The 70781-nt window shown below is 46.3% G+C and overlaps 2 protein-coding genes and 1 long non-coding RNA gene across 4 annotated transcripts in view; 1 reads left to right on the forward strand and 2 right to left on the reverse strand.

The window, feature by feature from the left end:
* Positions 1-2701: 2701 nt before the first annotated feature.
* Positions 2702-43836, reverse strand: Cndp1 (carnosine dipeptidase 1). 2 transcript variants are annotated; one of them, XM_076555649.1, is made up of 12 exons: positions 43614-43836; positions 30320-30448; positions 26966-27115; positions 25443-25605; positions 23316-23404; positions 18071-18271; positions 14479-14563; positions 10059-10219; positions 7630-7794; positions 6240-6381; positions 4432-4579; positions 2702-2946 (listed from the first exon to the last, which is right to left on the reverse strand). In XM_076555649.1, the coding sequence occupies exons 2-12, from the start codon at positions 30398-30400 to the stop codon at positions 2877-2879; spliced, it is 1455 nt and encodes a 484-aa protein (XP_076411764.1). In that variant the 5' UTR covers positions 30401-30448; positions 43614-43836; the 3' UTR covers positions 2702-2876. The 2 variants fall into 2 exon arrangements, with proteins under 2 accessions (XP_076411764.1, XP_015862373.1); XM_016006887.3 differs by lacking the exon at positions 43614-43836 and adding an exon at positions 34729-34942.
* LOC143269637 (uncharacterized) lies at positions 2888-6480 on the forward strand. The gene is made up of 2 exons (XR_013046213.1): positions 2888-3022; positions 4102-6480. It is a non-coding gene; the product is annotated as an uncharacterized LOC143269637 (long non-coding RNA).
* Positions 43837-54826: 10990 nt separating the features above from the next.
* Cndp2 (carnosine dipeptidase 2) overlaps positions 54827-70781 on the reverse strand; it is a 19922-nt gene continuing 3967 nt past the window's right edge. Inside the window, exons 2-12 of the mRNA XM_042263850.2 lie at positions 70436-70525; positions 69533-69676; positions 65145-65307; positions 63680-63768; positions 61616-61816; positions 60262-60346; positions 59394-59554; positions 59014-59178; positions 57318-57459; positions 56915-57062; positions 54827-55462 (exon numbers count right to left, since the gene is read on the reverse strand). Of these exons, the coding sequence (XP_042119784.2) occupies positions 55393-55462; positions 56915-57062; positions 57318-57459; positions 59014-59178; positions 59394-59554; positions 60262-60346; positions 61616-61816; positions 63680-63768; positions 65145-65307; positions 69533-69676; positions 70436-70495 (1428 nt within the window). The 5' untranslated portion in view covers positions 70496-70525 and the 3' untranslated portion in view covers positions 54827-55392. The remainder of the gene's footprint in view (positions 55463-56914; positions 57063-57317; positions 57460-59013; positions 59179-59393; positions 59555-60261; positions 60347-61615; positions 61817-63679; positions 63769-65144; positions 65308-69532; positions 69677-70435; positions 70526-70781) is intronic.

Here is a 70781-nt window from a genome sequence, read left to right on the forward strand (position 1 = left end):
CAACACGTGTGGACCTTACAATGATGCAGACTCAGTCAGCTTGCCCTTATCCAATCGGATGATTACTCAACGTAACTCTTGGATCAACTCACGTGTTGGTTATTTGATTAATTGTGAAATTTGCCAATTTTGAAATATTGGCATTCCATGGAAAAGTATTTAGGATATTGTGATGCTCATGTCTCAGGAGTCTTGTCTACACAAGCTACTCTGTGGCCACTGACTTAAAAAGTGACCTCTGGGCAGGGCGGTGGTGGCACACACCTTTAATTCCAGCACTCGGGAGGCAGAGCCAGGCGGATCTCTGTGAGTTCGAGGCCAGCCTGGGCTACCAAGTGAGTTCCAGGAAAGGCGCAAAGCTACACAGAAAAACCCTGTCTTGAAAAACCAAAAAAAAAAAAAAAAAAAAAAAAAAGGACCTCTGTTGGGTGATTATTTCCTTTGAGTTGGACAAGATCATTGCTTTCTTCAATCAGAGTAGTTTGGGTGACCCATACAAGACATCTGTGTGAAGCATTAATCTCATTAATCTTTATCAATAAAAAAAATCAGGAGTCAAATATTGGGTAAGAATCTGAAAGATCAGAGAACAAAGAGCAGCCAGCAGTTGCTTCCGTTCCTCCATCCAAAAAGGCAGAGATCCTCTCAGTCCCCACCTTACCACTTCCTGTCTCCTCTCTGTCTACAGTCCTTCAGACCTCTATGGTCACCTAGTGGCTAGTTTGGCCCTCTGACTCCAAACAAGCTTTATTACAGAACACAACCAAAATATCACACAATCCCTGGGGCTCCCCCGAGCTAGGTAAGAACTATGAATATTCCTGCGGAGAAGACAGAGACTTGGGATCTTCTGTACTTGCTGGTCAGCCCGTCTAGCTATGATGGTAATGTAGTAACCCTCTGGAACTGTAAACAAGCCCCAATTAAATGAATTCTTTTATAAGAGTTGCCATTTATCATGATGCCCCTTCAGAGGACTAGAAACTCTAAGACAGAAATATTACAACATGCCCCAGGATAGGATATATTGAATAATCATGTAACCTGTATGCACATATTTACTTAATAAAAATTTTGAAAACCAAGATTTAAATTTTTCTCTATCCTCAAATTTTTTTTTGCCTCTTTATAACTGGCTAATTGGCTTGACCAGTAACTAGGATGGTTTTCTTACCTCTCTGTGTAATGAACTTTAAGGATACTTTCTTTTAGGATCTCACATTGCAGCCAAGCTGGAGTAGCAACATGACTCAGAGTGGGGTGGAAAACTTGAAGAGACTCATTGAGTTCACTCAGACCGTGGATGGCAGAGAAACATGAACTCTGGACTCTGCAAGATGGGCATTTCCTAGGTCCAATTCTCTATCCTCCTCCCCTTCCCTCCTGTGTTATTAACCAAGACACTGTTGGTCTCATGGAACCTACGGGGAAGAGATTAATGAATATATTATTGTTTAGTCTCTCACAAGACCTAGAGCTCACTGACTGGCTGGACAAGCTGGTGGTGAGCACCCACCTGACTGTCTATGTCCTTTAGTGCTGGAATTATAACTGTTTGTTACTGCACCTAGCTGTGTGTGAGAGCTGGAAACCCAAACCCAGGATGCCATGCTTGTGCAGCCAGCATATCACCCAATGAGTCATATTTTCAGCCACCCAACTTTAATGTGATCCAGCAGATTTGAAAAGTGATATTTCAATAGCTAGCAGATGAAGGAAAACATGTTATGGATTGTTGTCATTTGGAACCACAAGAGAAGCATTTAAAAAACTAAGCCTTCAAGTGCTTTTCTATTAATATGATATAAATAATGAATTTATCAAGATTGGTTTATTTATATATACTCAACTGTAAAAAAAGATTAACTTTTTGTAGTGTTTACACCATCAAGCCTAATCAAGCCAAACAAGATGATGAACTAAAATGATTAATGAATGCAGATTTAGCAGAGGGCTTTAGATTGAGAATGTCTTGCTGATGTCAGGGTTGATTAGTTCTCCATCTAATACTGATGCTATTAAAAGCTTTGAGCAATTCAGATATAGTCATTGAGTAAAATTTCAATGGGGTGAGAGAAATCCTATCTGGGCAAATTCTCTGGTAGAATGGCAGGCAGGTATGCATGTGTGCAGGGAGCAGGGCTTTATTGATGGGCTGGGAAGAATAAGGAGCAGAGGAACTGAGCAGATGGCATCAATCATGGCAAAGGTGAGGAAGTTTGGAATTAAAGAAAATCTCATCTTTGCACAAAGATTCCAAATGGTGTGTGGGTATGAATATTGATCATTTCAGCTTCAGAATGTTCAAGAAATTGGAGGGGAAGAAAAAAAACAACGAAGGGAGGCAGGAAGTTAATACAGTGGCATGCCCCAGTAACTCTTCTAAAAATGAATCCACAGGGAAATCACTGTAGCCAGTGGTAGAAGCCATTGCTTTCCTTATTAAGAGAACAGAGGCAAAGAGTGGTTCAGGTCCTGAGATCCTGGGTGGAAGGATTGGGCACCATAGTTCTTCAGTGCCTACCAGTAAAGTGGAGGATTGAGCGAGAATCGAAATGGGTGAAGACGTGTCCCACTTGTGTTGGAAAGGTTGTGCTGAGTCCAGTTCCAGCCAGCCGCACTGGATTTGGGAGAGTGAAGGTTCAGGTTACTGTGACTTTGGGAAGGTAAGTGACATAGGGAATGTTAAACCATTTCAACGTCTGTGTCTTTCACATGTTTTATTACTGGTCCAAATGTCTCAAGACATTGTAAATGGGGAGGAACAAATACTTTCCTGGATTGATATTTTCTGAATTTTTCCAGCTCCAGCTTTGCCCAGGGTCTGAGTGGAGAGATCTGTCAGTGGGTCAGAAGACACTGGATGGCAACTGTTGTCATGAGTGCTGCTTTGACAACTCCAGGAAAAAGGCAGCGAATAATTTGGACCCCTGTATGTAGTTCCACCTAACAAATATAAACAAGGAAACACATTTCCACTCACAATGAAGGAAAAGCAGCCAACCATGTCCACAGAAAAATTGTATGTAGTATAAATCCAGTCAATCTAAAGTATTTAGATTGCTTCTGTATTTAGCATTAGCATTTAGTATTTATCATGCTTTTGAGATCCTAGGATCAAAGTCACTTGTTAATCCAAAAGGAGAATGACATTATTATTAAAAAGATGAGATCAGAAGATAAGATCACCAGATGTGGTTTGCACACCTGTACTCCCAGCATTTGGAAACAGAGGCAAGAGGATTGCTGCAACCTCAGAGGTCTACACAGAGCTTTCCAGGCCAGCCAGGGATGCAGAACAAGATTCTGTCTCAGGATAGCAAGCAGAAGAAAGAAAAGAGGGGAGAGGGCAGGAGAAGGGAGGGAGGAGGAGGAGAAAGGGAAGGAGGGAATTAACCTTGGACTCAACCACAGAAATGCCCATTATCTTTGTTTTTTGTTTTATTCCCCTGCCTTAGTTAGTCTCTTTGGATGCTAGGATTCCTGGAACACACTGCCCCACATGACTTTCTTGAGTTTCTCAGGCTTCTTATTTTTGACATGATGGGGATTGAAGAATCAAACATTCTTGTTTCTCACTTATTTGGAGATTTATATAATCTGTCAATATGTTCAGATCAAGCATTCCTAAATATTCTTGGTTATGCAGCAAATGTCACAGCCTCCAAATCTGTATGTTGAAGCCCTAACCTGCCATGAGACAACACTGGAGGGACCTTCCAATGAAAAGATGATTCGGTTAAATGATGCCCGAGAATGTGCCATAGTCCAGTGGCGCTGGTGAGTGTACAAGGGAAGAAACACCAGAGCCCCTTGCTTGCCTGCAGGCAGGACCAGTCCTTTCCTCCTCCTCACTACTTCCCTCTCCTGCTTGGCTCTAGTTCTGCCACATGAGGACATGCAAGGAAGACAGTAGTCTGAGACCAGGTGTGGTAGTTTGAAAGAAAATGTCCCCCAAAGGGAGTGGCACTATCAGGAGGTGTGGCTTTGTTGGAGTGTGTGTGGCCTTGTCAGAAGAAGTGTGTCACTGTGGGGGTGGGCTTTGAGTTCTCCTATGCTTGAACTACACCAGTGACACAGTTCACTTCCTGTTGCCTGCAGATCAAGATATAGAACTCTCAGATCCTTCTCCAGCACCGTGTCTGCCTGCATGTTTCCATGTTCCACCATGATGATAATGGACTAAATCTTGGAAACTGTAAGCCACCCCACTAAATGTTTTCCTTTATATGAGTTGCCAATGGTCATGGTGTCTCTTCATAGCAATAGAAGCCCTAACTAAGACATCAGGCTTAACCTGGTGTTCCCAACCTAAGGAACTGTGGGGAGATAACCATCAAGTCTTTAAGCCACCAAGTCTATTTTGTCCATCTCACACAAGGCTAATGGACAGGCCCCCATGAATTCCCCACCTTCACAGGGTCAGCTCACCTGTTGATCTTCTCATTCTGAGAGTGCTCTCCATCATCCACAGCCCCCAACGGGAGCATCATTACACTCTTTTGTGTAATAGCCTGGAATAATTTAGCAATTGGAATGGTTGACCCATCCTGGATCATATCAGGATCTACTCCAAACACTGAAACACAGGAAAAGGCGGCAGTAGACTAAATCATGACAAGACTACCTGTCACTAACCTTGAGTACAGTAATGTGTGCTTTTCTTTATTTCTTGGGATCTTGTCATGTAGCCCAAGCTGACATAGAACTCATGATATAGTTCAGACTTCTGATAAACTCAAAATCCCCCTGCCTCCTAGGTGATAGACTTAAAAGTGTGTGTGACCATACTTGGCTTAAATTTTTAATTTTGAACCAAGGTGAAAATTTTAGAATTGAGAGAAATTGCAAACATAGCATACACAGCATTCCTAGATAGCACTAACTCTTCTTTCCTCCATGTAAGCACATATACATGTCTTTTTCATGACAAGGTTTCTTTGTATAGCTTTGGAGGTTCTGGAACTAGCTCTTTAGACCAGGCTGGCCTTGAACTCACAGAGATCCACCTACTTCTGCCTCCCAAGTGCTAGGATTAAAGGCATGTGCCACCATTGCCTGGCTTAACAGTGGTATATTTTATCTACTATTGTTATAAGACTTTTCCTGGGAAGAGGTGAAAAAAAATTCATTCACTCTAGTCAAGGCACCGACAAAAGAAAAACAATTCTACCCAAGTCTAGCTTGGTGTCCAAATGAGTTCAACTGGTGTTATCTCAAGAGCATGGACAACTTGCAGGTAGCTACGCCACCAAAGAAAAATCTCTCCTTACACCAGGAATTGTTAACCATTATATCGACTCATGGAGGAGCATGGCCTCTTACAGCCACTGTGAAGACGTCCTGTAGCATGCCTTCTGCTGCAGTTTCCTTTCACTGGCATTATAGGAGCTGAAATACCCCATCATATCTCCCCTGCTATGATGGATTAAACCTCTGAAACTGTGAGACAAAGTAAATCCATTCCTTCTCAAGCTGTTTCCTCCTGGTACTTTTCATGGTGACGAGAAAAATAACTGACTCGGTTCTCTTTCACAAATTACTTCATCTCTGTAAGCCTTCATTTCCTCTGTAAAGTGGAGAAGGCTGTTGTGATGACTACAGGAAGTATCAGGTAAGAAACATCCTGTGCACATAATACTGTGCCCTGTGTGGTGGTTAATCTTAGTCGTCAGCTTGACTGGATCTGAAATCAACTAACAGGGAAGCCATGGGGCACTCCATTGAAGGACATTCTTATCAGGTCGTCTGAGGTGGGAAGACCCACCCTAGATGTGGATGGCACCTTCTGGTGGCAGCTCGGCTTGAATAAAGGAGACAGAAAAAGGAAGCATTTTTTTTCCTGCTTGCCTTTCTTCTGGCTGTCAAGTTCATCAGCGCTGTTTCTGCTTTCCTTTACCATCAGAACCCAGCCCCTCTGGGCTTCCGATGTAGACTGAAGACCAGTAGGTCCCTAGGAATCTTCCAGTTCTTTAGAACCAGGTTAGCACCCAGCCTCAGGGACTAAGCAACTACTGAGTTCTTGATCTCTTCAATGTGAAGCAGCTATTGTTGGAAAGTCCAGACTGTGTCACAGAAGGCAGCCAAATAAACCCGTTTGTATATACTCATTCTACTGTTCTGCCCTCTAGATAACCACAAGTGACGCACATTGGATAAGGAGAACAGTTGATATTTGAGTCTTAAAAGTGCCCTGGCCCCGCTGCAAACAGGTGAATCAAAATATCTGTAAGGCCCACCTGTTTTGATGGCTCTTTTTGCTGCGAGGTATTGAGTATCGCTGATGTTTGCAGTCCATGGGTGGAGTCCCAGCACCATAGAAACAGTCATCTTGTTGGAACTGTTTCTTTTGGAGAACACAGCTTCGAGATGCTGCTTCACCTAGAAGGCAACACTGTCAGTAACAGGTAGAACGCTGGACTTTGCTCGGGCCGTGTGTACGGTCTTCCACCCGGAAACCAGAGTTCACCCTGACCTGGAGAGTTGGAGCATCGTGAGCCTTTAGGTTCGCCACTGGGTGTGTAACAGTGAACAGGGGCTTCCAAGGCTCTGGGCTTTATCCCGAGGGGAAATATGTGCTCTAATTGCCCTTCAGACCCTGTACCTGCACAGTCCCTGATCCAGAGTTAGCTGAGTGACGTTTGCTGGAGATTATGAAACATAATCCACATACAGCTCCTCAGTTGCCGTGACTTTGGTTTTTGAACTAGTAAGACTCTAATGACGCTTTGGGGGATTACACATTCTGGAAAATTCTGAAAAGTGGGAGCAATTCCAAGCTAAACGGTGAAGGAGACATGTTAAGAAACTGCTTAACTCCTTTCCAATGGCTGCTGGGGAAATGGTAGGCTCCAGCCTCGGAAGCATAGCTTCCTTTCACTCCTTCAGCTAGCACTCATCAGCACCAGGGGGCTGGGGGTGTAGCTGTGAAGGAGACAAGGGAGTCCCTACCCTTGTGGAGTGTGTATCCAAAAGAGAGAAGAGTGGTGTTTCTTAAAGGGAGGGAAGCAGGAGGGAAGGACTGAGGGGAGAGGGGAGGAAGGACTGAGGGGAGAGGGGAGGAGACTTTTAGGATGCAGTTAGAGCACAAGACAAGAAAAGGGACAAGAGAGTTGAGAGCCGGGGGAGGCATGGAGGTTTTTCCTGAGCTCTCTGATTCAAGAGTCTATTTCCTGCTAAACCAACTCGAGGTAAATTAATAATGGGCTGATAACTCAGATAGATAACTCCTTCAAACAGTACTTTCCTCACAATGGCTGCCTTCCACACTCTGGCTTCAACTATCATGAGCTAACAAATGATCGGGCTTGAGGTTTTCCAGCTCCAGCCAAGCGTAGCCAGTTACCTACTCCATCTATGTGTAAAACCAATCTTGCCTTTATAGCTAACATCTAATTTTTAAAAATTTCCCATCATTGCAACTTCAAGTGGCTATTTGTCTGGCTTCTGTGATTGGGGAAAGAGGTTTGCGCGGAGCAAGGCTGATGCTGGCTTCTTGCTGTTTGTTCCATTCTTTTGTGTTAGGAAAAAAAGTAACTTCGGTAATAACCATAGAACGGCTCCGCTTGCCGTGGTGTACGGGACTCAGAAGTGGCACCGCTGGGCCTAGTGACAGCAGACACTTGTTACCTGGTTTTCCACCACGGACAGATTCATGTGAGGGACGAGGCGGATTGAAAACTTTCCGATGACTCGACCAGGGATGACTGTTTTTATTCCAGGCTCATCAAACGCACCCTCGATGCCGTGGATAGAGAGAGACGGATACCTCCATAGGTGTGCCAGGAGTTCCTCCTAAGTCATGTAAAGAACATATGACTAAAGCTCAGAGGAGGGCTGGGCTGTAGCTCAGGTGGCTACAGTGCTTGCCTATCGTGCACAAAGCCCTGGGTTCAGTCCCCACTACCACATGGTCTGGGCCTAGTAGTAGATGCCTGTAGTCCAGCATTTGGGAGGTGGAAGCAAAAAAATCAGAAATTCAACATCATCCTTGGCTCCTTAGTGAGTATGAGACCAGCCTCAGCTAGAAGAGATCCTGTCTCAAAAGAAAAAAAAAAAAAAAAAACCCAAACCAGGTGTGGTTGCATACACCTTTAATCCCAGCACAGAGGCAGGCAGATCTCTCTGAGTTCAAGACCAGCCAGCTTGGTTCACATAGTGAGTTTCAGGCCCACCAAGGATACATAGTGAGACCTTGTCTCAAAATAGATAGATAGATAGGTAGATAGATAGATAGATAGATAGATAGATAGATAGATAGATAGATAGATAGATAGATAGGTGAATAAATGAAGAAAGGATTAGGGACATAGCTCAATAGTAGAGCACTTAAATAGGATGCCCAAAGGCCTGGGGGCATTCCCCTAGCACTGCAAATAAAATGGACCTCAGCTGAATTAAATTGCTCAGATCTCCAACATCTGTGTCCCCGAGACCCACTCATGACCAATTAATTAGCATCAAGTTAGCTATGTCTGGACTAATAACACAGGCAGGACATGAGGCTTCTTCCTCCGCTGCCCATGCTGCCCATGCTGCTGCCCTGCCCAGGACATCTTCCTCTCTGAGAGGCTGCATCAGAAATTGAATCCAGGGCCAACGAGATGACTCAGTGGGTACAAACACTTGCCACAGAAGCCTGGCAACCTGAGCTTGATCCCCAGAACCCAAGTCAAACAGTCCGACATGGAGACACACATCTGCAATCCCAGCGCTTCTGTAGGAATACAGACAGAGATAGCTCAGGGGCTAGCCTGGAGTATGCAGAGTGGCATAGCCAATAAGAAAATCCTGCTTCTGTGAGGTAGAGGGAGAGAACCGACTCCTGAAAGATGCCCTCTGGCTCCACCTGTGTCGCACGTGTGTGCACACATGCATGCACACACACACACACACACACACACACACACACACACACACACACACATACACTACATCAATAATAATGATAATAATGGAAAAATAGTTTAGAAAGAAACTAGATCCGATTATACATTTCTAACCAGGGTTATACACTGATAATAAATGTAGCAAATTTCATTCTTCAGAAATCCCTAAATAAACCTTCAATATTTGAGCCAATTTCTTTCTTGTGTATTTTCACAAACTTAGTCTGAGGGAAGGAATACAGTCCCACAGACAGCCATACCACTTATCATCAAGGTTTTGCCCTCTCTGGGCAGTTCCTGGGGAATCAAACACAAAAGCATTCTTTTTTTTTTTTTTTAAGATTTTCTTTTTTTAGTTTATTTAGGTGTGTGTGTGTGTGTGTGTGTGTGTGTGTGTGTGTGTGTGTGTGTGTGTGTGTAGGGAGAGAGAGAGAGAGAGAGAGAGAGAGAGAGAGTTGTACCCATGTGAACATGGTACAGTGTCCAAGGAGGCAAGAACAGGATGTCAGTCCTCCAAGAAGTAGAGTTACAGGTAATTGTGAGCCTCCCAATTGGCATGCTGCAAACTGAACTCAGGTCCTGTGCAAGAACAATCCACGCCTCTAACCATTAAATCATCTCTTCAGCCCTCAGCAGGCAAAATATTCTTTAAAAAAAAAAAAAGGAGAAAGAAAACAAACAAAAATTTTAAATTCTTCAGGAATTTCTGCTCCGAGTTCTGAGTTTCTTCACAGCACAAAGGAGGGATGCTCTGGCTTGCCCATCAGCCCTGAAAGGTCTTGGTAACGCCTGAGTAAGTGAACAATTACAGGTATTGGAGCCAGTGTCTCAGACAGTGGCTCCCAATCTTTGAACATTCAGAAAGCTCAGCTCCCTGAGGAAGTGGAATGGATTTAAATTAATAAACTGCTGTGGAAAGACACCAGTGTTGAATGAGTCATTATTCACGGTTAGATGCCTGAAGCCTGTACCAACTGCTCCCTAGGACTGACTGTCTGAGCTAGACCAAAGGAAAGTGACTGTGGATATCAAAATCTGCCTGGGATTTAACCTTTGCCTTGTGTTCTAAGCCGCACAGATCAACACTGCGTGGTGCTGATTAGACACTGGGAAATCATGATTTGGGAGGAGCGTTCCTCTTTCAGAACATGTGTGCATTTAAGATTATACCTTGGTATCAAACAGAAATTTCTCCACTTGGCTGCTCTTCCGGTATTCTTCTAGGTCCAGATCAATGTTTTCATACAATGTTTTTTCCTCCTCTGTAAGAGGAGCCATTTGATCATAGATTCCCGGAATCAGGATGTGGCCCGATGAATCCACCAGGCTACCTATAAAGTAGATGTGGAAATTACAAGTGTGCCAATGCTGTGGTCCTAGGGCCAGCCCAGGTAAGATTCTCCTCTGTGGCAAAACACTCATGACCGCCTCTGTCCCTGGCCAGAGTCAGTGGCAGCATTTCCCTTTACCCAAGAGATTATGGGCCCAAGAAGGAAGTGGTCACAAGGCAGGCTGGCCTCAAGGGCAGAGCCGAGACACGGGTCTGCAAAAAGTTAAGTTCTCAGCTATGCTATACTATTTGTTTCACAAGCAAGCATCCTGTTTGTATTTTATCTTATCTCGAGTTAGAAGTAATAGGTATAAATTATTAAATAATTGAAATGTATATATTTTACACATGCATACATACAAACCTGCACAAGACACTGAAACTACCCAAAATTTTTTCCCTCTCTCTCTCTCTCACTCACTCACACATGCACACATACACACACACTCAAAGAAAATACATATCAAAGGGAAATTACAATCAGGAAGTTCATTGATATAACTCACACAGAATTAGTTCAGTATTTAAGGAATGGCATTTCACAAGTGTGTGTTCTGTGTTCTTAATATGAATAGAATTTGGCATTATCAGGGTAGGATCTTTATACTCCAAAGCACTCTATTGTACAACTATTAAGTCTGGAGTAGTAGTGTATGACTGTCATCCTAGCACTAGGCTGAGGCAGGAGGATGGTTAGTTTGAGGAGAGCCTAGGATACATAGCAACGCTTTAGGTCAGTGTCATTAATTACAAAGCACCCGTGGAGACAGTGGACTTGGACGCCTTAACGTCACGTGTTGGACACACCCTCTGCAGTAGGTGCTGGGAAACCAGAAGATGCCTGCCACCTTCAGTTACTAAGACACCATCTCTAGCAAAGTAACAGCCTCATGGAGATGTACCAACAGGTTCTTTGGTTCTATGTAGACACAATGAAAGTCAACAAATGCTTAACAAAGTCTACCAAAGGACAGCAGTTTCCCAGAAAGTGATCATAGGACGCCAAACTTGAGGTGCAAGTGTGTCAAGACAGCGGAATGCTTGGGAAGACATCAGTGCTCTGTGTTTCATCAGCTCCTCCTTTGGCCCTCTCCTGTCCACAGAGCTTCCCCAAGACTTCTCTTCCTTCTATGGCTTTACCATATGATAGTATTGAAGACTGTTGTGCTTCCAGTTTTGAGTTACACAAACCCTTCACTAGCCCAGTGCACTACACGGTGTACCAATATGGTTCAAAACCATAAATTGTTGTTGTTTTGCTTTTTGCTCTTTTTGGGGGGTCTGCCACCCAGCTCCCAAATAAATCATAGAGGCTTATTCTTAATTATGAATGCCCGGCCTTAGCTTGGCTTGTTTCTTGCTAGCTTTCCTTAAATTGACTTATCCTTTTGCCTCTGGGCTTTTTCTGTTCTCTTACTTCTGTAAATCTTTCTCTTGTTTGATGGCTTGCTGTGTAGCTGGGTGGCTGGCCCCTGATGTCCTCCTCTTTCTCTGGCTCCTTAAAGCCATCCTTGACTACATATTGTGTTTGAGACCAACCTAGGCTCTAAGAGACTTTGTCTAAAAAAAAAAAAAAAAAAAAAAACAAAAACAAAAACAAAAGAAACAGTAGGAAGAAAAGAAAACTCATTAGTCAATGGTCTTTCCAACCGTCCTCATGGCCTTTAAAAGTTACTGAGTAGAAAAACTGGAAAGGAGAAGCCATTGGTGGTTGGAGATTTATCTGTGAGCACAAATATTCAATTATTCTTGCCTACCCAACCCATGAAATTTTCAGCCTTACTCGATTATATAGTGTCCCCCTAGCAGAGGTTATCATAGGCTTTACCCACTTTGTCTCCAGTGAACATTTGTTACTGTTAGTAATCATGATGGTCACCAGCATCATGCCAGCATGATGAGTGACAGAGGATGATGAAGGACAGAGACTTGCATAAAGTCAGGCTGGTTCTAGATTCTCAGCCCCTGGTGAACATGTACTCTGCCAGTCATCAGGGAAGGACAACCAGCTCCCCCATGTTGTATGATATTTTGTTTGTGTTCTGACAAATAAAGCTTTCCTGGCGATTAGAAGGTGGAGCTAGCCACTAGTTAACCATAGAAGCCAGGCAGCAGTGGCTCACTCCTTTAATCCCAGCACTTGTGAGGAGGAAGCAGGAAGATCAGGAGTTCAAGGCTACCCTGGGCTACACAAGATTGAACCAGTCTAAAAGAGAAACAGCCAGGTGGTGATGGTGCACACCTTTAATCCCAGCCCGAGGGAGCTGAGACTGGAATATAAGGAGGGTGAAGACAGCCGCCCCCATTTGGTCTGAGGATTCATAGAGGTAGGAGTTCTTTAGTGGCTGCTACTCTGCTTTTCTGATCTTTCAGCTTTCACCCTAATATCTGACTCCAGGTTTTTATTGTTAAGACTAATTAGGATCACACTTCACCCCCAAGACATTGTGACCTGCTAGAACCCTAAGCCAGGACACTGGATTTAGTCTGCTTTTGAAGTTTCTCCACCACAGCCCAGCCCCACCCACCAGCAAGCAAAATTCCTGTTGGTTTGACTAACACTAGCGATCAAACTTGCATCCCTGTGATTCTGTACAAAGCACTCAGAAAACATGGAGTGTAAATCCAAAAGGTGAGCTGTTGTGGGCTGTTTGGGATGTACCAAGAGCAAATGGAAATATAACTTGTGGGTTTGTTCCATTTATGATCCCAAAACACTTTTCCTTAGCAAAGCAATACATATTTGTGAAATTAAGTGAAACTCGATGCCTGGCTAAACCCATGCAGGCTAACAAGATATCATGCAGTCATCATGACTGAGGGAAAACTTGAAACATAGTGCTTGGGATTTGGCAATGTGAAACTGGGAATGATGATTTATTCCTATGATCCCAATATCTGAGGGGCTAAGGCAGGAGGATTGCTATGAGCTCCAAGTCAGCCTGAGCTACAGTCTAACATCCTGTCTATGAAAAATAAATAGCTGTTTGATGATGTTAAAGGAAGGAGAAATTAGTATGATAAAAAGATCAACTACCCCTGCTCCAATATATTAAGCTGTATATTATCTGAATTCTTTAAAGGAAAAAAGCTTGTTATATTCTTTCTGAAATTGTTGAACATGAGATACTGCCCAAGTATATTAATATTTTAGAAAAATATAATGTCACTGAGGAATGCATAGAAATAGGTAGGTAGATACATAGGTGATAGATAGATAGATAGATAGATAGATAGATAGATAGATAGATAGATAGATAGATAGATAGATGATAGATAGATAGATAGATTAAAGGTAGATAGAGAGATAGATAATTAAAATGTAGATTGACTTCACTGTTTAATTTTAATTTTAGGTCATGGGGAAGGAAAACAGCTAAAGATGCTGATGAAGACCTTGAGAAGACCCTCCAGCATCTTGGCCATGTAGACTGTTTATATTCTGTCTGGTACTATGAAGACCAAGGGGACTTACATGCAGCTTTTGACAATTTTTCTGCCCCCAAAGAAAACAATATAATGTTTATGTATAAAGCATAGTGCCAGATGCTGTACCAGGGTTGGTGGCACAGGCCTTTAATTCAAGGACTTGGGAGGCCCATGCTGGCAGATCTCCATGAATTCAAGGTCAGCCAGGTCTACATAGGAAGCTTCAGGCCAGTCAAAACTGAATAGTGAGACCCTATCTCAAAAAATTAAAACCTGGGCACAGTGACATGCAGTTGTAACCACAGCACTAGGGATGCAGAGACAGCAGGATCCCTGTGGCTTGTCACCTACTCAGTCTAGATGACTTGGTAAGCTCTAGATTCCAGTGTCTCAAAAATAAAAGTAGAAACCAGCTGAGGAATGAGGATTGACACCCAAGATTGATCTCTGACCTCCACATGCATGCCCACACACATGCACATGCACACATGTGCATCCACATTAACACACAGACATTTGTGCACCTACAAATATATTCATGTCTACAAAATAAACAACTTTTTTTAAAAAAAATACTTTTTTAACTTGATTTTTATGTTCATTGTGTAAGGGTGTCAGATCCCCTGCAACTAGAGTTACAGACAGTTGTGAGCTGCCATTATAGACTTAATTATAAATAGTCTAGAGAACACACAAGCAAGAGGAGAAAAGGCTAAGGGTATAGTTTTTCTTATACTGCAAACGTTTTCAGAGCTGATTCATAAACCAGAGGAGCAAAGGCCAAGGAGACTAAATAGAACTGATGCTCATGAAAGGAAGTAGAAATATTACCTAGAAGAGCAACCAAGTCAGCCATTGGTTCATTGAGAATGCCACCAAAGGTCCCAGAATGAAAATCTTGATCTCTGCACTTTACCTGTAAAGTAGATAAAAGAGTAGAAATTAACCTACTACCATGGTTCCTATGCCTGGTGGTGTCCTTCAGGACTCAGGTGGGTGACCTCCAGACCCGACCTCACATCTCATGTTTCTCAGTCACATGACTTGAATACTCTACCCTTTCCTGTTGCAAACTGACTTTATTCCACAACTGTTCCACCAGCACAATTCTATCCAAGATGCCCAGACACCCCTTGGCTGACTTATTGCTATTCACATAGCTGGCCTGCTCTTGGCTCTGCACCATGCTATAGGTCATCTCTCTGGAGAGCGTTTCCTCTCTTGATTTCAGGGAAACTTGCTTTTCTTTCTCTTTTTACTTGCAGTGAAACTCCCTTGATGCCTCTTTTAATAATTCTCTCTCTATCCCTCTTCTTCTCTCTTCTCTCTCTCTCTCTCTCTCTCTCTCTCTCTCTCTCTCTCTCTCTCTATGTGTATTGTGTATGGATAGTGTATGGGTATGTGTGTTTCTGTGTGCAAGCATGTACATTGTGTATACACATTGAGAGTCCAGAGAAGAAAGTCAGGTGTCCTCTTTCATGCTCTCCACTTTATTCCCTTGAGGTAGGATCTCTCACAGAACCTGAAGCTCACCAATTTGCCTATGATAGCTGGCCAATCTCCCAAATCTAGGGATATAGGCACCCATGGTCACGCCCAGCTTTACATGTGTATTGGGAAGTCCAATTTATACCCTAATGCTTGCACAACAAGCAATCTTACCCACTGAGCCAATCCCCTAGCTCTCTTCCCATAATTCATTTCTTTCTACCTCCTCTACAGCTTCTTCCATGACTGATTTTGTGTTGGAAGATTGGAGTGGCTCAGATAGTGGCATTTACTGCCCTTTACCTTTCAATTGTCATCCTGGAAGCTCTGACCTTTTTTCTAAGGCCAGACCTAAAATTGTGGTTGCTCAGAGTGTACACCAGTTGAACGTGCTTCCCATTTTTGAAGATCTAGAACTGAGTTCAACATCTTCTCCAGTTACTTCATTCCATCTTGAGCATCATGCTCTATCAATTACCACTTAAGTTTTTTATTTTATTTTTTATAAATTTATTTATTATGTATACAGTGTTCTGTCTGCATGTATTCCTGCAGGCCAGAAGAGGACACCAGATCTCATTACAGATAGTTGTGAGCCACCATGTGGTTGCTGGGAATTGAACTCAGGACCTTTGGAAGAGCAGCCCAGTGCTCCTAACCTCTGAGCCATCTCTCCAGCCCAACCACTTAGGTTTTAAGCATTGTCTCCAGCTCCTTTCCTTCTATCATTCTTGACCAGCAGTCTTTACCTGCTCTCACCCACCTTTCATGGAAGAGGAGTCTCCCATTTGGTCACTCCAGATGGAGAGTGTCACTTGATTAGGCAGTTGTACTAACTAAAGTGTGCTGGGGTTGACAGTCTCACATCTATGGAACAATCTTTTTGTACACTATGAATATGTATTATTCCCATTGGCTAATAAAAAGCTGATTGGCCCATAACTGGGCAGGAAGACATTGAGCTTGAGAGCCAGACTAGGAGAATTCTGGGAAGAGAAAGGACAGAGTCAGAGAGTTATCAGCAAATGCAGAGAATGAGAATGCTGTAGTGAGAAAAGGTACCAAGCCATGTGGCTAAGCATAGATAAGAATTATGGGTTAATTTAAATGTAAGAGTTAGCTAGTAACAAGCTTGAGCTATCAGCCGAGTATTTATAAGTAATATTAAGCCTCTGAGTGGTTATTTGGGAACTGGTAGATGGGAGAGAAATGTCTGACTCCTACAGTGTCCATTCTTGGTTTTTATGAAGACATCCAATACCTTAGCTCTTCCAAGATTTCCCAACCTCTTGTCTTTTGATTTTATTTTTCTCTGTTTGTGCCACTACTCATCACCTCCCCCATTCTGTGGTCTCCATCTTGATACATTTTTTCACAACTTTCTACATCACAGCTATCAGGAATAGACAGCCTACATCGAACTACCCAAACTGATTTCTCTGGCCTTGGCTACAGAGCAGAGGTAGTAGAGCAAACGTTTCTACCTACATGGACAGATGATGTCATCCCTGGCACTATGTGCTGTAGCTTGGCCTCTTGCTCACAGCTTCACCCGAGGCCATCACTTTGCTGCATGTAAACTTTCTTCCTACGCAGCAGAGGGGGGAAGGAGGCCAAGAGCAAAACAAGATGCTCCGTCATTTTTACTCTCTATCTACCTGATTCCTTATCAAGAGTGGGTACCCTTCCCTTGGCACAAGCTCTCCTCCCTGCCCACCTCCTCAGTGCCTCTGTTCTCCTCAGGGTTTCCTGGTGCCTGGTGCCCTTCTTTCTGGCCTTGGGAAGGTTCTCAGAGAGTCTGTGCTCCTTCCAGCCATGACTCTGTCTCTCCTTCACAGCCATTGTTGACATTCTAGCCTCTGGCTTCCCATTTTCCCAGTATTACCTCGGCATCTCTCTCACTGCGTGTCTCTTTACAGTAAACTCCCTGGAAGCCGAGACTGATTTGATCAGTCCTTTATCCATGGACCTCACATCAGCTAATCTAACAAAGAGAACATACTGTTTTCTAGTTCCTTTTTTCTTTTTTTCCTCTCCCCTCCTCTCTTCCTTTTCCACCTCCTCCTTACTTTTCCCCCTCTCCCTCCCTCCCTCCCTCTCTCTTTCTTCTCTCTCTCCTCTCTCTCCCCGCCCCTCTCCTGTCATGCTGAAGTGGAACCTGGAGCCCCATACAGATTAGATAATCAACTGTTCTCCATGAACTATATCCCCAATACTGCTTTTAAAATGATAAAAATACATATTATAATTTTACAAAAATTATCCATGATATTTATATCTGGTTCATAACATTTAAGTCTCATAAGTGCCTAGGTCTTATGTATACTTCCATCACATCAACTAGCAAATCTACAGCCTGTTATGTGAGAAAACTAAATGATCACTAATGATCCACCCAGGAGGGGCTTTTATTATAATGTGTGGTCATAGGTTACCTATATTACTGAAAAACAATTAAAAAGGAGGACTAGTCTTGGAGTGAGGTAAGGAGATTTCACCAGCTTTTGAGATGGAAAATTAAGGCTCAGAGATAAAGACATCTACACGAGGCTGAGTGTCATAAAACGATGGCTCTGGTGCCTTCTATTTCCTTTTGACCACAGCACAGGGTCCCCTGCCACCAAGGCCTGCAGGCACACATCGGAAAGGTCACAAAATGCTAGCCTAGCACCGGACCAAGTAGTCAACTTGGTAGGATTATTATTCCTGCTTTCAGATCCCATACCCACAGTTCTGAAAGAAACATCCAGGACTCTAGGAAAATATACACTCAAGCATATTCACTCTGAGATTTCAGGAGTTTGTGAACTATACTCCCAAGCCCCCAGACTTCTGCGACCACCCAGGCTATGAGCCCCAAGTGAGAGCTTCCTCAATAATTCCTCTATCCTATCCACAGCCCCAGTCTTCCCCCACAGGTAGAGCTTGCTAGTACCTCCACCATGAAGTAGCTGTTCCCTCGAGTTCCGTAAGTGAGCGCCGGCTTCCTCTGGCTCACCCACAGGTTGTCTGAAATCACAATGTAGTCCACACTGGAGAAGAAGCGGTCCTTTTCTCTTTGGACCAGTTCCTCCAGAGCAACAGAACCAGCCTCTTCCATCCCCTCCAGGATGAACTTGATGTTCACAGGAAGATCCTGGATTAACAACAGAACAAAGAGACTGTCCGATATGCTCAAGCAAGGTTTTATCTATAAGCTTGTACTTAATAAAGATACATTAAATAATCACCTATACTCAATGTATGGATTGTTTACCTTCCCGGAACTCTGTTTACAGCAGCAGAGGAGAAACAAAGGGAAGAACAGCTGACAGGTTCCACGTGGCCCTTTGATTTAACGCTAGCACAGAATTTGGAGCAGAGACCCTGAAGACAGTAGCACCCGGACCATGAGGCTTGACAGTGCTTCAAGAAGTTGGGGCGGAAGGATGGGACAGGAAGGGATAGGACAGAGACAACCTTTACAAAAAGGAATCGTGTGGCGGGGGTGTGTGTGCAATGTGTGTGGTGTGTGTCTGTGGTGTGTATGTGTATGTGTGTGGTGTGTGTGATGTGTATGAATGTGGTGTGTGTGTGTGATGTGTGTGTGTGTGATGTGTATGTGTGTGTGTGTGTGTGTAAGACCTGGTGTGTATGTGAGTGTGGTATGCTGTGGTGTGTGTCAGGTGAGTGTGGTGTAGTATGTTGTGTGTGTGTGTGTGTGTGTGTGTGTGTGTGTGTGTGTGTGTGTAAGACCTGGTGTGTATGTGAGTGTGGTATGCTGTGGTGTGTGTCAGGTGAGTGTGGTGTAGTATGCTGTGTGTGTGTGTGCGATATGTGTGTACGCAGTTGCATATGCATATGTGGGTACACACATGTGGAGGCCAGGGCTTCATGTCTAATGTGCTCCTCGGCTATTCTCGCCTTAATTGTTGAGACAGGGTCTCTCACTGAATCTAGCTGTGCTGGCTGGCCAGAGAGTCGGGGGAACTTCCTGTCCCCCGGCATTGGGGCTACAGGCATGATCACCTGGCCCTTCACACGGGTCCTTTGGATTTGAACTTGGGTCCTCAGGCTTGCGTGGTAAGTGCTTTACCAACTGTACCATCTCCCCAGTCCACCTAAAAGGTATTTTTGAAGAAAGGTTACTCAATTACAAATTGCTCTTTGGTTCCCGAAATTCTGATCACGATAAGTGAGAATCTTTTCCTTTGAAAGATTGTTAAGCCTCGGGGTAAGTTTTCTTTCAAGAATGCTATTTTTCAACTGTGTTCAATCTGCCTTTTGAGTTACTCAAAGGCTTTGATAATGAGCAAAATGGATCTTATGGTTTTTCTCTATGTAAGAAGGACATGGACACCTCCTTTAAAGTTCTGATCCTTTTTGTCTGACTAATTTATCTTTGAGAGCCACAGTGAGAGATTAGGATTTTCCCCTAGAGCACAGAGCCAGCTTTGGAGAACTCTAACCATTTCCTGCGGAGAAGCAATGTGGTAATCAGCCTAGAGAGTGAGTGGATCGGGGTTACCATGGAGCAGAGACCCAAGTCCAGAATGAGAAGAGCCCTGTGCCTTAGAAACAAGTGAACTCTGGTCACCTATTTGGATGAAGACATCTGGGAATAAGAATTAGCTCCGTGGAACCCACTGCACATCTGTGTATCCTAGAAGAAGAGCTGAAGCTGTGAATCCGCTCAGTCAGATGTCCTTTAGTGACATTGGATGAGCACATGATTGCTGAGACATAGCTGGAAAGCTAAAAAAGTTTTCAGCAAATCATAAGATGCAAACCAGGGCCAGCAACATGCTCAGTAGGGGAGGGAACCTGCATCGAGCCTGATGACCTGAGTCAGTCTCTGGGACCCACCTACTGGAAGGAGAGAAACATCCTACAAGTTGTCCTCTGACCTTCTTACACATTCCTGGTATATGGGCTCCTGATGTCCATGCTCCTCTCCACACATATGAACACATACACACACACAAACAAAAACTTTTAAAGATGTATTTGTTTTATGTATGAGTGCTCTTTCTGCACATACACCTTTTTGCCATAAGAGGGCGCCAGATCTCATTACAGATGGTTGTGAGTGAACATATGGGTGCTGGGAATTGAACCTGGGTCCTCTGGAAGAGCAGCCAGGGGTCTTAACCACTGAGCCATCTCTCCAGCATCAGAAACAAATTTTTAAAAATTAAAAAAATAAAAGATGCAAACCAATCTGTTAGCTACCAAGTGTGGGGCCAGAAGCCAAGGTCTGTGCTTGGTCACCTCTGCCGCTCAGGGGACCTGTGACAATCCAGGATGAGCTGTGTCGCTTTTTGGTGGCTCATTTCTCTGAGGTGAAACAGCGGCATTAATGGTTGCCCTGCCTCTTAGTGAGCTGAAGCGTTGAGGGGACCCATGTTTGGGTTCTCTGAGAGCAAGAAGGGAGAAAGGCAGGGAGGACGGGAAGGAGGTCTCGTCACCGCGAGATATTGGCAGTTGTTCCTCCGCAGTTGTTCGCTTAAAATGGCGTCTCTCTACGAAGTCCAGGCTGACCTGGAACTCACAAGCCTCCTGCTTCAGCAGCCTCCCAAGGGCTTGGATTCCAGATATGAATATGGTAATAACCACATCTGCCTTGAAAATATCTCTTCATCTAATGTTCCCCGCAAGCCTGTGTGGTAGAAGTTCACATTCCTAATTCATAGGTAAGGAAAATGAGGTTCAGGGAGGAGGTTACGAGATGTGTCCAAGGACAGCAGTGGCTATTTCTCATTTGTTTGTGATTCTAGAATGTTCAGAGCTAAACTAAAAAAGCAAAGCACATTATGGCCTTTATATAGTCATTTCCTTATAAACATTGGTTATAGCACATAGAAAAGGAGGGAAGAAGGGAGGGAGGACAAGAGGAAGGAGAAAAGGAGGAGGGAGGAGGGGGAGGAGAGGGGAGGAAAAGGAGGTGGAAAGAATGGAGGGTAAGGGAACACAATTGAATGGAACTCTACAGAACCGGAAGAGCTGAGAAAGGGGGTAAAGAGAAGGATGTGGGTGGAAAAGAATGAAAAAGCAGAGGAAGAAAAGGAAAGGAAAGAAGAGAAGGAGGGAGGGAGAAAAGGAAGAAAGAAAAGAGAGGGGAGAGAAGACAGGGAGAAGGAGAAAGAGGAAAGGAAGTAAGGAAGGGACCAAGCCATTTTAAGAGTAAGAAAAAGAAAGCAGGGAGGAGGGAAGGAGGGAGGAAGGAAGTAGGAAAGACAGGTGGCCCCATGTATCAGTGCTCAGGGCCTGTTTAACTAAGCAAGTTCCCTGCATAAGAAGACGGATCAGTGGGACCCAGCCTGACGCCCCCCGATTCACTAAGCTTGTGTGTCTCACTGTAATGGAGGATTTGAGTCCAAGGGTAACTTCACGTCTCATCTGCTCGTGTCCCACAGAGGGAAGCTGTGGTGGTATTGTGTTCCCCAAAATATTGTGTATTCTAATAAATTTATCTGGGGTCAGAGAACAGACAGCCACTAGATACAAAGGCTAGAAAATGGTGGCACTCACACCTTTAATCCTAGCATTCCAGAGATAGAAATCCCTCTGGATCTCTGTGAGTTCAAGGCCACATTGGAAATAGCCAAGCATGGTGACACACGCCTTTAATCCCAGAAAGCCAGCCTTTAATCCCAGGGAGTGGTGGTAGAAAGTAGAAAGATATATAAGGCGTGAGGACCAGAAACTAGAGGCATTTGGCCTGGTTAAGCATGTGGCTGGTTAAGCTTCAGGCTTTGGAGCAACACAGTTCAGCTGAGAGCCATTGGGATGAGGACACAGAAGCTTCCAGTCTGAGGAAACAGGACCAGCTGAGGAACTGGCAAGGTGAGATAGCTATGGCTTGTTCTGTCTCTCTGATCTACCAGCATTGACCCCAATAACTGGCCTTGGGTTTGATTTTATTAATAAGAACTTTTAAGATTCCTGCTACAGGAAGCCCTGGCATTCTGATGAAACACTTTGGTCTGGTTGATCGGTCAGTGTTTGGGAGAAGGAACCGTCTGCAGTTGAAGCCTGGAGCCTGGGCAGGGTGGCTTGCTGCTTGTGACTCGGATTCATCTAGTGACAGGGCCCCGAGATTAAGTTGCAATGGGTGAGGGATCTTCCTCATAGGGAGATGCCAGCACTCCCAATGAATGGAGTCAAGGGCCAGGTTCCATACTTCAGGCTGGACAGGCTATTTCTGGACAACATGAAAGTATGTAGCAAAACATAGTGTTTAAGCCTGGCTCTCCAAATCAACATGTCCATTTGTAGAGAAGGGAATCTAAGGTCTAGATGGGTCAAACCACTTGCCCATAGCCACACAGCAGATTTAGTCCTCTTTGGGAGTCTAAGCATAAAAAATGGAAGGACTGGAGACGAAACCATCCTTGTTAGTACAAAGTAAGAGACGAAGATGCACCTGGACCTACCTACAATGTTCTCAGATAGCCAGAAAGAGTGGACGGCCTCCTCAGAGCTCCTCCCCTGCCTTGCTTCCATAACCCTAGAGGGACACCTATGGGAAAATAGCCTGTCTTAGGCAAAGGGCCTAGTGGGCTCAGGCAGCAAGCTCCCAGGACCTGCCTGTCTCCAGAACCTTAGCTCTGGAAGTGTAGGTGTGTGTCACCTCACCCAGCTTTTCACAGCAAGTGCTGGGGTTCTGAACTCAAGCCCAGTACCCACTGAACCAGCTCCCCAGTACTGTAATCTAGGTTTTTGTTTGTTTGTTTGTTTGTTTGTTTGGTGTTTGGTGTGTGTGTGTGTGTGTGTGTGTGTGTGTGCGTGCGCGCGCATGCAAATACCACAGCACACATGTAGAAATCAGAGAACAGCTTGAAGGAGTTGGCTCTCTCCTTCCACTGTGTAGGTCTCAGGGGATCAACGTCAGGCTTGGTAGCAAATTCTTTTTCTTGTCTACCCAGCACACCAGCTCCGTGTTGTTTTTAACGTGGCTGACATTGCAGGCTGGAATCCATGCTTCCAGCATGATTGCTCTCTGGCTGGCTTGCTCTGAGTAAGATTCCAAAGCTTTTGCTTTTCTCTCCAAAATGGCTGGGACAATAACAGGCACTCAAGATTGTGAAAAGGGAGTAGCCCTGTGCAGTGTCCTGAGGACAGGGTAAGCAGCTCAAGCATGTTTTCACTACAATTGCTTCATAGCCACCACCCTCTCTCAAGCCCAGCCGGCCACCTACCTGCTCCAGAGCTCTGAAGGCGCTCACAGCGTTAATCCAGGCCAAGACAGGGCCTTTGTTGTCAGTTGCACCCCGCCCATAGAGCTTTCCTTTAAAAACGAAAGGAGAAAATTTCAAATAGTGTAGGCACATCAGCCAAGTTACACGTGTTACAGAACTCGTGTTCTGAGATCAAGCAAAAGCCATATCTAGGTTAGAAATTTCTACAAAGCCAAATGACTGAACTCTGTGATTGCAGATAGTTACAATACTGCAGACCCAAACCAGACTATTTGGGACTTAGTCCCCTTGGGACCCATTTGTTCCCCATCACTGTGTCTGACCTGAGCATCCTTGTGATCTCCAAAGCTTGGAGAATATATGCCAGGAGACCCCTAAGTTTTACCAAACAAAAAGCAGAGCATGCCATCAGATGACGTCTGAAACTTATATAGATTTTCCCCTTGACTCGTGTGACCCATCTACCTGTGGTCTCCGCCAGTGTATTGGGCAGCTGTGATGAGTTTTTTTGTTCTTTGACTAACAAATTCTCACAGAACCATTTCCATCATGGAATGTGTCATTTGGAGAAGCATGAATCTGTCTTCCTGGGCCATGGTCATTCATATTTGGCTCCAGAATAATCTATCTTGTAAAAACATTTTTTAAAATTTTGTATGTGTGGATATTGTTTTTGCCAGCTTGTATGTTAGTGCGCCACTTGTATGCTATGCCAGCAGCCCTTGAAGGCCAGAAGCGGGCACTGGAGCAGCTGGAACTAGAGATATAAACGGCCATGAGCTGCCATAAGGGCTGCGAATCAACCTCGGATCCTCCTGAACAGCAGCCATGGGCTCAGCCACCAAGCCATCTCTCCAGCCCACAGAATGAACCATCTTTTATTCCCTTTTAGGTGGGAGCTGTTTTGGGATCAACAGCTACAAATAATGCTTCATGAGTAAATACTTTTAACAGCCGGGCGTTGGTGGCGCACGCCTTTAATCCCAGCACTCGGGAGGCAGAGGCAGGCGGATCATTGTGAGTTCGAGGCCAGCCTGGGCTACCAAGTGAGTTCCAGGAAAGGCGCAAAGCTACACAGAGAAACCCTGTCTCGAAAAACCAAAAAAAAAAAAAAATACTTTTAACAGTAATTTCTAATATTCCAGGCATAAATCTTGCTCTGAAATTGCAAATTGTGCCTGGTATGATGGTGCATGCTCGCAATTCCAGCATTTGGCATTCAGTAGGTAAAGGCAAGAAAATCAGTTCAGGCCAGACTAGGCAACTGGAGACACTGTCTCAAAAGCAAAACCAACTGAAGAAATTTAAAGCATAATCTCTCATGTACAAATAGGATGCTCAACACCAGTCCTATAAAACACGCTCGTCTAAACACACACACATCACACTAGTCTTGGGAGAACTTAGCCGTTTCGTCCAAGTTCCTTGATAGCCCTCAAGGCTGTGTTGCTGAACAGCTCACAGCCTGTTCTCCCATGCTGAGACTTTTCTGCTGGAAGAATAATAAAATGTCTGCATATCTCTATTAACCTCTCATCTTCCTTCCTTCACAAAATACAAATTAGATCTGCTAAAAGAAAAGTTGCCATCTAGACAACTGTTCTTATTGGCCAAACACTCCACCCCCTAGGGTCACAGAGACACAAAGTTCATAGTTTCTTCCACAATGGAAGGAGATGGACATCATTGACATGAAAACATGATTTCTCTCAGTTCCTCGCTCTTTTCTCTCTTGGACCTGGGGTGTGTGTGTGTGTGTGTGTGTGTGTGTGTGTGTGTGTGTGTGTGTGTGTGTGTGTGTGTGTGTATGATCAAATCTAGGACCTTTGTATACAGGACAAGAACTTTACTACTGAGCTATATCCAGGATCTCTTTTTTTTTTTCACTTTTTCTTTTGAATTATGGTCTTGCTCAATTGCCCAGGCTTGTCTCAAGTTCATGTTGTAGCACAGGTTTGGCTTGAAATTGTGATCCTTTCTCCAGCCTTCCGAGAAGCTGAGTATAGCCCTGCTCTGCCAGACTTAGATCTGCTTATTCTTAACCATTGCTAAGGACATGGAACAGTCTTTGACTCTGCCCAAGCCTTGACTACAGAGAAGCTCCACCCAGAATCAGATGACACTGACCATCCACCTCTGTGAGCATGTAGGGGGCCGTGAGCCACCCATCATCCTTCTGAGCTGGTTGCACATCCAGATGCCCATAGAAGCATACGGTGGGCTTCTTGGGATCATTTCCAAGCTCAGCCAAGATGATTGGAGGTATGGGAAGACTCTGACCATCAGGCATCTGTGGGACAGTGAATCACAATATTAAAACAAACAAAAAACAAAGAAAACCCACTCTCTATTCTTCCAGAATATTCAAAACAAGAGTCCTATCTACTCTATGCTTGAGGCCCTATAAAACCCACATCATTTTTCTGAGCATCACTTTCCCCATCTCTAAGGTGCACACAATGGCTGTCTATGGAGACGCATGACTTTAATCCCAGGACTAAAGAATTGAGGCAGGCAAATCTATGTGAATTTGAACCAGCCTGGTCTACGGAGTGAGTTCTAATCCAGCCAAGGCTACACGGTGAGATTCTGTCTCAAACAAAATAATAAATAAATAAACCCACAAAAATAAACCAAAAAAAAGTATACAGTGATACACTTTCAATAAGTATATGAAGCATCATTGGAATTAGTATTATCAGTAATCATCAGACATACAATGCCAAATGGTATAGTTCTTTGGACAAGAACTCAGATCTCAAATGGCTTAAATCAGCAGATTTTCCAAATCCTGGAAATCTTTGATGATTCTGAAGTGCTCAGTGGTAAAGCAGGAGACACTGGATGCTTTTATAAAGATCTGCCATCCATGGTAGAATGGCAGTTTTAAGCAATGGTTCTGTCCTGGCTGCTTTTATAACTTGACACAAGCTAGAGTTATCTGAAAGGATGGAACCTCAATTGAGAAAATGTCCCCATAAGATCCAGCTGTAGGGAATTTTCTTAATTAGTAATTGGTAGGAGAGGGCAAAGCCCATTGTGGGTGGTGTTATCCCTGGGCTGGTGTTTCTGGGTTCTATAAGAAAGCAGGCTGACAAGCCATGGGGAGCAAGCCAGTAGGCAGCACCCCTTCATGGCTTCTACATCAGGTCCTGCCTCCAGGATCCCATTCTGTTTGAGTTCCTGTCCTGACTTTCTTTGCTGATGAACAGTGCTGTGGAAGTGTAAGCCAAATAAACCCTTTCCTCACCAATTTGCTTTTTGGTCTTGGTGTTTCATCATAGCAGTAGAAATCCTAACTAGGACGGGTTCCATGGAAAAGAACACACTCTTCACATGGGTTTGTTCAGAAAGCTGCCTATGCATACAAGAAAAGTCAAGGGGGAAAGGTGCATGAACAACAAGAGGGGCAGGTCTTCCAATAACATTCATGGCTTTCATTTTCTCCTTAAAATGTCCCCAGTCCTGCTATGACCAGAAGTCCACCGCACAGTTTCATTTTGGACTAGATGGAATGCTTAGTTCTTATGGGAAATCTGGACTCTGTGGGGACTGAGGTGAGGATCTGAGGAAGTCCTTTTCTTAACACCACCTATGGCTGATGGCCATAGAAGTGGAGGCTCCTGAACTGGAAGGAGACCCCCTGGCACCTGTTGAGAACCCAAGTCCACAGAATCCACTCTAGCTCCCAGGTGCTGGAGTTTGTCTGCCGCCAAGGTCATCATCCGGAAGACCTCCTGTCTGAGACGAGGTATGGGCTGCACAGAAACACTCTCAATGGCCACCCATTCCTTCAGGGTCTGTGAAAGAAAGACAATTGAGGGGGTTATCATGGTCGGGCGCAGGAGCCCAGGTCCAGTGGGGTAGGAGTACCCAAACGCTCTTTAGTTCACGAAAGCTTGTAGATTAGTTTAATAGCACAGTGAAATTCAAAAGTCAGCCGTGGGAGCAGGCTGTATTTCAGTTGTAAAGCTTGCTTTGCAAGTGTGAGAACCCAAGTTCAGTTCCTCAGAGATGACTTTGTAAAACATAATCTGGTTGCCCTGCAAGTTTGGAATTGATCATAGACGTTAAGGAAAAATTTTCACAATCATGATTGTAATTTGTTGAGGCAGACTTGATTCAATACTAAGGTCCATTCTTTCAAAACTGATAATATCTTAACTGTTAGGTTAAGCTCACTTTGTTCATTTGATGTAATGAAACTCAAGAAGATCATGTAAGAAAAAAAATACATTACTACCTTTCCTACTTTGACCCCTTCCAGTAAGTAAATGGATGTTTTGAATAAACCATTTGCCTTGTACTCATTCTAAATTATGATTAAGCCCTCCTTAAAACAAACAATCTGGACATTGTGGTACATTCTTGTCATCCCAGAACAGGCAAGGCAGAGACAGGCGGGTCCCTAGGGCTCAATGGCCATCCAGCTGAGCCTACTTGATAAATCAGTTAAGACTCTGATTTCAAAATGAACAAAACAAAACAAAAAAAATAACAAAGTAGACAGCACCTAGGGAAAACATACAGTGTTGACCTTTCACACACACACACACACACACACACACACACACACACACTTGATGAAGAGCTTGGGATTTAATTTAAAAAACTGGAGACCGGAAGCATCTAATAACAAAGATGAAGTAGGGTAGGTTGAGGGAATGCAGTCAACCCATCCCTACACATTCGATCCTCTAGGCAGTGTAGCCAGGACTTGAATTCATCACTGTATGAGTGTGGTTACTCAGCCCACCTCAGCTTGTGGCCTTACCTGCCTCTGACAGCTCCTGAACCTTTCAGCCTCAGATTTCCAACCGTAAAGGAGAGGAGCGGGGCTGGAGAGATGGCTCAATGGTTAAGAGTAACTACTGTTCTTGCAGGGACCCAGTTCAGTTCCCAGGACCCTCATGGTGCCTCACAATCTCACGTGACTCCAGATCAGGGGATCTAGTGCCCTCTTCCAGCTTCTGAGGGTTTCTGCACCATGGGTGATTAATACATCAATTCATAGGTATGCACACATACACACAAAAATAAAAAGATAAATTAATCTGAACTGCTTAAGCCAAAACTTTTTTTTTGGTACTATGTAACCAGAATGGCTTAGAACTTGTGAGAATCCTCTTATCTCTGCCTCCCAGGTGCTAGAATTACAGGTGTGCACCACTGTGCCTAGCAAAACACCATTGTTTTTAATGAAAAAATAAATGGCATCTATTTTGGATAGCTGATCTTAACTCTGTTTCTCTAGTTTGATTTCTCTTTTCTGCTTATAGCATTTACATTCTTATCACAGGAGAATTTCCTTAGGGAATATTAGGTTTTACATTCGTCACCTGGACTTTGTAGGGCAGGTACTGCTGACGCTTTCGCCCCGAGTGAACGGGATGTTTGAGGAGGCCAGGAAGAGGGATGCTCTGACTGAAAGTCCACATCCTCCCTCAGCTCCTGGGAGACCCTGTTTCTAAACTGACGCCAGAGATTCTACTTGAATTCTAGAAATCCCAGAGGTCATTCTGTTGGGTTAACAATGCAGGACGAATCACATGGAGGTCATATTTAGGCACATTGGCCAGCGGAGTCAACTCCATGCCTTTCCAATGAAACACAAAAGGTTTCCCCCCTGTTTGTGTGATGATGGTCCTAACATTGGCTGTTTGACCCAACCATTGGACTAATGTGGTGTTAGGATGCAGAGCATGCAGTCTAGTGAGATCCAAAGGAGGCCCTAGAAGTGCAAATGGTGTGGAAGTCAAGCATCATGACGCACACCTGCAGTCCTAGCCCCTGGGAGGTAGAGACACGAGGATCGAGAATTCAAGGTCATCCTCTAGGTACTGAGTTTCAGGCCAGTCTGGGCTATGTGTGACCCTCTCTCACAAAAGCAAAACACCCAGATCAGTGTGGGGAAGGCTGTGATCATGGGCCCAGATGCCCACAGAGGGGACAAGAGAGCCAATGGAGAGGGGAGAGGGAAGTTACCCAGTGAGACATAAGGACATACACCTCCTTCCCTATAGGTCCGCTCTCTTTCTGCTCCCAAGGCCTCTGTCTATTTTTCTCTTTTTCACTTGCCCATATGTCCATACCACATGCTAGGAACCAGGCTGGTGTTAGAAATACAGCTAGGGACTATCAATATTGGCACTGAAATCTAAAAATGTTCTCCCATTCCCTCTGGACGTCTCTGGGAACCAGGGAATACTGTCAGTGGATTACTTGATGGACTAGAATAATCATGCACTTTTGTGGAATACTATTTTAAAGTGTGTTACATTCATTTATGCTGTGGGACATTTGTTTAATGATGCAAAGATTTATTGCATTCTTTTATGTTTTATTTGTTTAACTCTGTGAAGCTGTGTTATTTTGCTCGTCCAGAACACCTGATGGTCTAATAAAGAGCTGAACAGCCAATAGCAAGGCAGGAGAGGGATAGGCGGGGGTGGCAGGCAGAGAGAATAAATAGGAGGAGAAGGGAAGTAGGAATGAGAAAAGGAGAGGGAGAGGAGGATGCCAGGGGTCAGCGACCCAGCCATACAACATGGAGTAAGAAGGAAAGAGAGGTATATAAAATAGAGAAAAGTAAAAGCCCAGAGGCAAAAAGTAGATGGGATAATTTAAGTTAAAGAAAGCTGGCTAGAAACAAGCCAAGCTAAGGCCAGGAATTCATAAGGATAAGTCTCCATGTATTTATTTGGAAGCTTGATTGGGGGGGGCACACATTTAAAGAAAAAAAAGGAACTACAATGTTCCATAGAGGTGCTGTGAACACCAGACACAGATCAGATGTGCCAAGGACAGAGTGTCTCGTTAGAAGCCATGTCTGAGGAGTTTCTGCCACAAATCTAATGAGTACTGATGTTTTAACCTAATAAGAGGTCACCACCATTTAAAATGGAATCATCATCCGGCACAAACCCCGCCCCCATCTCCCAGCGAACTGATGCGCAGGTTCCGAAGGGAGGAGCAACCGGAGCATCACATGTGGCTTCTCCTACCTGCACGAACTCATCCTGGTGGAGGTCGATGTACTGGAAGAGCTTCTCCAGCAGCCCTGAGGGTGGCGGAGAGGAGAGCATTCCTGGCTCCAGGAGCAGCAGCAGCAGCAGCACCAAGACAGCTGAAGCCTGGGGTGGACGACAGTTAAACAGTGCCAGCATTGGACTTCTGGCATTTCCAGTGCTCTCTTAAAGCTGCTACCCAGGGCTGCAGCTCCCCGCGGGTTAGACTGGTAACCAGAGACTGTTGAACCAGAAGTGCGTGCTTCCTCACACCTTTCCCCACATGCTTCCTTTACAAAACAACTGGATTTTTAAAATAAATATATGTGTATATGGATATACTTTTTAAATACTAAATTTTAACTTTATTTAAATTTTTTATGCATATAGGTGTTTTTTCTACATGTCCGGTTGTGCACCTTGTACATGCCCGATACCATGGAGCTAAAGGAGAATATTGGATAGCCTGAGACTAGAGTTACAAATGGTTGTGATCTTCCATGTGGGTGCTGGGAACTGAACCTGGGTCCTTTGGAAGATCAGCCAGTGCTCTTAACTGAGCCATTGCTCAACACCTACTTTTTTTTTCTTTTGAGAACTTCATACATGAATAGTTACTTCATCTACATCTCTCCACCCCCTCTCTACCTGCCCTTCATCGGTCAGGTGGCACACGCCTTTAATCCCAGCACTCGGGAGGCAGAGGCAGGCGGATCTCTGTGAGTTCGAGGCCAGCCTGGGCTACAGAGTGAGTTCCAGGAAAGGCACAAAGCTACACAAGAGAAACCCTGTCTCGGAAAAAAAAAAAAAAAAAAAAAAAAAAAAAAAACCCTTGAGAAACCAACATAAACAAGTGAAAAGAAGCTTCTTTGAGCAGAGATAAGAACGACACTCATCTGTGGGCATAAGAATAAGGATCTAGAACACAGAAATTACCTTTGTTTAGGGAAAGGCACCAGTAGATTCTCCTCTAGAGTCTATGACCTGTCAAGCCACAGGCAACTCACTAGGCTAACCTTACCAGGCATGAATTCTCTATCAAGTGGACCTTAGGTCTGATGACACAGTTGTTAGTTACTCTCAAGATAGAGTATCACTTTTTTGTTTGTTGAAACAGGGTTTCTCTGTGTAACATTCCTGGCTGGCCTAGAACTCTTTGCAGACCAGGCTGGCCCTGAACTCACAGAGATCCACCTGCCTCTGCCTCCCCAGTGCTGGGATTAAAGGTGTGCGCCACCACTGCCCGACAATGGGCGTTAACAGCTTAGATGGAAGATTGTAAACATCAGTAGCGAACTTCTGCCCTCTGGGGTTCTCCCATTGTGCTGTAAGCCTGTATTTAAGACCTCTTCCCTCCTTCAATAAATGGCATTGGGAGAAAAATTTATACTGTATCAAGCTGATAATAGAAAAATAAATAATAAATAAAAATGAAAAAAAAGAAAAATACCTTTTAAAAAAAGTCCAGAATATATCAGTACTGGAGACAGACAACCTGGGGTGAAGGAGGCTGTGACTGTCAATGAGGAAAGAGTTTCCTGAGTAATGAGAATGCTCTAAAATGGACTGGGGCAATGGAGGTTCAACCCTGAGAGTACACTACAAACAGTTGAATTGACTGAATTGTAAGATATGCGCATTGAGACACAGATGTAAAGGTAACCGTCAGACACACAGCCACTCACTTGGCCGTTACTGATGTGAGAAAGGCGTGAGGGAAGTGAGGTTGAAATCAGGGGCCAGCGAGCCTGGCTTGCTCTTGGTGGGAATCGAGAACTAGACCAGCAGGTGGCACTGGCGATCTGTTGCTGCCCTCCGCCCTCGCTCTAGACACAGCTGCTGCAGCTCGATCCTAATGAACCAGGTGGGAAAACAACCGGTCTGCCTTCCAAAAACTTGGGGGGAAAAAAGAGCTCAGAGTACCAAGGAAAACTCATGTTGGTGCTTTGAAACTGCAAAGTGCTAAAACCTCTTTTTTCCCTCAGCTCTGGGGATTGACCAGAGCCTTGTACAAACGTTACACCATCAAACTGCATTTCCAACGTCAGACAGAAAAATTCTTGGCAAGCCATTGCTGAGATTAACATTTGAATTTATTTCTCATCCAGTTGTTATTAGGAAAGTTTTTAATTAAAACACTTTTATTAATTCTGAGAATTTAATGTGTTTTAATCATATGCACTCCTACCCCTGTCCCTAACTCCTCCCAGTCACCTCCCCTCTCCCAATTTTGTGTCCTTTTAAAAAAATAACTTATCTAGTCCAATTTGTGCTGCTCATATACTCCCAGGTGTGGGATCATAGACTTGCGCATGGTACACCACCAGGGGCCATACTCTAAAGAAACAAATGCCTCTCCCCCAGAAGCCATCAACTGCCTATAGTGCCTCAGTGGGCGTGGGGGCTCATGAACCCCATTGCCTTCCATAAAAAAGGCTAATTTTAAGAAAAAAGAGTTGGGACATGTCGGCACATGTCTTTAATCCCAGCACTTGGGAGTCAGAGGCAGGTGAATCTCTGTGAATTTGAGGCCAATCTGTTTTACATAGTGAGTTCCAGGTCAGCCAGGGCTTCATGGTTAAGCCATCTCTAAATAAAGAAAAGGGAAACGAGTTTGAGGGGAAAGAAAAAGGCCAGGGGAAGAGAAGGAAAACAACACTTGAATCTTTAGGTACAAGGACAGAGATTTCAGAGTTGAGTAAAACCACCTCCTTTGTCTGGGACCCAGGCCTGTCACTGGGGGACTACCTGGGATCTGTACCCCTGATGGCGGGGCAGATAAAGGATCCGGTACACTCTTCACTCTCTTGCCCATTTTGTGCCCCTCTCTTTCCCTTCCCTACAGAGCTGGACAGATCCTGCTGCTAAGCATTTGGTCCAGGCCACCAAGGTAGACTTTGGGCAGCAAGAGCCTTTCTTCGCCACCCTTGGACGGGACCCCAGGCGTGATCTCTTGTCTCTCCCTGTCTTGTTCCTTGTTCACTGTTTGTTTTCTTGTGTTATAGTCATGCTGGACCTCAAACCATTCTGCTCTTGGCTTTTGTGTTTGCAGAAAGAGGAGCCAGGCAACAGGACAGGAGACTGGATGTGGGGGTTCTGGGTTCAATGCCTCTTCAGCAGACATCTGAACTTGGGTTCCTGCTTATCACTGGTGGTTGCTGTATATTTGAAACAAAGGCTCCCAGTGTTGCAGGCTTAGCTTCTGAAGTCTTCCCAGGGGCCCCTCGGCTCTACCCTACCTGCCCTGTGCCACCTGCCCTAAGGAGCAGATCCTCAGAATCTTCCTAGCTTGTCCACAAGTTTCTGTATCCCGTGTACTGTCGTCTGCTCAGCCAGTGTGAGCCAGAAGCTGCAGCTGAGGTCAGTCTGGCCTAAACTCATTCCCATAGTCAAAGGGGACACCTGCACACTTCCAAAGAGTGACACTCACGAAGGGGCCCAGTTTGGGGGATCCTAATCAGACTTCTAGAATGTTGGGTGGAGTCACAAGGAACCCAAACATTTCACCATACACCCGCTGCCCAGACTTGCTGCCTGGTGAGACATCACTTGTCCTTTCTCTTTCTTTTTGTACCAGGCTAGTCAACACGAGTGTTCAACTGACTCTGAACCACCTTGACCAGAGCCACACCCACCAGGGACAATCCCCTTGCACCATGAATAGCAGGCAAAAGTAGGCTGGAAGCAGGGAGCTGGAATCAAACCTGCTACTCTCTCGTCTTTGACCACAGACAGCAGAGTAGAAATGAAAGCACTGCTGTATCTGCAGTGGTGCCCCTTATCCCTTTGAGCCTTCTCTGCTCCCTCCCTTTCCTATAAAACCATTCCCTTGTTTCTCTTTATATAAACAGAAAAGGGGGCCATGTAATGTTCGAATCCAAACCTGAACACCGTACCTGCAGCAGCTGCTCCCTACACACACTGACCGGCAGCCAATTGGTCTGGGAAGCCTGAGCTACCAGACCTGCAGATGCCAGGATTCCTTACCTGGGGAAGTGAATTTACATCTATTGGTGGCCAAATATCCTGCTCCCCACCCAGCTCCCTGCTCTCTGCCAGGGAATCAGAGAACCTGGCTACAGGCTCCTGTCTCCCTTCGGTACAGAGTGGGAAGAATGGACCCCCAACTCTGCCACAAGAGGTTACTGCTCCTCAGATCCTTCGCCATGCCATCTCTCTGTGGCGCTGAGGCCAGAACTATACTCAGAGCCCCCACCACTGCTGTCTGTCTGTTCACGGCAATCATAACCCTCTGAAGAACCTTCTTATTCCAACAGTCCTGCACAGTGTCTCTCTTGAACCTGCACCCGAGACCCTTCAGTTTCCCATTCGCCCAACAGGTTATCCATAACACAGGAAGAGATCTCAGCAACAACATCAATTTAGGCACCAAAAATTTTACTTACCCAGTCGCCTGGAGTCCTAATGTTCCTGTTTAACAGAGGCTGCTCTGTCCTGTTTCTGCTTCGATGAATTCGTTATGACAGAAAAAAATCATGTTTTATTAGCCTTGTTTTCCATGGTGATTGATTTCAAACAAAATAAAAAGGAAGAAAACAAAGCCCTCAGGTTTTTCTGGGTTATGTTAATCCCAGGCAGGCAGAGCACAATCCAGGGATTCCTGCCGAGAGGTGTGGCCCTGACCCAGGGGGCAGGGAGGGAGGGGCCTCCTGCAGGGAGCAGCCCTCCCCCAAGGCGAAGGCAGCAGTTCCGAGGAGCAAAGTTCCCTAGAAATGTACAGGCAGCTAAAATCAAACATCCCAACAAGTGGACCATCCTGATCCAAGGATTTGTGATGTCCTATACAAACAGTTAGATCCCAAAAGGCCAGGCTCAAGAGAGACAACAGGTGTGTAAATTTACTCCTTAAGAGAAATCAGAGCCAGGCGGTGGTGGCGCACGCCTTTAATCCCAGCACTCGGGAGGCAGAGCCAGGCGGATTTCTGTGAGTTCGAGGCCAGCCTGGTCTACAGAGTGAGTTCCAGGAAAGGCGCAAAGCTACACAGAGAAACCCTGTCTCGAAAAACAAAAAACAAAAAACAAAAAAAAAAAGAGAGAGAGAGAGAAATCAGCCGCCCCCTTGGATGTGGACACACACACTGCCCATGAGATAACACTAAGCCATCCCCTACTGCTAGGAAACATTCCTCGGCACTGAGTGTGACTCTGTCTCCTGAGCCTGTCTGCTGTGGCTGTACCACAGTGCCTTCAATACTCTCCACTTGCGCCCCCTCCCTTTGATGAGTCTGTCACTGCCATCTGTCCGTACTGCCGTCTGTCCGTACTGCTGTCAGTCCGTGCACAGCAAAGCCCTGTCTTCTACTGTGGTCTAATCTGCCAGTTTGACTCAAAAGCTTTGGCTGAGGCAACGTTTGGCGTAGATTCATTCCCATTGCCAAAGGCAAGGCCCACACACTGCCGACTGGAGAGCGATACTGACAAAGGAGATTCAGTTTGAAGAATCCTAAGCAGCCTTCTAAGAATGCTGGGTGGAGTTATAAGGAGCCAGAGGCTGAGGGTGGAGGAGGACCTGGTGTTGAGTTCTGGGATCCTTGTGGTTTCAGATCAGCTAGCACAGGTAACTGAACCAAGGACAATTGTATCTACCATGCTCCATCACCCAGCATTTGTGGCCAGTGCTGGAGCATTGATGGTAACCACCACATATGGCTATTGGTGCCTTTTGAGTCTGCAAGCAGAAAAAGATACCTTTCCTGAAGTCTAGAACCAAATTAGAAATAAAGGGGATTTAAAGATCCTCCCAATCCACAGTACTCTAAAAACCCAAGAGGATGTAATAAGATGTGGATAGTATCCCATAGGTTTTAAAGGGAGATAAGGATTAAAACCCATCATTAACGCATTGGTATGAAATGGACTCCTCAAGCTTTGCATGTCTCCACCTAACATCCCAGTCTTGCCAATGAGAAAGTGTGATGATTCTTAAAGACCTTAGGGCAGTGAACCAAGGTGGTCCACAGCCAACACTCCGTGTTACCCAAGCCCTATATTCCCCTCAGTAAGATTCCATATAATTACAATTGCATCAGTATTGTTGACCTAAAAGATGCGCTGGGGCTTTTCCTGTGACTGAGGCCCTCTTCTCCTTTGAGTGAGAGGGTCCCCAGGTGGATAGGACACAGCAATACTGATGGACAGATTTTGGAAAAACCTTAAAACAACAGCGCTTTGGCAGATCCTCATGAGTTCGAGGCCATTCTGGTCTACATAGTGAGTTCTAGGCCAGCAAGGGCTACATGGGAAGAAGACCCTGTCCCTGACAGAGTAAAACAACAAACAACAACAAAACCAGAGAAGGAAGAGCACTTCCTCCTGGTGAACTTAATTCAGTACATGGATGACCTCTTGGTGTCAGTGACATTCCAAGAGGAATAAAGACAGGGACAACAGCCTAAGAGAAACAAGGGGGAGGGGGGAGAAATGCTCCAAATCTTAGAATTAGTGGTAGGAGGCTGGGCATGATAGCACACACCTTTAATCCCTGTACGCAGGAGGCAGAGGCAGGCATATCTCTGTGAGAGCAAGGCAAGCATGGTCTATAGAGTGAGATCCAGGACAGCCAAGCTATGTAGAGAGACCCTGTCTCAAAACAAATGAGAGAGAGAGACAGAGAGACAGACAGAGACAGAGACAGAGAGAGAGGAGAGGGAGAGGGAGAGGGGGAGAGCGAGGAAGGAGGAAGGAAGGAAGGTAGATTGTGGCGGTGTATGTTCCAGGGCATCGAAAGGGACATTCCGTGGAAATCTGTGACCGACAAGGCAGCAGAGGCAACAAGTCTCCTGACAGAGGTGTCTACGTTCCACACAGTTCCTACTTTCTCCCCACCCAGTGTCTCTCTCCCACTTTTACCCCAAGGGCAAATAATTAGAAAATCTAGAAGCTTCTAAAAGCCCCTAACAGAGATGACTCCTGCCTTCAAGAACTGTGATGACAGAAATACTAAGTAAACTCCACCGAGGGAGTCCCTGGGGTTCACCGGCTTGGTGTGACACTGTCTTAAAACCTTACATGTGCATGAAGAGCTGCTGTACAACAGCCAAACAAATACAGAGTTGTCCCGTAGGTAACCTTTTACCAAAAAAGGTTAACAAATGAACCTAAGGAAACAGTGCATGGGAGGAGAAACCCTGGGCTTAGACCCTTTCAGAACATCCAGACTGAATGCACTGAGATGCTCAAGGCAGTCAGGTATCTTTTAATTAGATGTAGTTCAGTCATAGTGATCGATTAACTAATTGGGCTGAAGCTATTCCATCGACAAATGCTGCTGCTTCTAGTGTTACCAAGGTGCTGTTAGAAATGCTCTAGTTGCCGGGCGGTGGTGGCGCACGCCTTTAATCCCAGCACTCGGGAGGCAGAGCCAGGTGGATCTCTGTGAGTTCGAGGCCAGCCTGGACTACCAAGTGAGTCCCAGGAAAGGCGCAAAGCTACACAGAGAAACCCTGTCTCAAAAAACCAAAAAAAAAAAAAAAAAAAAGAAATGCTCTAGTTGACAACAGAGATTCAGATAATGGAAGGCGTTTTAGAGCTAACGTCCTCAGAGGACTCACAATGGCTCTGGGTAGTCGCTGGGCCTGCCACACCCCGGCACTGTCCCTCCCCAGGTGAAATGAAGAGGATGAATCAAGCTCTAAAGAATCAATTAACCAAACGTGTCCTGAAACAGGACTCCCCCGGACAAAGGGTCTTCCAGTTGTCTGCCTAAGGGTCAGAACAGCCCCGTGGAAGGACTGACTGGCCATCTCATGAAATGCTCTACTGGCTGCCCTATTTGGGCCAATCTACTGGCCTTCCTCCTTTAAGACCAAAGACCATTTCCTGCAGAGTTATGTGCTTGGTTTGTCTTTTGTTTAACCCTCCTCCAGGCAAAAGTCCCCAGTTCACCCCCTTGATTGAGTTCTAATTGAGTCTTAGAAGGAAAACAAGCTTGAGTTCACCTGGGAAGGGCCAGATCAGGTGCTGTTTACCAGGGAGACTGAGGTTCCTACACTCGGGTAAAGAAATCACTCTCGGACTCTGAGGAAAGACGAATGGCCTTTCCTGGCCCATCTGACACCAAACTGACTCTAAATAGATTCTTTTTTTTTTTTTTTTTTTTTTTTGGTTTTTCGAGACAGGGTTTCTCTGTGTAGCTTTGCGCCTTTCCTGGAACTCGCTTTGGAGACCAGGCTGGCCTCGAACTCACAGAGATCCGCCTGCCTCTGCCTCCCGAGTGCTGGGATTAAAGGCGTGCGCCACCACCGCCCGGCGTGACTCTAAATAGATTCTAATGTTGTTACTGTATCACATCCAGATGATTAACTGTGCCTGGGTCATTAATAAAACAGAGATCAGCTCTCCCTGACTGTTAAGTTTGATGTCTGTCTTTTTTTTTTTTTTCCTGTGAAAACCATTACAACAGAGTCCATTTCAGACAGAAAACATCTGCAGGTGTGACCACCCTGGACCCCTCCTATGTACCTGTGCTGGATAGCTATCTGTCAGCTTGCCACAGGCTGGAGTTTTCAGAGAGGAGGGAGCTGAGAAAATGCCTTCATAACGTTGGGCTGTAGGCAAGTCTGTAGGGCATTTTCTTAATTAGCAATTGACGGGGGAGAGCCCAGCCCTTTGTGGGTGGTGCCACCCCTGGGCTAGTGGTCCTGGGTTCTATAAGAAAGCAGGCTAAGTAAGCTGTGGTGGTTTGAATAGGAATGGTTCCCCATAGACTCATGTGTTTGAATGCTTGACCCACAGGGAGTGACACTATTAGGAGGTGTGCCCTTGTTGAAGGAAGTGTGTCACTGTGGGGTGGGCTTTGAGGTCTCAGAAACTCAAACCTTTACTTCCTGCTGCCTAAGGATCCAGATGTAGAACTCTCGGCTGCTTCTCCAGCACCATGTCTGCCTGCATGCCACTGGCTATGACGATTTGGACTAAACTTGTAAACAAAATAAACTGTGAGCCAGCCCCAATTAAATGTTTTCCTTGATAAGAGTTGCTATCGTTATGGTGTCTCTTCACAGCAATAAAACCCTAACTAACACAGAAGTCATAAGGAACAAGTCTGAAAGCAGCACCCCTCAATGGCCTCTTCACCAGCTCCTGCCTCCAGGTTCCTGCCCTACTTGAGTTCCTGTCCTGAAGTCCTTGGATGATGAACAGTGATTTGAAAGTATAAGCAAAATAAAACTTTTCCTCTTCAAGTTGCTTTGGGCATGGTGTTTCATCACAGCAACAAAAACCCTATGACAGTACCCATATGTACTAGCTTATCCATACCTCCACTGGGCAGATGTTTGATGGTCACCTAAGATAATGGATAGACCTCCCTCCATAATAAGAATGATCTTAAACTGCTGCTGAATAAAATCCAACTAATTAGAGGAACCTTTCTCCCAGATGCAAATCCCTTGAATGTAACTCCCTTCTCCTGGCAATTAATAACCCTAAACGAACAGGGCAGCCCTTATCTGTCATTAGGACTTAATTCACATAGATCTGGGACTGATGACCCCTTGAACCACCTTTCGGCTTCCCCACAGCCCCATTAGACCTCAACCTTCCCATAAATAATGATCCAGCTAAAGTTACTATAGCAGAGGTTAAGGACCAAGACAAACTTCTACTATCAAACAGGATATGGGAATGCAAATGCCTGGTTAGAATGGATCAAATGTTCTGTTCACATGTTCAATAGAGTGATTGTTATGCCTGTCCAACAGGCAAACAGGAAGGTAAAATTGTCCCATTCCCATTTCACCTTAACAAAATGCACTGTATGGTCTCTTCTAAAACCAGTTAGACTTCCCAAATGGACAATGAGTCCAGACCATGTCACCATTGTTTCCTCCACTGAAGGATTTGAGGTACTGACAGATTTCAGAAGCAATAAAGCCTCCATCACCTGGGAATAGATCCACCTCCTGCCTCTCAAGATGGAGGGAATAATTAACTCCCATGTGCAATGTAACAGTGATGACTTGTCATTTGAAGAGATGTTCAGCTAGTCAGCCCTGGTGTTCACAGAGACAGATGTCTGGTGGTATTAGTGTGTGGGGGGGGTCCTTACTTGAGACTTTACTAGTCTGTTGGAGTAAGACCTGTACTTTGACCCAACTGTCTATTTGTTTCTCTCTGGCATTAGACACCTCAACTCACTCCAGAGTCTTTACTACAAGAGGAGAGCATTCTTGATTTGAGGAGGCACTATTCGATCCCCATGTCTACACAGATCCTAGATAGGTGCGTAGGGATATCCTTAGTTAGTTCAAGGCTCTGAACCAGGTAGCTGCTGGATATGAGTTGGTATTGTTCTAGTGGTCCACTATCAATAGAAATGTAGTTTGGATAAACTGTCTTTACTACAATCAACAATGATTTGCCAACTACACAAGGGAAGTGGTAAAGGGAATAGCTGTACCGCGAGACTCAATTAGAAAGATGGCTTAGAAAAATAGACTAGGTCTAGATAATGATTCTGGCAGAGAAATGCAGAGTTTGTGTAACATTGCTTTTAGACTTAACAATACAGTTCACAGTGGAACAACTGCTAAGGCCCTTCAGGGTCAGCCTGCTTTAGTCAACAAATTAGCTGGGAATTTGGGAATAGATGACTCCTTGGCTAGCCTTATGGACCATTGTTTGGAAAATGGAGAGGAGTGGTGACTTCAGTTCTAGCAGGCCTTGTTATTGTGGGATTGTGATCCTGTTTGGATGTTGTGTGGCTCCTTGTGTTAGGGGCCCCATCCAGAAGCTCATTGGGACTGCTCTCAGCTCACCAAATATCCTTAGTCACAATAACTTATAGCTCATGGAGACTTCAGAATGCGAAAACAGCATATGCTGCCTGGATGTGAAGACAAGAATGAAAATGTACCATCAAGAGGAAGGGGTTGTGAGAAATAGTCTTTTCTATCAAAGAATGCTAGTTTGCCAAGGGCCAGTATTCTACAAACTTCCCCAGTTCTGAAATCTGACTCTCTGTTACAGGTTAGAATGTTACAGGTTAGGATGTTGATACATTGTGCACCCCAATAAACTTGTCTGGGGGTTAGAAAACAGAACAACCACTATATTAAACTTAGAGGTTAGGCAGTGGTAACAAACGCCTTTAATCCTTGCCTTCCGAAGGCAGAGATCCATCTGGATCTCTGTGAGTTCAAGTCCACACTGGAAACAGCCAGGCATGGTGACACACACCTTTAATCCCAGGAAGTGATGGCAGGAAGCAGAAAGGTATAAAAGGTGTGAGGACCAGGAACTAGAGGCTTTTAAACTTTTAGCAGCAGTTCAGCTGAGATCCATTTGGATGAGGACTCAGAGGCTTCCAGTTTGAGGAAACAGGATCGACTGAGAAGTTGGCGAGGTGAGGTTAGCTGTGGCTTGTTCTGCTTCTCTGATCTTTCAGAATTTACCCCAATAGCTGGCACTGAGTTTTTTTCTTTTTATTAATAAGACCATTTAAGATTCATGTTGCATGCACCAATGTGGTGAAATATAAAACTAAGTGAACTTCTCACCCTGATTCCTTGCTCACCCAGTTTGGACTGTTGCCAAAGTAAATATTGCCTGAGTTATTTTTGTTTTGTCCATGTCTGTGTGACACTTGGAATAATTTTTTCCAACACCACCACCCATGGAGCTACTTCTCGTACTGGTTTCCTGTTTAAAACCTGTTATAGCTGTTTTCCATATCTGTATTTTGTTTATTTGTTTGGGTGCTTTGAGACAGGAGCTCACTAGGTAGTCTAGAGTGACCTCAAGCTCACCATGTAACTCAGGCTGGCTTTGAATTCCTCCTGTCTAAGCCTCCTGAGTGCTAAGATTATAGGTGTGCAATCTGCTCATTTGGAATTGATTCATTGTTCTTGATAAAGTATTGTTAAGTTTTGATTCCTGCATGTGGGTACCATTCTTTCATTTTTCCTTGAAGATTTCAGACATGCTTATTTGCGCCCTCGACACACGTTCCAACGTGCACGGACCTGGCACACTGGCCCGCAGCTCCTCCTGTCGTCTTCTGCAATGCTTTCTTATTGTTTGTCTCTCCTACGGTGGCTCAGACAACAGACCCTGAGGATGGCACTTGGATGGGTGGAGCTGGAGAACAACTCAGAACCTGGTCTCTATGCTATTCCCCTGCCTTTCCAGTCTGGAGATTCCTCTGATCCTCCTTCCTTAAAAATTCAGAGAGGGGCTTTTGGTGTCTACCAAAGAACAAGCAACTGTCTTAAATCTCCTAACCAAGGGTAAGGACATGGGAGAAAAACAGCGGCAGGCCCAGGACCCAGGGGAACTTCGACCCAGGTCATTGTGTGTGCTTCCCAGATCTTTCCTGTCTTCTAAACAGTGTCTACTGCCTTACAATGCCTCTTCAAGGCCTCCCTTCTCTCTCTCTCTCTCTCTCTCTCTCTCTCTCTCTCTCTCTCTCTCTCTCTCTCTCTCTCTCACACACACACACACACACACACACACACACACACACACACGTCATCTACTGGCCCTTTCTTCGGGTTTCATGTTTGGCTGGCTCTGTATACTTTAATAAGTGCACGATGTGTTTCTTTTGGCAGTCTGCCTTCTGTGATAGGATATCAGCCAGGCCTCTAATATTATATTGGGAGGACCAGGTCACTTTTTTTTTTTCCTGTTCCATCTTCACACACATCAGAATTTCATCTTGTGGGCTCCAATTCAGTGGCAGATATTTTATTCTACTTTTCTGTAACTATTGTGTCTAGAAGTGCTGTCGTAGCCTCCTCCTGGTTTAAGGTGTCCAATTCAGGTCTAGGGTTCACGTTGGCGGCTCAGAGCCCCAAACAATGTAACCGAGGGGGCTGGAGCTCATTGGGTGCTACATGTAATGGAACTCCAAGCCCTAGAGAAGGCTTGTGTAGTCAGAGGCCAGACAAGCTGTGGTCTATTTGGTCTTACTGTTTCAGGACAGAGAGGCCTCTCTCCTTCATGCTGTGGCTTCTTCAGACCCAGTCCAGCCAAGCTCTGCTATTTGGCAGGAAGATGAGTGTGGTTTTGATCAAAATGTTAAGTTGCATGTTGTTGCTATGTTGTGAAGTGAGGTTTGAAGAGTGGGTGGCATCTTGATCAGAGCATGCAATTTAACTTTCTAGAAGGTAATCTCTCTAGAGCCTGGCTTTGCACTAGGCTCAACCCAGTCTCCCCATACAAGCTCCATGTAGAGTGCTATCTATCACGCATTGAAGACTTTCCCAAGTGCAACAAGGTTAGGCTGAAGATAAGAAGGACTCAAAAGCTGGGACACTTGTTTGCTTACCTTAAGAGGCGTGTTTTTGACCTGGATGTCTTCGGCCTTGAGACTGGGAATTGCTCTTACCTATGACCCTGATGCTAGGAGTTCAAGATCCAAAACGTACCACCTGGTCATCAGGGCCAGAACAGGTGGTAGATCTGGGCAGTCCTCCTGTGTGGGGTCTGGGCCAGTTGGTAGATCTGGGCAGTCCTCCTGTGTGGGGTCTGGGCCAGGTGGTAGATCTGGGCAGTCCTCCTGTGTGGGGTCTGGGCCAGGTGGTAGATCTGGGCAGTCCTCCTGTGAGGGGTCTGGGCCCAGTGGTAGATCTGGGCAGTCCTCCTGTGAGGGGTCTGGGCCTAGTGTGAAGTGCGGAGCTGGGTAAGAGCTGCCCTAGGTGCTCTGACGTGGAGGAGGGTGGAAGACAGGAGATGTCCCTGGTGGACCAAAGCCAGGACTACTCCTGAAAGGCCTTGATGCAGGGTCCAGTTTGGCTTCCCATTTTATGCTCTAAAACCACAAGGTGGGGGCAGCAGGCGAGATCTCACAGAAGCGTAGGTGGCAATCAGCAAACTGTTAAGGGCAATGATCTGTTGTTTCAGCTATTTCTCTTTCTGGAACTTTCTGTTCCAGGTAGCAAGTGAAGTCGTGCTTGGCAAATAGGCAGTATAGACAGCGCATTGAGTAAGTCACTAAATCAATCAATAAATCAGTATCTAGTAACCACTCTCTTCTGCCTTATTCTTCTTTATCTGAGGGTGAAACAGACACCAAGACTCTGGACTCAGGGCACCTGGGACATGGAGGTTGCTCTTGGCCAGGTTAGTGTCTCCCTGTGACCTGGGGTCTAGGGGAACTCTGTGAAATCTGTTTCTTCCCAATACCCCCCTCTCCCACATACTGAATCTCTACCCTCAGTGTCTGCTGGATCCCGTTCTTTGGGGTTCTGCAGGGATAGTCTCTGACTTGACCTGCTGCCGGCTGCCAGAAGCTGGGTGTCCTTTTCCTGAGTCACATGTGTGCCATCAAAGTCCCTCTGTTCACCAACATCCTTCTGAAGAGGGGGGATTGTAACTTCTTGAAAGGGTGATTGAGTCACCGGACACTGGGGCATTGTGCTTTGGGGACAGAAGTCCCTCGCCTCCTACTTACTTCAGTGTGTGGAGGGCTGACTCAGGACAGGGAGGTTTTTAAGTTCAAGCCCTTGGCTACAGCCTTGCCCTGTCTGTCCTGAAACAGTAAGACAAAACAGATCGTAGTGTCTAGCCCCCGGCATATAAACCATGCATGTCTGCTCTAGGGCTGAGAGAATGGAGGCAGGTGCCGGGTGGACAGAGGACAGACTGCTCTGTGGATACCTCTGTCTTCAGGCCGCTTCTCCATGAGCCCAGCTCCAAGCACCAGAAAAGCCTCGGTCAGTTGCTGATAGATTCCTGTTCACACCTTGCTCTATGAGAGAACTGGGTATGGGCCTGGAAGGCATGGGGGAAATCTTCAGAAACTGGCCAAATCCTGGTGCCTTCCGAGCAGGCATCCCAGACAGACTCTGGTGGGTAGCAGGTGGTGACCGCTCAGAGGTGCAGCCAGCCAGAGGTTACACATGCTCCCAGAAGGCAGCTGACCAAACATCTTTCCAAAGCAGGCTTGGAGCACCTGTCACTGAATGATGCTCTGGCAATGCCTCCCTCCTACACAGTAGGGGTGGGGTGGCAGGGACAGCCCCTGAGTCTGTTCTCACTTCCAGCAGGCAGAAATGGAGGAGACCCCTTCTCCCCACACAAGCGCCTAGCTGCACACGCTCCACTGCTTTTGGAACTGGAAAGCTGCTGAGATGATTGACAGAAAGGTGAATCTTTGGAACTCAAGGACCGCCATGGTTCTTCCAAGAAGCCACTGGGAGTATTCTGGGGACAGGGTTTAACCATCTACTGTGCTGAATGACCCCTGTGGCTCTCCCAGGACCTCTGGGAGGACTCCAGGGACATTGTTTAACCATTTACTATGCTGGACCTCCTGTGCAGGACAATGGGCCTCTCTTCATTAAAAGCTGGGTGCTGCCAGGGTTCCTCCGTAACTTAGAACCCTGGAGAGAACGGAGGATTTCACACTACCCTCGATTTGTTCACTAATAGAAGTCCCAACATTTTACAACCAGGATTTTTTGTTCATATTACAATATGTAGGATGGGAAGGCATTGAGCTGAGATCTAAAGAACTCTGACAGTCATGTGAGGCAGACTCGGAAGCTGCCCCATCTCACAGATTAGTAAACTGAGTCATTAAAGGGTTAAGAGAGGTATAGGGACTCACATTGCAATCCCAGAATGTGAAAGGCTGGAGCAGGAAGATTGCTGTTGCTGTGAGTTCCGGGCCAGTCTGGGTTATACAGTGATATAAGACACACAGAGAGAAAATAGCTTTTATTTTTTTACAACATGCCACTTATAATCCAAAACATTGCTCCTATGATGACAAAGGTAACATTTTGTAAGTTCCAGAACTCAGGTGACAGCAGGAGGGGAGGACAGGCTCAATCATTTACTGACACTTGGCCCCTTACTATTCTTTGCTTATTCGGGAGAAGAGAATGGTTAAACTTGCTATAATTGCCAAGCAGAGCAGAAACTTAAAATCATTACGAGTTACCTGATGATCACTTACAGGTTTAAACAATTGACTTGTTATTATTGTGTGCATGTGTGTGTGTGTGTGTGTGTGTGTGTGTGTGTGTGTGTGTGCATGTGTATGGTGGGGGTGTGCATTCCTCCATGTGCCTGTGTGGTGGTCAGAAGACAGCTTTGTGGAGCTGGTTCTGTCTTCCACCTTTACGTGGGTCTCAGGGACCGAACTCATATTTTCAGGCTTGGACAGCAAGTACCTTTACTTGGTGATCCATCTTGCCAGCCCAACATGTATGAATTTTTAGAAAATGACCTGGCTTTTTTAATTACTAAGTACACTTTACCTTCAAATGAGAGAGAACACCCTAGAAGAGCAAAGATATAAGAGATACACAGAGCAAATACGTTGGCCTTCTGTGGACTCTTAACAACTGCAAAAAGACATTCTGAAGGGATATGTCTGGTCACAGGCTGTGGGTAGGCCATGCATTTGTGGAGAGGAAGGAATGCTTGCAATTTTTGTAGTGTGGGATGGTATCATTGATGTGTACATGTTTTTTTGCTATATGTGGAATGGCCTACAGATGAATACAGCCCTGTCTAGGACCTACTTTAGAATTACCTTAGAGCTGGAAAGGGAACAGAAGGGGCTTTCATTGAAATAAGAGCATCCAAGAGTTCACATTTGTTGGAACCCGCTGACAGGCCGAGGAGACAAACTTTTTTGGTTAAAAAAAAAGAGCGAAAGGCTAGGGGCGACCTGAACTTTGGCAAGCAGGTGATGCCATGGGCCATCTTGAGCAAGCGACAGCTGCCAGCCTCCTTTCTGGGAACTCCTGCAGGTGGAGAAGATCCTTGGCTATAGGGCTCACAAGGGAAGAGGCGGCCACCTCCCTGACAGAGCTGCATTTTCTGCAAGTGCTGAGACGAGGGAGTATCTGAGAGCCAACAGTGAGCCTAACTGACACTCCTGCCTTCTTACACGGCAGTTGTGAGCTGGTGTGCAGGGAGAAAGTGGAGGGGAGGAAATCCACAAGTCAAGGTGTAGTGGACACCTGTTCCACCTATGACGTTGAAGTACCAGCCCCTAGGGCATGGCCTCAGGGCTAGCTTAAGCTGAGGGGCATGTACACCTGGGCCCCTATGGTGGTATTTTATTTGTACTGAAATGTGATTTTATTTTATTTGTATTGAAATGTGTATGTTAATAAATAAAGTTGCCCGAGGGTCAGAGCTATTAGAGCCATAGCAAAAGCTGGGCATTGGTGGTGCACTCCTTTAATCCCAGCACTTGGTAGGCAGAGCTAGGTAGATCTCTGTGTGTGTTCATGGATACAGCCAGCATTGGAGACACACGCCCTTAATCTCAATACCATAGAAGACCTGGAGGGCTGTACAACAGACATTGACGAGGCAGTCATGTGGTTGGTTTTACAACCAATGAGAAAGCAGAACAGAAAGTCTATATAAAGACAAACAGACAAGAAGTAGCTCTCTTTCGGAGAGGTCTCTTGGCTTAAGAGGCTAGCTGCAGCAGGCGGGTAAGGCTCTTAGCTCTGATCTCTTGGCTTTCTTCTTTGCATTGGTTCTGTGTTCCTTATTTAATAAGACGGTTGGTTACATCAACATGGCCCCTCTCTCCCTCATGGGCTTGGATGGTGCGGACTGAGTCAGGCGGCAGGAGCAGCGTGGGATAGGACATCAACCTTCCAGGACTCTGATGATTTTGCCTATTCTGTTCAGTGAGTTGTTCTCCCCAATATAATTACTAAATAAACAGTTCCTTTATCAGTATATGGATTATCTGCAATATCAAGGCTTGGCTGCCTGGAAATTGAGGCATAGGAGAAAGCCTTCATCAGTCTTGGCAAGCTGAAAATCTAGTAATACAAAGAATAGACATTAGTGGACACAAACCCTGAAGGACAGTCCTTCATCCCGATAGACGGGAAAACCCTTTCCTGAGAGGCGAACACCCTGCATTATTGTTCAATGGTGGCGGTTTCTAATATCCAGTCTTCTGATGCCAGCTTTCCCTTTCTAGTTCTTAAGGAGCTTCAGGGGTGAAAGATCTCCTCTTGTGTAGATCGACAGCAGAATTGCTTCCTCAGAAGCAGTCTGATCATGGAATAAGAATTCTGCTTAGGGTTGAGATACTGGAGCAAGAGGCACATCCTGTATGAGACAAGCCAAGCCAAGTCCCATGGGACCTTTCTATATCAACTTGAATGTATCCTCACCGCCCCCCCCCATCCCTGACCCATTAGTCCTTTCAGAAATGTGTGCCCCAAGAAAACAATCTGATATTATTTTTCGTGCCTGTGTTAAACTGTTGAACTGTCGTCTCTCAGGGTCTGTGCAGTTGGACTCTTGTGTCTAGTGAGGAGATAAAAAGCTTTATTCGGTGCTAGTGAAACGGCCAGCATTTAGCAACAATGTTTCCTGGGGGAACTGTGCTGTGGGTGGAGACAGTTCTGCACTTGTGAATATTTACAGCTGGCCTCCATTGTTTCTCCACAGCAGGAAACTGGCCTCTAGGAATGCACAACCACCTTGTCCAGTTTGGAAAAGGAGAGAACTTTTTGCCACCACATTGCTGACTTCAAAGAGAGACTCCCATCCTGAAGGAATGTGGAGTCAAGTTGTTTCTGTCCTGGTCCCTTTCTGGAATCCGGGTCAGAACTAGTGATGCAGGAAATGCTTGCATTCCCAAAGGCTGTGCATGAATTAGTGATGATGCAGGACAGACTGCTGCAGCCCCAACCACGAACGCTTTGAGCCGTGTGTGAAAGGTGGTGCTGCAGGGCTGGCGCAGTGGCTGCTCTGTCCTGGGGCCAGGATCCTTCCGCTGCTCTTCCCTTCCACCCTCAGCTGCTTCCCATGGGCCTTGGTCTCGGCACCACCTCCTGCTGGAGCAGCCTGTAGGGAGGGCAGGTGGTGCTTCCCTCAGACACCAGACAGGATTAGTCTGCATTTCCTTCTCCAGAGAGTAGTCGCTCAGCCACCCCTACCTGAATGAGAAAACAGGTCTGTGAGGGCAGACCTGGGGCAGGAGAAGGGTTCAGCAGTGACAAGTACGTGCTGCTCATCCAGAGTTCAGGTCCCAGGACCCACATCAAGCAGCTCACAATTGCCTGTAACCCCAGCTCCAGGGGATCCGGCGCCCTCTTCTGGCCTCTGCAGACACCCACCCACAAATGTGCACATGTGCGTGTGTACACACACACACACACACACACACACACACACACACACACAAATAGCCAGGTATGGTGGCACACCTTTAATCTCAGCACTCAGGAGGCAGAGGCAGGTGGATTTGTGAGTTTGAAACCTGCCAGGGTAACATAGTGAAAGCCTGTCTAAATAAACAATTAAAGTGTCCGAGTTGGCTCTTTTTATCAACTTGACACAAGCTAGAGCCATATAGAGTGAAGAAGGAACCTTAGCTGAGAAGATGTCCCCACCATATTAGTCTATGGGCAAGTCTGTGGGGCTTTTTCTAATGATTGATGTGAGAGAGACCAGCCCATTGCAGGTGGTGTTGAAAGGGAGAAATTAGTAGTAGCCATCTTTTTTTCTTTTGCTTGTTTTGTTTTTTGAGACAGGGTTTCTCTGTGTAGCTTTGGTGCCTTTCCTGGAACTCACTCTGTAGACCAGGCTGGCCTTGAATTCACAGAGATCTGCCTGCCTCTGCCTCCTGAGTGCTGGGATTAAAGGCGTGCACCACCACTGCCCGGCTCTTTAGTAGCCATCTTAAAAGACATTCCTTCCCTTCCCTCTTCTTCCTCCAAAGGTATTGGCTGACCAGCGTTTTTTTGAATTGACTAAAAGTTGAACCTGTGGGGAGATAAGGCTGGGACAATAAATCTGTATATCCTAGACTTGGCAAAACAAGGTGTAAAGAGTAATGGGCTCAATTAACCAGAAGTTGAACTCAAAAGAAATGCAACAGTAAATCTGAATGGGCCAACAAAAATAGGACATAGGGAATAAAAATGTATGCCCCTATAGATACCCTGAACCCAGTTAGCAATTAGCAGCCTTATGCTTATCCCTAGCCCCTGAGATTCACATTCTGCATGTGAACCTTTCCTGTATAAACCCCTTAAAGTGAGTGCCCGGACCTTCCCCCTTTTTACCTATTGTTAAGTGGTGTTGGGAAGGTCCCTGCCTAGGCCGGGATAAACGAAACCTTTTGTTCTTACATCGGAACTCGGCTCCTTGGCATTGGAGGGGGAGGGGGGACTCACACACGGGCATTACAGTGTCAGCCCTGGGTAAGTGGTTGCCTCAGGTTTTCTACTGCTGTGAAGGGACACCATGACCATGGCTACTCTTATGAAGCAAAGCATGGGGTGGGTTGCTTACAGTTTCAGAGGTTCAGGCGATTATCATCATAGCGGGGAGCATGGCCCTGTGCAGGCAGCCACGGTGATGCCAAAGTAGCTGAGATTCCTACATCCTGCAGACAACAGGAAGTCAACTGAAACACTGGGTGGTATCCTGAGCACAGGAAACCTCAAAGCCTGCCCCCACAGTGACACACTTCCTCCAACAAGGCCACACCTCCTAACCGTGCCACTCCCTATGAGATTATGGTAGCCAATTACATTCAGACTGCCACATTCACTCCGTAGCCCCTGCAAGCTTGTAACCATATCATAAAATTCATTTAGTCCATCTTCAAAAGTCCCATAGTCTATCACAGTCTCAACAATGTTTTAAAGTCCAAAGCTCGAAGTCCCTTCTGAGATTCATGCAATCTCTTAACTGTTATCACCTGCAAAAATCAAAATCAAAAAACAGATCACAAGTTTCTAACATATACAGGTACAGGATATACATTACCGTTCCAAAATTAAGAGATGGGAGCAAAGCAAGGAAATACTGGATCAAAGCAAGACCGCAAACCAGCTGGGCAAACTCCAAACTCTGCACCTCCATGCCTGATGTCAAAATGCCCTCCAGCTCTCCAACTTTGCTCAGCTTTGTTGACTGCAGCACACTTCTGTCTCTTGGGCTGGTTTCACTCCCTGTTATTAGCTCTCCTGGACAGGTATCCCACGACTCTAGCATCTCTAACATCTTGGGTTTTCTAAGACAATCCAGGCTTTAACTTCACAGCTTCATGCAATGGTATCTCTAGGTCTCTATTCAGGGACACCCCTGACACATGCCTGGCCTCAGCAGCTTTCCTTAATCCCAGGGGCAAATTCCATACCCCATTTATTCTACCTTTAACTCTAAGTCCAGAGCCATGTGAAGGTGAAGACAAGCTAGGTCAATGTTACACAATCCAAGGAGGGCCAAGGACGGCCGTCATCCTTCAGACTTGAGTGGCAGCCAGGAGTTTGAGTGTATGCCTAGAATCCTGGTACTCAGCCTGGGAAAGACCTTATTTCAAGAGAAAAAGAGAAGGAAGATGAAAAGAAAAAGGGGAAGGAGGAGGAAATGACAAAAAAGAGGAAAAGGAAGAAGTAGAGGAAGAAAATGAGCCGAAGAAGCAGAAACAGAGAAAGACTCCTGACAGGCATGGGAGGGAAGAGGGAGAAAGGAGGAGGAGGAAGAGGAGGAGGTGAGGGAGGAAGAGGAAGTGAAAGAGGAAAGAAGAGGAAGAGGAGGAGGTGAGGGAGGAAGAGGAAAAAGGTGAAGAAGGAAAGAGGAGGAGGAAGAAGAGGTGAAGGAAAAAGAGGAAGAGGAAGTGAAGGAAGAAGAGGAGGAGGTGAAGGAGGAGGGAGAGGAGGAGGTGGGGGAGGAAGGAAAAGAGAAGGAAGCAGACACACAACATTAAGAAGAGGAAGGGGAGAATAAGGAGAAGGCTGCAGCAGCAGCTGAGGAGGTGCCTGGAGCAGATTCTTCCTCAGAGCCCTGGAAACCACCAGCTCTGCCCACACCTTGGTCTCCAGGTTAGGGAAAGCACATCTCTGTTGTTTAAATGACCTGGTAAGGCCCTTTGTTACTCCAGTCATTAAGGTACCAGTGCACATCCTGTAGCCCTCCAGCTGCACAGCCCTCAGCAGCGTAGCTGGAGTCTGTCTCCTGCAGTGAAGGTGGTGTGGCCTTTAGCTTGTCTCTGCATGCAGTCCTCAGGTGCTGTGACCTTGTCCCTAGCCCCCCAGGGATGTGCCCAGGATCAATTGGCCTCTGGTAGCATCAAATGACTTGGGCCACGACCTCATTCCAAATCTGTGCAACTGGGACACACTGTCTCTTAGTGGGAGAGTTGAATGAGGCATCTTTGTTTTCCAGATGTTAATAGATCTACTGATCCACAGGACCCTTCATTCCAGGGATCATGGTGGGCCAGGGCAGGCCCAGGCCCAGAGGGATGTTTAATGAGACCCACCCAGGGTCCTGAAGGGCTTCCTTTTCCATGTTCCTTGGAGTCAGGGCTGTGCAGAAAACTTTGGAACTCTGGCCCAGTGGACTCCAAGCTGGGAACAATGGTGAGTAAGACCCATGAGGCCAGCCACCAGCTTAGAGTGTCCATGCCGGGCCACCTGCTGACCGGGCAGTAAGTTGCCACAAGCCCCCATGTAACATACTCAGCCAGCAAACATTTTTAGGTGCACGCTGGCCCAGTCCAAAACATGTTTGGCATTAATTTTTCATGGTAATTCTGGATGGTTACATATTCTTAAAAAACATAATTATAATCTTTTCAAGTAGTTAATGTTCAATTTTTTCCACGAAGTCAGCCCTCTGAGTTCTTTGAACATAAAATTTTCAAGCCACGTTGTAGCACCCATCAGTACTTCACGCCGTTGACAGCCAAGCACTACTCTACCGTGTGGACAGAGCACATTTCTCAGGTGTTGGTGGACTGACACGTAGGTCGTCTCGTCTCTTGACTAGTGTGAGTGATGAGTGTACAAACGTCTGTGTAAAAGTTGTTGTGGGGACGCGATTTCATTTTTCTTGTATATGTAGGGCTGGGGTGGGATGCAGGGTCGTGTAGTCTACCATTTGAGACACTGCTGGGCTGTTTTCTAAGTAGCGGCACATGCTGCATCCCAGCAGCAGGGTGATCGTTCATGTCTCCACAGCCTCTTATGGCCGAGTACATGAGATAGATGAGATAATGCACAAGATATCCTGGCTGTGACTCCAGGGTAGGAGGGCAAGGGGAGTGCAGGGGCCTAAACCTTAGAGATGATGTCATGATTCCCAAAATCACTATTCTATTCAATGTAGGGCATGAGAGGCTCCGAATTTTATTCAGATTATTCTGTAGTTTCAGAGTGTCTGGTATTTTCTCACTGAGTCTGAAGTCCCTAGAGCTGACAAGCTCTCCTTAGGAAACCCCTTCAAGGATATGGGTTGCTGATAGGCATCATTGCAAGATACTCACTTGGTCATCTGGTCCAGGTATGCGACATTGATGGGCATCACTGCATCACCTGGTCCAGGTATGTGACACGGATGGGCATCACTGCATCACCTGGTCCAGGTATGTGACACAGATGGGCATCACTGCATCACCTGGTCCAGGTATGTGACACAGATGGGCATCACTGCAGGATGCTCACTTGGTCACCTGGTCCAGGTATGTGACACGGATGGGCATCACTGCATCACCTGGTCCAGGTATGTGACACAGATGGGCATCGCTGCATCACCTGGTCCAGGTATGTGACACGGATGGGCATCACTGTATCACTTGGTCCAGGTATGTGACACGGATGGGCATCCCTGCAGGATGCTCACTTGGTCACCTGGTCCAGGTATGTGACACGGATGGGCATCACTGCATCACCTGGTCCAGGTATGTGACACAGATGGGCATCGCTGCATCACCTGGTCCAGGTATGTGACACGGATGGGCATCACTGCAGGATGCTCACTTGGTCACCTGGTCCACAAATCTGTTGGGGCTTCTCCACTGTAGTCACTGGGTTTTCCCTGGGGACCAAGGAACCTCGGGAGCTAGTTTCAGACTAGGCAAATCCCCCACGTTTAAGCATTTTAGTACACTTGTGAGCTCACCTGTGACAGTTGTGGTGATACAGTAGGTCCCCTTTTCTCCTGCAGTACTGAGTGGGAATTCTTCACATGAACCCTTGCCCGGCTCACCACTTAATCATTTACTTGAATTAGTAGAGCTGGGTGGGTAATCATTTGTTCTGTAGGCCATCACTCCGAAGGCATTTTTGTTTGTTTGCTTACTATTTTGAGACAGGGTTTTTACACTATACCCCAGGGTAGTGTTGAACTCATGGCAATTCCTCTGCCTCAGCTTCCTGATCCTCTACTATCACAATATTCCTCCTCCAGCTAGTCCTTGGCAGTTGTGTGCTCCCAGGATGGCTCCTACATCTCTGCCATGGTCCCCACCACTCACCTTGCATCTTTGTTGACCCAGCCCTGGGACTGCAAGAATCTGATGTGGAGGCAGAGGGTGGACACAGGTCTGGCGTTATGAGCTCAGGCCACTACTTTTTATCATGAGGTGACAGGTACCCGACACTACCTGACACATACACATACACACACACACACACACACACACACACACACACACACACACACACACACGCGCGCGCTCCACCAAGCAGGTCGTGCACCAATGAACACCTGCATGCATGTTCCCCAAGAAAGTGAGACCACAGCAATTCCTCCGGGGGCTCATCGTCACCTTTATTAGCAGGGTAGCTGGCTCTGGACTGACGCTTCCACTAGGACTGTTTGGACAGATTCTGAGGGGCTGCAGTGGGGGGGGGACACACCAGTGATGGTCAGCTAGGGTCTTAAGAAGGGATACAGAGCACAGTGAGGGGTCACCATGGCACCGTCACAGCAAGAGCTCCTGAATATTCCCTGAGCCTCACCTGAGACAGAAAGCAGAGAACCCATCCTGTTCATTCCAGTCCGTGACGGACAGTACCTCTCACAGACTTGGAGCTTTTGGACTCTGGCTACTTTCTGGAGGTAAAGTCACACTGACCACCTCTGAGAACTCCTTCCTCCCAGCCTGGGCCAGTCAGTTGTCCCCAGTAAGCCTTAGGACTAAACATTGCCAACTCTCTGACACAGCTGCCTCTGCCCCGGTGACAGCCGGAGGCACCGTGGCCATTCCTGCGAGTCTGCCTGTGACCTGAGAGAGGCAGGGAAGAGAGAGCTGGAGGGAAGCGAGGGCAGAGGGCAGATTATCCTGGGCAGGCCTCCACGGGAAGCGAGACTTCTCAGTCCTTCAGCTGAGACACCTCGTACAGGTATGCTGCCAGCATCTTGGTCCCTTCTATGTAGTTGTGCCTGACAGAGCAAACAAACAAAACAACGACCGTTACCAGCTGCTGCCCCGGGAGTCGGGAGCCAGGTGGGCGGCGATTCCCCCCCCCCCCCCACTGCCCTACTCTGCCTTGAAGTGTGGTTTAAATTTCAGCCTGGTGGTTCTTAACTACAAGTTCAGCCTGACACCTCCTCCCGCATTTCCCACTACAGTAACTAGTCCTTGTTGTGGAATCTTAAAGATGCGTTACAATCTTTTTTTTTTTTTTTTTTTTTAGTTTTTCGAGACAGGGTTTCTCTGTGTAGCTTTGCACCTTTCCTGGAACTCACTCGGTAGCCCAGGCTGGCCTCGAACTCACAGAGATCCGCCTGGCTCTGCCTCCCGAGTGCTCAGTTTAAAGGCGTGCACCACCACCGCCCGGCTAGCTTTTGATTTCTTTTTTTTTTTTTTTTTTTTTTGAGCTGAGGATCGAACCCAGGGCCTTGTGCTTGCTAGGCAAGTGCTCTACCACTGAGCTAAACCCCCAACCCTGCATTCTTTTATGTTGCATTTGTTTAACTCAGTGAAGCTGTGTTACTCTGCCAGATTAAAACACCTGATTGGTCTAATAAAGAGCTACACGGCCAATAGCAAGGCAGGAGAAAGGATAGGCCCGGCTGACAGGCAGAGAGAATAAATAAGAAAAAGGAGACAAGGGAGGAGAAAGAAAAAAAGGAGAGGAGGACACCAGGGGTCAGCCACCCAGGCACAGTAAGAAGGAAAAAAAGGTATATAAAATAGAGGAAGGTAAAAGCCCAGAGCAAAAGGCAGATGGGATAATTTAAGGAAAGCTGGCAAGAAACAAGCCGAGCTATGGGTGGGAATTCATAGGTAAGAATAAGTCTGCCTGTATTTATTTGGGAGGTGGGTGGTGGGCCCCCCCAAAACAAACAAATAGACAACAAAAACCAACTACGGGTCCTGGCCCTGGTCTAGATCTTTGTCTCAGCCAGTGCCCTGCGCGCAGACAGCTATGGCTTCTGAAGACTGGCTCTTTGACCCACAGCCCAGCAGCCAGGTTCCTGCTGCTGCAACTGCTGGGTCTCTGCTTCCCGTTTTCCTCTCAGCTACAGGGCTGCAGCTTCCCACACCGCCTGCAGCCTGCAGCCTGCAGCCTGGGTCCCTCCTCCCCGCAGCTGGAAGGCTCTCTCCATCCTGCAGGCTGGAGAGAGCCAAGAGTATCCCCTGTCAGAGGCAGAGGGGGCTTGAACAGTCAGTGACGGAATTTTTCAAAACGAAGTGGTGTTTTATGGGTGCTACACGAAGAGCGTGATGAACAAAGAATGCTAGATGAACCCCGTTTTCACACTCCCACTACCAAGGCCTTGCGTTGCCCCTCATCAGTTCTTACCACCAAACCCCTACAGGACAAGAGGGGCGATCACAGACCCCCCCACCTGCTGGAGGATGCACCCGACCTCAGGCCTCAGTCTTACCTGTTGAGCTTTTCATTCTGGGAGTGGGCACCATCGTCTGCTGACCCCACGGGTAACAGCATGACATTTTTGCCCGTGGCCTCCTGAAAGGTCAGGGTCACAGGAATACTGCCACCTTCCCTGGTGAAGTCAGGTTCAACACCGAACACTGGGAAATGTAAAATAGAGAAAAATGATGGACTTCGGGCCCTGGATGCCAGAGAGCCACCACTTAGCAACCTTTGGTCCAGAGCCTGGGCTCAGGAATCTACTCTTGTAGACCGAGGCCCTGATCTCACCCCACCCTTCAGCCTCGCTCGCAACACAATCGACCCCGCCATGGGTACATGTGTACCACATGCTACAACAGAGTCTCCTCAGACACTCTCAGGGCCCTGGCATCCACCTCCAGAGGGCTGCCCACCTGTTTTCAGGGCTCTTCTCCCAGCCTGGTAATGGGGATGGTTGAAGTCAGACACCCAAGGCTTTCCACCATGGCCCATGTACACCTTGAACTTGTTGGGGCTATGCAGTTCAGCAAATTTTTTTGACAGGTAGCTCGAAACCTAGAGCGTAAGCAGAAGAGACACGTGGTATTTTATACCCGGCATCTGACCCAGTGAGAAGATCTACAGGGTGCGTAGCGGTCCTGACAACGAGTCGGACACAATGGGTCTACACAGCATCGACAAGTCTAGAAAGGATCTGTGGCGAGCTTCATCTTCTGCTGCCGGACACTGATGTGCATAACCACTGCAGCAAGAAAGAGGCCTCAGCAAGGGATCTGAGTGAGCTGAAAGGCACTGTGTTAATTTCAACCAGTTCACCCTTGACACAGACATACTAAATTATGACAGTATGTAAAAACTGAGCAAAGACCATGCTGTCTGGCCTGATTCATTCAACAGACAGGGTATCTGTGTCCTAAAATGCCTATGTTGACACTTGGGCTAGATTTAGAATTACGTAGGAAACACACTTCTGGGTGAAGACTCCCCAGGATGGGCAGCGTCATTCTAAAGGCGGAGTCTTAGACTGAATAAAAGGGGCAGAGGAGAAAGCATGCTGAGCATCAGGATTCATCTCTCTTCTCTCCCTGACTGAGAACATGTGACCAGCTGCCTCATGCACATGTCCTGATGGCCTATACCCTTAAACTGCGAGCCAAATAAGCCCTTCTTTGTTCCTTTAGTTATTTTCTTCAGGTATATCTTATATTTATATTTTGTATTCTTTAGGTATATTTGTTATAGCAATGAGAGAAAAAGAACTAATCCTACACACACACACACACACACACACACACACACACACACACACACACACAATAGACAGTGATTCACACCTGCCATTCCAGCACTCAGGAAGTTCTGGGCCAGTCTGAATACATAAAACCAGGGTGGGGGATGGTTGGAGAGATGCACAACTTTAAGAGTACTTTGATTTCTAGCACCCACACTGTGGCTCACAACCACATCTAATTCCAGTTCCAGGGGATCCGGTGTTCTCTTCTGGCCTTCGTGAGCACCAGGCACACATGTAGTATATAGACCTCTATGTATACAAAACATTCATATACATAACAAACAAATCTAAAAAACCCCACAAAGCCAAACCAACCAAATCAAACACATAGCACCAAGGGGCGAGGGATTGCTCTAGGGATGCTGCCCGAAGAGGAAAGCCCATCTTCCTCTGGAGAGAGGCCCCAGCATCCTCATCCCAGAAACCTCTGATTCCATCTCTTTATGAAGTCTCACTAATCAACGAGGCATGTATGTGTTCCATGAGCGTCGCTGACCTGCAGCTGCCCAGATCCTCCCTTCCATTCCTCACCTCCTAGAGAGGCGCCTCTCTGGGGCTTCACATCTTTGGGGTGAGGTCAGAGGTCATATTTTCGCATGCCTCAGTAGTGTGTGTAACGCTTGCTCACTCATACGGCCTTTGTCCTTGCCAAGCTTCCATACTGCCTATCACAGCAGATATTGCGGGGCAGGAGTCAGGAAGCGGGTGCTTCTGCCCAGGAGAAAGTTCTTACTGTTCTCACATCACAGCAGCTCTCAGCTGCCACGTGTTCCCCACAACTTTTGCCCCCACTCATGCCCTGCATCGCCACATACCTGCTCGCTAACAACTTCCGGTATCATGTTTGGCACGAGCCTGATGGAGAACTTGCCGACCACTTTCCTGGGGATCACAGTCTTGGCCCCAGAACCTGAGAAGGCTCCTTCAATTCCGTGGAGGGAGAGGGATGGGTACCGCCATCTGTGCATCAGGATGTCTTTCTGCAGAAGCACAACAGGTAAGATCTGCTCACCGAGGAGATGGGATGTGTGCATGAGGACATGGGGACCCCTGCCCAGTAGGGCTGGTCAGAGTCCATCTAACCCTCCTCGGATGAACCGCCTCTGACACTGGATGTCTTTGAGGCGTGGTGGACACGCCTGTCATGGGAGCCCTGGGGCCTCTTGGGGTTGGGGCACAGGAAGGCAAACAGTACCTTGCAGCTGTGCAGAAGGGTCCCAGCGCCCACATCCTTGGCGAACTCTTCCATATCGAAGTCAATATGGTCATAGAGCTTGCACTCCTCATCCGTCACAGGAGCCACGGCATCGTTGATGCCGGGGATGAGGATTTTCCCCTTCTTGTCTACCAGACAGCCTGAGGGAAGGGGCAGAGGGTGGAATACTCAGCTGGGGCAGTGCGTAAGCAGTGTTATGAGATGTCCTGACTCCAAGAACTCAGGTACCAGGGCAAATGGCCACCAGGAGCACCTGGGTGCATTATGCCAGTAAGTCAGCTGAGTAGCCCCAAGGAGGTGTGAGAGAGACTGAGGAGCAGGTGGAGTGCATAAGTTAGCTTCCAGTTGCACACCAGGACATGAACCTAAAAATCCACACTAGCCAACATTTCTTGACAATGCAGATTCCACATCAAACAAGGTCCTTTAAAGCTGGTGAGGGAACCTCTGAGTGGCACAAAACAGTCTCTAACTACAGAAGCAATGTCACGTCCCCTGCGGGAGCCCTCATCCCGGGATGCAGGAGGAGAGAAGGGGGTTACAGAACGACATGGAGGCAACGGCTCCACTTAGTTCCCTGGCAGAACAGAATCAATCCATGTCCACTGGATGTGGAAGGGAGAACAGTTCTATAGGTAGATGCAGCAAAGACAGGAAGGGGCAGAGGCAGGAGCGAAACACAGGGCCTTTTAAATGAAACAATGCCCAGAGGAAGGGAACTTAATTAGGAACACGGCTGAGTAGGCTCATGAAGGATGCTGAAACATACTAGGCATACACATAGATAGCTCTGAAAAAGTGCCCTGCCCACAAAGTGCTGACCCAGACAGCTCCAGCCTAAGCTCACCCATCAGTGAAATGAGATCCGTCATGGCCTCGTGCACTGAGCCACCATACACCCCAGAATGGAGGTCTTTGTCACTGCATTCCACCTGGACAGAGACAAAAGGTCACTTTATTTGGTGGCTTAGTGGGAGCTTATTTTAATTATGTGACATTGCACTGACAAAGAACAGTTGCGAGACTGGCAGTTTCTAGTCCAAATCTGCTCCCTTAAGGAGCAAAGCAGGCCATTTCCCAATTAGAAAATCCAGACACAAGAGAGACTCCTGGATGTGCAGACTACGTGTGCACTGGGGATGCTGGGTGCAGGTGCTGGGTGCAGGTGTGTGCACTGTGGATGCTGGGTGTAGGTGTGCACTGTGGATGCTGGGTGCAGGTGCGCCCAGGGGATGCTGGGTGCAGGTGTGCACTGTGGATGCTGGGTGCAGGTGTGCACTGTGGATGCTGGGTGCAGGTGTGCCCAGGGGATGCTGGGTGCAGGTGTGTGCACTGTGGATGCTGGGTGCAGGTGTGCCCAGAGGATGCTGGGTGCAGGTGTGCACAGGGACGCTTGCCACAGACAGAAGTATGATACAGAGCAGCCTCTAACACTGATAAGCCCTTTAAAAGGAAGGATGGAATCTGGTCATTTTGCAGAGACCCTGCACATGTTTCCTCAGAGGACAATACCTAGCATGATGCAGGACTCCATCACCATGAAACCTGAAGATCTGGTTCAGAACCATTTTAGTACTGATTAGTCTTATAACCAGGCAAGCCAGGTGACCATGTGTGTTTAGAATCCCATCTATAAGGGAATGGAAGTTCCCTCACAGTACAGAATCAACTGTAACATGCAGAGTCTCAGTACAGCTATGGCCATGGGTTCTGCCCTATCAGTCAGGTGATAAAGACCTTCAGCAGGACCCACCATCATCATCCCAGTGGGAGAAGATCTCCACCAGCGTTCGGCAGAGTTTGCCCACACTCCTTGTTCATCTGGTAGAATCTCCACTCTCTCAAGACAACTCAGACATGGGATTAGAACTTACTTGCTATAAAGTGTGACCATTTTTCCTTTTAAAGGGAGGGTTCTCCTGTGTTCACTTGTCCAGGCCATCTCAGGAGGACTAGCCTTTGCTGTCTTCACTCTAATACAGTATCACAGTAACACTGTCTTAATCTGAAACTGCCTGAGATGGAACTTCTGACCTCATAAGCCCATGCCTGGGGTATTAATGGATTATGGAACCCAAGAAGGATCCTGGGAAGCTCCGAGCGATTAACTTCTTGGTATTTGCCTGTGTCAGGGTACGGAAGAACAAAGAGGCTTATGGGTCAGAGAGAAACAAGGGGTGTTTGTGGGACTCAGCTCGTACCTCAATGAAGAAGTAACAAATGCCCCTGAGGCCGTATGTGATGCAGGGCTTGTTCTTCCCCAGCCAGTAGTTGTCTGAGATGCAGACATAGTCCACATCTTTGAAGAACTTGTCTTTCTGGGCAAAAATCAACTCATCCAGGCCTTCGGAGCCAGATTCCTCCATGCCTTCCAGGCAGAACCGCAGGTTGACGGGAATCTCCTGTGACAGGGACACACATGGCAAGAAGTCAGTTTCCTTACTTTTCTTGCAGAAGCAACACACAAGAGACTATTCTGAAATTTAGTTTCAAATATAAGATCTTCTCTCACTGGCCTGTGGGAGTCCAGGGTTCGAAGGGAAAGCCCTATACCATGTCTAGGCATGTCCTGCCCAGGGATCCCTGCAATCACAGAGTGAGTCAATGAATGTCAGGGAAGCCATGAGACAGGGAGAAGGGCACATTGGCCTAAAGAGCACTGACTGCTTTTCCAGAGGATCAGGGTTCCACTCCCAGCACTAACATGGCTGCTCACAACTGTCTGTAACTCAACTTCAGACCTCCACACGTATGCATTCCCCTGTGAAAATGTACCCACATGCAAGTAACACACACACACACACACACACACACACACACACACACACACACACACACACACACACACACACGAGGAATCAGGAGAGAATACTTTTTGAATATCACTGAGCCTTCACTGTTGCTGTGGCTAAGTGAGACCTTTCCTGCACTGGAATGGCCTTCTACACTGCCAGCATCCCCCTGTACAAGAAGCCAAGAAGTCCTAAGGTGCTCGATGGGAATCTCAGCACAGCTCTGGCATCTGGGTCAAGTTCTCTGGAGGGGATGTAGCAGGTAGCCTATCCACGAATGAGCAAAGGAGGCCCCACGTGAGCTAGAGGCCACACACAGGACACAGCCACAGAGTCCAAAGCCTAAAAAGCCCTAGCTCGCTCCTGCTGTCCTCTTCTGTCCCAAGTGAGATCTTTCCTGTTACATTCTGAACAGCTCTAAGTGAAGGTGCTCAGGGCTCCGTCCTGTGCACTCTCCCCTTCATGGCCTCCCAACACTGTGTGGTGCCTTATAGTTGCTGAGTCTTCCTGGTTTCTGTGCTCAGCTCTTAGGGTCAGCTGTTGGACAGGCCAAGCGTGTGTGTGTGTGTGTGTGTGTGTGTGTGTGTGTGTGTGTGTGTGTGTGTGTGCGCGTGTGTGTGTGTTTTAACCTGTTTTCTCCCATGCAGATGATCCCCGACAAAGAGAGTATGAGCCTCTTCCCTAATTTTCCATACTTTGACAAAAGTACCTATTCTTATTTTATCATGCTGTGAAATAAAATCCATATGCAAAAACTAACCACACAGCAGAATCACAATCAGGTTTAAAGATAATCAAAAAACCTGGGTGTGGCGAGCCACAAGAATATATTACAGAGATTCAGCTGTGTATTAAAGCTGAACTTTGACTGGCCAAGGGTCTGTCAAGAGGCAAGCCATTTATTATGAATATTTGGTGTCATCCAGCCTTTAATATTTCAGCTGTCTTTTGCTATGAATTTCTTGTGTGTCCAAATATTTCCAGACCATTTGGCTAAGAGTTCAGTTCCCCAGACCTGCTGAACTTCTAGGTACCTAACTTCCCTGCTGGAGCCAGTACTTGGATAAGGTCTCAAAACAAAATTAACAACAAAAAATCCCAAAAACATTTGCAAGAAAATAAAATAAAATTCACTTCACACTTGGGGATGGAGGCACAGCTCAGAGGTACAGGAATTTCCCAGCATGCATAAGGACCTGGGTTTGATCCCAGCACAGAAAGAAAAGAGAAAAACAAAGATCACGTTCTAAGCGTTGGCAAGAATCTTGCTGAGTGGTGACAGCTTGACCTTTGGCCTTTGAGCATCTGTAAGACAATGCCCAGGTTAATAATTTCTAGAACTGAAAACAGCTGTAACTTCTATCTCAGTCATCTGTGCTGACCAAGGTGGGGCTTGCTTTCTCCTCTCTAGTGATCTTTATACCACTACTCACACGACCTGATGAGTGGACAGAATCTGGCATGGGGGTGTACCTGGCCAGTCTTCTGATAGGCTTCCAGGGCATTCATCCATCCGGCCACAGGCCCCTTATCGTCCGTTGAGCCTCTCCCATACAACTTGCCTGGAACAGTAATCAGCAGATCCAGTTAGAGACAGCAAATCGAAAAGACCTTTTCTCAAGTGAACATGATAATGCCGAGGTGCAAACTCACACAGCTGTCCTCCTAAGCAATGAGGGCTTCTTCACTTTAAAAGCCCGAGTCTCCATCCAACCCTATGCAAAACTCAGAGAATTTCTAGCACCCGAAGAGGCAGTCATGTGGGTGCCTCCTGTTACCTTTCCCTTTCACAGCAGTGGCTAGGACCAGGATTCACCAAGACTCACCATCCATTTCCAGGAAACCCCTACAGGTAGTTAGCCATTTAAGACTAAGTGCCATGTAGCTAACAGCAACCATGTGGAAGTTTGGTTGCTTTGGAAGCACATGGCCACCATCACAAACTACGACAAACTACACTCCCATCCCAATTTGGTTGCTGAATCTGAATCTGCTGGGAGGTATTTAGCTCAAAGAAGCATGGTTGGGTCATTGGGCTCAGCACTGGGGTGTCCTCAGCTTAGTCAGATCATCAGGATCAGCACTGGGGTGTCCCCAGCATGGGTGGGGCAGAGGCTGGGAAGAGACTAGAGATGGCACACAGCAGGGACAGGACAGCCCTGTTTCTGGTACAGGTGGTGGGAAGATGTGCCGTTCAAAGGAGACAGAGCCCTTGAAGGAAGGAAGGATTCCCAGTCCAGACAGCTTGAATTCATGTAGCCATAAACTGCCACGGAAGACACGTGGGTCTGATACTCAGGAGGAATCCAAGTGCCCATGGAGTTATAACAGCAATGGGTGCGTCCCAGTTAGGTGGAGGAGGACCCAATGGGATGGGGTTTCATAAAGGCTGTGTTAGATAAAATGCCTTTTCACATTTCACAGTCAGGTAACAGACCACAGGGAGTCAGGATGTGTCTAACAGCAGACTCCACACCCAGCTAGGGGGCCTGGAATTCAGTCCTGGGGGCAAGGTTCAAAGGCAGAAGGGGCTGATTCTGAGGGACTCTCCTGACCAGCACAGGGACAACTGGGAAGCTGAGCATTTCACAAGAGGGAGCGAGAAGGACAGGCTGGCCATCAGGGGACTACGCAGCCTTAAACTGGAAAGAATGTTCTGGAAAACGTGTTAGGATTGAAAGGAAGCCTGGCAGGCTCCCATCAAGGAGTGTCATGAGAAAAGGAAAACTCTTCTCAGCTTTCAATAACTGAGGCACAGATGAGAGACTTCCAGAACCCAATCTCTAGATGCTGTTAAAAAAAAAAAAAAAAAAAAAGTGCCAGAAAGAGAAAACCCCAGGAGAATATTAGTGCTTTTCCAAACGTAACATCTCCAGAACTGTTCCTCCAATGTTGAAAATGAGTACTTCGGTGGGTGGGCAAGCACTGGGTGCCTTACCTTCCCGCTCCACCAAGGTGAAGGGCTCACTGTCCCAGCCGTCCTCCAGGGCCGCAGGCTGCACATCCAGGTGCCCGTAGATACACACTGTTTTCTTCTGGGGATCGCTGCCCAGCTTACCCAACAGAATGGGAGGCAGGGGGATCTCCGAGCCATCTGGGAGCTGGGGGCGGGCAATGGAAGACAGTCTGGTTAATAAACCCCGAGTGTCTGGTGGCTGCCATTCAATCTAGCTGGGATGGTCTTATCTGTTCCCATCCATCAACCTCTGCTGTCGAGTTTTAAGATCCTATCACTTAACAGTTCTTAATTAATAAGGACTTCACTCTCCTGAAATCCAATAATTTCTTGAAACCCAATGAGCACGAACTGAATGACACCCACAACTAGTTTGATAAACTGCTAAAGGCTGCTTTAAAATCACCAATATCCACGATAAATATTTGTAGCCTGGGTCTGGGATACAACTCAACTCATTTCTGAAATGGCTGAACCAACTACAATCTACAGTTGAATGCTACATTTTTGAAATTCTATATGTAGACAACTAAGATAAGCCGGATGGACCATCAACAGGACACTAAGGGAATTCAGGGTTGGGAGACGGCTCAGCAGTTAAGAGTACTTTCTGCTCTTCCAGAGGACCTGAGTTCAGGTCCCAGAACTCACATCAGGCATCACAACCACCCGTAACATCAACACCTGGGGATCTGATGATCTCTTCCAGCCTTTCTGGCCACCGGCACACATGTTGCTTATAAACACTTGCGAGCCCACGCCATACACACACACAACATACACTCACCTTAAAAAAAAAATCTTCAAAACGGGAAGAAAGAGCATTCACACAATGCCTGGTAAAGGATATGGTGGTAGCTGGCACTCCCCTTGGACTTCCCCCCCAACACCTCGCCAGCTATCCAGGACACTACTTGCAGAATTCTAGACAAATCAGTCTTCAGTCTTTTCCTACCTGTACATGAGATCAGTGGTACCACTTGTGACTCTGTGGCCCAAGCAGATTGTAACTCACGCCCTGCAGCCCATGTGCCTTCTCTACTAGTGCCTGTATTTCATCAGAAAAACCTTGTAATCACAACAAAGAACACAAGCAGTTGGCAGGGGAGGACATCATACACACACACACACACACACACACACACACACACACACACACACACACACACAGGGACTATTCCAGCTAGCACATCACGCACATGTACTGAAGTGCTGGAACTCACTACGGAGAACTATTGTGAAAATGTCTCCTAACAGAACACACCGCACAAACTACAGGGACAGCACAGGTAGAGCCAGACTGCCCTGAAGCCACGCCCCTGAAGCCACGCCCCCACCAACGCCCAATGCACACGACTATCTTGTCTGATAATGAGGCTAGATTAACAATTTATTTTTTTTATTATTTTTTTATTTTTTATTTTTGGATTTTTCGAGACAGGGTTTCTCTATGTAACTTTGCGCCTGTCCTGGGACTCACTTGGTAGCCCAGGCTGGCCTCGAACTCACAGAGATCCGCCTGCCTCTGCCTCCCAAGTGCTGGATTAAAGGCGTGAGCCACCACCGCCCGGCTTAACCATTTACGATTAAGAATAAAACGAGCAGCAATTATAAAGGACAGTGTGGGGGAGGACTGAGAACACTCTCATCTCCCAACTTTCAGTTCCCGTCAGAGAACTCAGCAGGTGGTTGGAATTCTTCGGTGTTTTTGTTTTGTTTTGTTTTGAGACATGTTCACTGTGCAGGCCAGCCTAGCTGGCCTTGAACTCAAGAGATCCTCCTTCCCTTCCCTGCCAGATTGCTGGGATTAGAGGAATACACCACCACACCCAGCAGGTGTTAGGGATTCTTCTAAGAATACACGATTTAGCCAGGTGGCGGCTGGCGGCGGCGCACGCCTTTAATCCAGCACTTGGGAGGCAGAGGCAGGAGGATCTCTGTGAGTTTGAGGCCAGCTTGGTCTACAGCAAGTTCCAGGACAGGCTCCAAAGCTACACAGAGAAACCCTGTCTTGAAAAAAACCAAAACCAAAAAGCCAGATTTATTCTCTTAGTAAACTCTACTAATAAAATACCCAAGTACCTCTTAACCCTGACAGCTCTGAGCATGTGCTATGAGGGCTGGGCCTGCACGCACATCGATTTCATGAGGTTGGCTCGTAGGCACCAGGGGGAGAGAATCACCTTAAACTTCTGGGCACATAGGGCACGTGGCCTTTCCCGTCAGCTAGCTCTTAGCTGGCCTGAGCAGAGAAATCTCTCAATTCCTTGATAAAATGGGTGTCACCTAATGTGAAATAGCGTAACAGTCACTGCGTTCTTTTAAGGAGGGCCTTTAAAAAGACAGAATAGATTTATTTACTGTAATTTTGTTTGTTTGTTTTTTGAGACAGGGTTTCTCTGTATAGTCCTGGCTGCCCCAAAGGTGGGACACCCCACTCCCCCTGATTTATTTACTGTAAAGAAACTCTTACAAGTGACTTATCCCACCTAATTATTTTTCATTTTTTGTTCAACACAATGAGAAGAATGGAAGGTAGCAAGCAATAAGGCAAAAAAAAAAAAAAAAACAAAAAACAAAACAAAACAAAAAAAAAACCCCAAAAACCGAGTAAGCCTGGCGTTTGGGAAGGCAGACTGGACTACAGAGTAAGACTTCGCCAAAGAAATAAATAATCAAAAATTTACAAAGACTAGACAAGAAAGTGAAAGAAAACAGAATGAAGAAACTTAGTTTATTCCCCTGGGTGTCGGGGGTATTTGTTGGGAAGCTGCTATTGTGTATCAACTATTAAAATTGTCATCTGAAGAAAATCTCGATAGAAGTATTGGACCATGAGTCAGGGAGCCTGGATCTGAATTCTGGTTTTGCCTTGAAGGCACTTGGCTTCCAATGGTCACACTACCCCCTGGGAGAAAATATGCACAGTGCCGGGCGGTGGTGGCGCACACCTTTAATCCCATCACCCGGGAGGCAGAGCCAGGCAGATCTCGGTGAGTTTGAGGCCAGCCTGGTCTACAGAGTGAGTTCCAGGAAAGGCGCAAAGCTACACAGAGAAACCCTGTCTCGAAAAACCAAAGAAAAAAAAATATGCACAGTGAATTGTATGGCTACCCCCACATTCTAGAAGCATTCATTGCAAACTGCACACCTAAGTCATCAGACAAAAGACACAGGATAAGGTCAGGTGTGGTGGCTCATGCCTTAAACCTCAGCACTTGGGATACCAAGGGCATGAAGAGTGTCGTGAGCTCAGGGCCAGCCTGGGTTATGTAGGAGAAAGACTGTCTAAAAACCAAACTAACAACAACAGAGTGAGCCTGAAAAGTCACGTGAAACTAAAGGAGCAGAAGCATATATCATAAAGTCAGATTATTTATTTAAGTAAGGAAGAAGCTGGGTGTGGTGGCCCATGCCTTAAACCCCAGCAGAGGCACAGGGATTTCTGTGAGCTCCAGGCCAGTGTGGTCTACACAATGGGTTTCCACCTGCCAGGGCTAGAGTTAGATCCTGTCTCAAACCAAAACCAAAACCAGTAACAAAAATCAGAAGGAAAACAAGCTGTTCTTAATGTACCCTCTCCACCCACAGATCCCTGATAAGAAGTTCTGGGAGGGGGGTGGTGCATGCATGAGGGTGGGGGTGGGGGGCTGGGGTGCATGCATGGGGGTAGGGGTAGGTTGTTATTATTTTTATGTTTTTGTTTTCAGGGGGAATTTTCCCTTTTATTGAAAACAGATTTCTCATACAATTGATCCTGATCAGTTTTTCCCTTCCTCTGCTCCTCCCAGTTTCCCTGTCATCTGGATCCACTCCCTTTCTGTCTCTCATTTGAGAAGAACAGATTTCTAAGAGAAAACAACAGAATACAACAAAATAAAATATAATCATCACATCAAAGTTGGACAAGCCAACTGAAGAAAAGAGCCCAAGCGAACGCACAGGAATCAGAGAGCCCCTCATTCTCACACTCCCGAGTCCCATGAGAACACTAAACTGAAAGCTACAATACATACGCAGAGGGCCCAGTACAGGAAGTTTCGTTATTTATAAAGTGACTCAGACAATGTGTAACTTCCAAAAGTGAAAGCTTTGATTTCTGGGAAAGGAATTTCAGCTCTTCTTAAGAATGACAGTCATTTTAACTTACCATGAGTCACTGGTCTACAGTTCTCCTTTCTGAAATAAAACATGCTGAATAATGTTAAAACTTTTAACTCGCCCTAAGCGAGGATGTACACAAGGGCCAGTACAAGCTTACTTTGAATTTGAGTTGACCATCTGCAGCCAAAGGTCACCCAGGACCTGGCTGCTTCTTCCCAGCCCCCAGGAAGAACCGGTTGGATGCTTGAGGTTAGGCATGCTCATACCTTCTGCTTCCCAATATCCACCAGCTCCACGGAGCCCCCCAGCATCTGGACATCAGCGGCAGCCACCTCCATCATCCTCCTGATCTCCCCTCTCTTCTCTGGCCAGGCGGACACGCTCTGGATGGCCACCCATTCCGCAAGTTTCTGTTTGTAGAGAGCAGGTGGGAAGGGAGGGCTCTGAAACGCTGTTCTTTAAGGGCAGGGACGGGCTCCTCCATGGACCTCTACCTACAGCTATTCATTCCACTTTATGTGCGGAGCAGACCTCGCTTGCTTGCTCTATATTTAAACATCAACAAAACTATGCTGTTCCTACCCCTAAAACTAAGCAGAAAGGGGATATGTCAGAATGTGCACTTTTAACCACGAAGCATATGATTACAAACCATACAATTCCATAAATAAGTTTATACCTATAGCCAACAAAATTACAACAGAAAGAAAGCATACTGCAATGTCTTCAAGTAACATCCAAGTTAGTTCACTTGTCTCACTTACAGCAGCCAAGATGTAAGTTTTAGAGGGAAAAGTCAAAATGTTTCATCTACAGTGGTTCTTCCAAAAGTAAACTGAAGTCATAATTCAGATAAAAACCAAGCAACAGTTTAAATATATAATATCACTCAGAACATGCTGAATACAAGATGTTTTTTTTTTAAATCTATATCTATCACAAGAAACCATAGATAAGATTAGAGAAAAGTAAAGAATGAGCATTATTTGTAGAGACGAATAATTAACCGTCAAAGGACAAAACTGTGACTTTCACCATCATGAAATGAAGAAACGTGAAATTTTAATACTTGATCAAAATGGCATAACTCACATTAGCTTCTTGAAAATCTCTCTGACTTGACAAGATTCAAAAAGCTCTCACTATTAACTTAGGAGACAGACCCTCACCTTGACATAGCGGTCCTGGTTTTCATCAATATACTGGAAGACGGTTTTGAGGGCTGACATCTTTCAGGCAGACTTCAGACCTTGGAAACTCTGAGCAGAGAGAGCAAGGAGTCAGACCTGCTTGCAGCTGAGACCGAAGGGCAGTGGTCAGAGGAGCTGCCTGAGGACGGAGAAGTGCTCCTCCACCCTCCCGTCAGCACTGATTGCGACAGGACACGTATCACAGGACTCTCCAGGAAGTGACTGGGAACCAGTCAGACGCTTAGATTAACCTTCCCTTCCTTGCTCCAAAGGAAAAGCTCCAGCAAATTTTGTGTCCAAAGAGCAGAGCCCCAGTGGCAGACAA

This window comes from Peromyscus maniculatus, chromosome 19 (assembly GCF_049852395.1).
Source record: "Peromyscus maniculatus bairdii isolate BWxNUB_F1_BW_parent chromosome 19, HU_Pman_BW_mat_3.1, whole genome shotgun sequence".
NCBI lineage: Eukaryota > Metazoa > Chordata > Mammalia > Rodentia > Cricetidae > Peromyscus > Peromyscus maniculatus.

Excerpts from the sequence above, each read along its gene's own strand:
- Cndp1 (XM_076555649.1), bottom strand. The coding sequence starts at position 30,400 with ATGCTCTCCTCTCCGCCACCCTCAGGGCTGCTGGAGAAGCTCTTCCAG. Across the intron at positions 25,606-26,965 it reads TGGACTTGGGTTCTCAACAG|ATGCCTGATGGTCAGAGTCT; the intron begins GTGCCAGGGGGT and ends ACTGTCCCACAG. Across the intron at positions 4,580-6,239 it reads AAAAAGAGCCATCAAAACAG|TGTTTGGAGTAGATCCTGAT; the intron begins GTGGGCCTTACA and ends CCTGTGTTTCAG.